Below are 58,375 nucleotides of genomic sequence, written 5' to 3'. Positions count from 1 at the left end.
TCTCCCTCTGAAGTGCTGGAGGACTTTGTTCCCTCCCCTTGCCTCAGCCTACTCTATTTCCTGTCCTTTCTCCTGCCTCCAGGCAAGTTCTGCTCCTCAGGGCTGAAGAAACCTTTGCAGCTCCCATTCCACAGGCTCCTGCCCTCAGCCTCGCCTTTCCTGGATCCCTTCTCTGCTGGAAAAGTTCCAGGGCTGTGCCTGCTGCTTTCTGGCAGGGTTTGGGCTTCCCATGTTCCCTCCAAAGGAAGGACTCTGGATTTCCCAAAATGTTGTGGCTCATGGCATCTCTGCCTGATCCTTGCCTGTTCCCTGACTTTTCTTTTCCCAGATCCCTGCCTGTTCCTTTTCTGATCCCTGCCTGATCCCTGCCTGATCCTTGCCTGTTCCCTGCCTGTTCCTTTTCTGATCCCTGCTTGTTCCCTGCCTGATCCCTGCCTGATCCCTCCCTGATCCCTGCTTGTTCCCTGCCTGATCCTTGCCCATTTCCTGCCTGCTCCTTTCCTGTTCCCTGCCTGCTCCTTTCCTGATCCCTCCCTGATCCCTGCCTGATCCCTGTTTGTTCCCTGCCTGGTCCCTGCCCATTTCCTGCCTGCTCCTTGCCCTGGCACTGCCACCACCAAAAGCCACTCCCGAGGTCCTGCCTGGGACATTCCTTCTCACTGGGATGCTCCCAGCTCATCCAGGCCATGGCTGCAGGATGCTGGAGAGGGAAAGGGGCTCCCAAGAGGATCCTGTTCCTGTGGGGACAGGACCCACACCCCCCATGGGGCTCGCTGGCACCACATCCCATTTCCAGGGGCTCAGGAAGGGCAGAAAAGGATTTGGAAAATGAGGTCACTGCTGACCACACCAGCTGTGGGGACATGGAGCTTTTCCTGCCTGCTGGGAATTCAATCCCTAAGGACACACTGTGCCTCCTGAGGAGAGCACAAGGAGCTAGAGCAGGGGGACACCTTTCTTACCCTTAACCAGTCCTGGAGGATGCCCCAGGGAGATCCAGGAAGGTGCCCCCATCCCATTCCCTGGTGGAGAGGGGCTGACACCGGACGGGGCTGGAACACACAGCCTTAATTTATCAGGAGAAGGCAAGAGATCCCCAGGGCCCCCGACCTTTCAACAGCCACATGCAGCCCCCTCCCGCTCCTGTTCCGCAGGTACTCCCTCGTTTCCACTTGATTGAAACCCAAATAATGTCCTCAGCCTGATGGATCGCTGCTGCCCCGCCGGCATCCACCTTCCAGGGGGAGTGGGAAGGACAGGAAATGGTTCCTGTGTGCTTCCCACCCAGCCCAGTGCATGGAGAGAGCACAAAGCACATGGAAAACATCATTGCTCCATGGATAGGAGTCGATTCACCCTCTGGAGCTGCTGGTGCAGTCTGAGGAAAGTCATGGATTCCATCCCTTCCTCAGCTCTTCTCTCCATCATTTGTCTTTTCTATTTACATTTTGGACATTTGTGCTGCTTTTAACTATTTTCCTGCTGGTTGGAGCATCTTAAATTGCCCCTGTGCCGAGGGAGACACTGCAGGAAATCCCTGTTGGGAAGCAGAACCACCAGGATACAAATCCAGAACTCTTTCCCTCCCTGCTTTCCCACATACTCCTGCCCCAAAGCTGCCCCACAATCTGTGCCAGGTCAGCATCCAGTGACCCTGGGGGGGAAGGTGACAGTCCTGGAGTGCTCTGGGGTGATGAGTGGGACCCTGGCAGGGGAGGGCACAGCTCAGCCCTTCCCAGGGTCACGACAGCCAGGCAGGATTCCCAGATAACCCCCAGCAGAGCCAGGCGGAGTTCCCAGATAACCTCTGGCAGAAATACGGCTGCTGCCAGGACCTGCCCTCCCTGCTCGGGTGAATTAAGGCAGCCCAAGCCCTGGGACATAAATTAGTGATGGCAATCAGTGATGGGAGCCAGCCCTTGGCCAGGAGGGGCGGGAGCAGAGGGATCTGGGGCTGCAGTGCCCATCCTGGGATGCTCTGACTCCACAAAGGCCCGGAATTCCTGGGCTGGCTGGGGGCTCCTTTCCCCCCAGGAATGGGGGGGTTGTTAGTACCTGCTGACCTTGAGGTCACAGGTCAGGGACAGCCATCCCAGAGAGCCACGGGAAGTGGCCTTTGCGGTGACACGTGCCTGCCCCAGGCATCGTCACCACTCCCGGGATGGGGGCCTGGGTGCCAGCAGGATCCAGCCAAGGGATGTGGGAACAGGGAACAGCAAACCCATGGCTGGCTTTGCACAGAGAGCAGGAAGGAGGCAAAGATTTCCTCCACACTTTCTTTTCCTCATGCTCTCCTTGCTCACACAAGGAAAACCTTTAATGTTCTGCCCAAAATTTCCTACCGAAAGAAACTGTGGAACAAAACAACAACAACAAAAAAAAAAAAATTAAAAAGTATTTATGTGCTCTGCCCAGACACAAGCACAGCTACCTACCTAGGGATGTCACCTGCAGCTGTCACCCTAAAAATGGTGCTTGCCTGAAGGGATTGGGACATTTCTGCCCCCAAATCCAGACAGAGACACATCTGGCAAAGGGATCCTCATGGACTGGGACAAGGCAAGGGCACAGCTCCTGGATAGGGTCTATGAAGCCCCCTCCCAGCACGGGGACCCCCCACCCTCCGTGTCACCCCAGCTGGCAGCACCTTAATCACCCCTGGCGCCAAGAGCTGGGCCTGGGCACGTGGGGCACTAATTAGCCCTGTGCTCATTAACCCAGGAGTGGGAGCTGGGCTGGATTTGGGGGGATTAGAGCCCCACAGGGCTGGGACCCCCCCGTGCCACCCCCACCCCTTGAGGTGACGAGTCAGTGCTGCAGGATCCCACAGTTACCCACAGCATCTCCAGCTCTCCCAGAGCTGGCAGGGACCGGAATTCCTTACCTGGCCAGAGAGATGGATGTCCCTGGAATGAACCCAAAATGGAAGAGGCCAAAGATTAAAACCACCACCCCCCAGCGTTAACTTTTGGTTAAGTGCAGCAGATAAGAACAAGTTAAATTTATCTTCAAAGAACCCCCAAAAGTGACTCTCCCTTAACCCCCCCCTCGCCAGAATAAATCTTCCCCTTATCTGAATTTCCAAGGAGCAGGGCTGGCAGGGGCCAGAGTGGGAATGCTGCAGACTGGGTTAAGCCAAACCCCTCTCTGGTTCGGATTAAAGAGGAGGATAAAAGAGCGCGGGGTCCCGGCGGGAGCATAAATAACACGGGATGGGCCCTGAGCAGGGATTTACACCCGGGAATGCCCCCAGCCCAGCACAACAACACGGGGGGAACGGGGGCTGGGCCTTGCCAAGGGGTGAGGGTGGCTGTGGGGAGGGTGGAAAGGGCAGGAGGCACCGAGTGGGAAGCAGGGAAAAGATGGGATGCAGGAGGGATGGGACAGGCGTGGTGTGAGGGGGATCCTGTGGGAGGAGAGAGGGGAAAAGGGGAAGGAAATGGGGAAAGAGAAAAGGAAAAGAGGGAGGAAAAGGGGAAGGGAATAGGGGGAGGGAAATGTAAAAATGGGAGGGGAAGAGGAAGGAGAAGAGCAAGAGGAAGGAGCAGGGAAAGGGGGAAAAGCTAAAGGGAAAGGGGAAAAGAGTAAGGGGAGACAAATGGGGAAGGGAAAAGGAAAAGGAAAAGGGCAAAAGAAAAACAGAAAGGGGAAAAGGGAAAGAGGAAAGGGAAAAAGGAAAAGGGGAAAGGGGAAAAGGGAAAAAGGAAAAGGGAACGGGGAAAGGGGAAAGGAAAAGAGGAAAGGGAAAAAGGAAAAGGGAAAGCAGAAAAGGGAAAGAGGGAAAAGGGAAAGGGGAAAAGGGAAAAGGGAAAAGGGAAAGAGGAAAGGGAAAGGGGAAAGGTGAAAAGGGGAAAAGGGAAAGGGGAAAGAGGGAAGCAGATCCCTGCCCTGAGGCATCCATCTGCAGTGTCCCACATCTCACATGCCAGCACATCCGCATCCCCGTGGATCGGACAGAGGAAATCGGGCAGACACAGCCAAATTCCAGAAAATTATTTTTTCATTTTCTCCTTTATTAGTTTTTTATTAGAGGGAAAAACATGTGAGAGCTGCCTCTGCCCCAGCACAACCTTCCCCAGCCGCAGTGGCTCCGTCTGGGCTCCAAGCACTGCCCTGGAAGCTGGGAAGAGCCTGGATTTGGGAGCTGTTGGAACCCCCCTGCTCTGGAGCGTGGGCAGGGGGTTTGGGAGGCTTCACCCCCACCCACACACTGTGGCTGTTCCAGCTAGAGGAGTCCTGGAGGGCAGATCCAGAGGAAAAACCCTCTGGGATCCACGTGCTGTGGGACCAGCAGAGGGGTGAATAAATCCATGTGGGATGGGAAGAGCCCGGCCAAGGGATGAGCTCACCGTGGGGTCGGATGTGGGGGATAAGGAGGACTCTCCTGCCTTGATGCAATCCGGGAAGGCACAGCCCGGTGAGAGCCATCGGAAAAAGTCTTTGACCTTCCTGAACCCTCGGAAAGATTGAAGCTGCACCTCCGGCCTGGGCTGCAGGGGGGAGGGAAGAGCGGGAGCAGATGTCCCTGCGGTGGGGACACGTGCAGCAGCCGGGGAGGATGAGCTGGATCAGGAGGTGGGATGCATGGAATGGCCACCCACGGCCATTCCAGCTTGGATCTGAGCCCTGCAGCATCCCAGGAAGATGGTGCCCTCCCACCACCCCTCCCTCAGCAGGGGCTGTGCCCCCATCCCAGTGCAGCTGCAGGTTCCCCGTGCTGGAGGTGGGAAGGGCTGCCAAGATCCATCGCCCTCCTGCAAAACTGCTCCGGGATCTGGAATCAATTATTGTGTGGGCCCAGGAATTAGCACATTGCAAAGGCACAGTGACTTCAGGAACCTGGAATGGGATCAGTTTTTGCTCAAATTGTCACCTGCTGCCCTGCCCGTGCCCTGGGTGTGGGAAGGGCCAGGACAGGGATCCCTGGGAGGGCAGGAACACCCTCTCCAGCCATCCACAGCTCCAGCCCCCGGCCACGGAGAGGTGTCAGGGCTCACTCCCCACGTCACAGGGAATTTTCTCATTCCTGGGTGAAGCTCTCCAGAGCTCTGCCCAAGGTGAGACGTGACCCTGGGGCTGCCACGTGTGTTCTCCAGCAGGGATGGAGGATCCCGACACCTCCCACCAGAAGCATCTCCCAGTTATCAGCAATGCCTCTCCCACTGGGATTAGCCCAGTAACCCGAGGAGACAGCGGCAGGGATGCTCCAGGGCTGAGGAATTCATCTGTTGGAAAGCAGATCCTGCCTCCAGCGGCTGCAGGAGCTGCCCATGCCAACCCCCAACACTTCCCTTCAGGAATCACCAACCATCCCGTGTTCCTACTTAAACCTGCAAGGAAGAAAGCTCTTCTGAGAGGGATGAGCAGAGCAGAGGAGCGCAGGCAGTGGGTGCCCCTGGGTGGGACACAAAGCCCCCAGAGCTCAGGCAGTGAGGGCTCTTTCCCAGGGATCAGGCTGGGTGTTCATCCCCCGGTGTCATGGATATAAACAACAACTGCCAAAAATTTTGGGAATATAATCCCAAAAGCCCAGAAAATATCCCAGGAGGATGTCCAGGGATCATGAAGAGACCCCAGTGGGCTCCTCTCTGAAGTGCCCAGGGCAGCTCATGGAGCTGGGCATCCCAGTGCCCTCTTCCTCCTCCTCCTCCTTCTCCTTCTCCTGCAGCTCCTCCTCTCTGCCCTGGCTGCTGGCTCCAGCTGGAGAAATCCTGCTTTTTTGCCTCTTGCCCGTGCTAAGTGAGCTGGAGCAAATCACCCCGGGATTTGCATTAACAGCAGTCGCTACAACAAGATCCCAGCCAAACACAATACTGGAAACTCGGCTTTCCCCCGTCCTTACTGCTTCCAGATGGAGCCCCTTGCTCCCACCAAAGGGTAGGGGCCAAGCCCCCTCTCTGCCCCCAGCACGGACCTTTCCTTCAGCCCCAGGCTCTGGAGGGGGTGAGGAGGGACAGATCTGCCCTTTGTCCCAGCTCCGTGCCCTGTGCTGGAGCAGGGAAGGGCCCGGCAGTTTTCCCTGTTTCCAAAGCAGAGGATTTATTTCCGCTTACATCAGAGAAAGTTGGGGGGAAAAAAAATCATCATAAAAGAGAAAGAGATCAGGATATTCTGCAAGTCCTTTGGGATCTGTATAGGGGAAGACATCCTTGGAATAACATCAGCAGCCCCAGCACCGCCTTTGGAGCCGGCCAGGAACGGCCTCTCCGGGCACTAAAAGCACTCTAGCAGAGTGCTAAAAATATTCATTATCCAGGCGGGAATCGTCAGCACGGCACAGGCCCCAGGTATTAAGTAGGTAGCAGGACCTGGCACGGGCTCCTTGGCTTACACCTCCTCACACACATTTGGCTTTGTCATTAAAGCCTCCAGGCAGAGATGTTCCCGAGGAACGGCCAGGAGCAGAGGGGCTGGCTCGTCCCTCGCCTCCCTCTGCCAGGAGACCCCCATCCCATGGAGCTGACAGCTCCTTCATTGGAGCTGGGGCAGCTGGGTCTCTGCCAGGTGCTTCTGATGAGGAAATCCATTGCTGGGTGGGGATGTGGGGTGGTGGGGAGCACCCGGACCCCCCGCCCCCACCAGTGCTGCCCTGTCCCCTTCCATGGGCTGGGATTCCTCTGCTCAGCTCCTCATCCTGTGGGAAGCTCATTAAACAATCAGGCTAATTTTTGGCCAGACTTTGCACGAGCCCAGCATTGCTTTGGGCAGAGGTTCCTGCTCTTCCCAGCCATTCCAATAGGAAATGGGTTCCACTGCTTCCTCCAGGTGGTTTTGTTCTTCCTCTCTTTTGTTGGGGCTAAACCTCCTGCAGAACTGCCATTGAATCCTCCTGGAATCACAGCAGCTCCCCTCAGGATCACCAGCTCCAAGACTGCACAAAGAACCTTCACACAGATAAAACCCCTCAAATTTAAATCACAGGTTCTTGGTTTTCACCCTCACTTTTGCAGCTGCTGCTTCCAAACCTTCCTTTGCAATTGTGAGGAAAGGGAGGCAAAGCACGCCAGCTGCACGGGGAGTGAGCATGGAGCCTCTGCCCAGGGAACCATGGAATCACAGACTGCTCTGGGTTGGAAAGGGCTGTACAGACCAGGGTGTCCTTCCACCCCTGCCATGGACAGGGGAGCTTCCACCAGCTCAGGCTGCTCCAAGCCCTGTCCAACCCGGCCTCGGACACATTCAGGGATCCAGGGGCAGCCACAGCTTCTCTGAGCAAACTGTGCCAGGTCCTACCCACCCTCACAGGGAAGAATTCCTTCCCAATATCCCATCTAACCCTGCCCTCCTTCTCCTCCTGTCCCTCCATCCCTTGTCCCCAGTCCCTCTCCAGCTCTCCTGGAGCCCCTTCAGGCCCTGGAAGGGCTCTGAGCTCTGTCTGGAGCCTTCTCTTCTCCAGATGAACACCCCCAGCTCTCCCAGCCTGTCTTGCTGCCACACTGTGCAGGGAGCACTGGGAATTGCAGGATCAGGATGTTCCTGATGCCATCCCAGCACTCCCAGCCCTCTCCCCTGGCCCCCCAGCGCGCCGTGTCCGTGCCCCAGCGCTGCTGGACAGATGCTCCTGCTCTCATCCTGTTTAGCCCAGGCTGTTTCCAGGCTTCCCGGGCCCCTGGACCCTCTGCAAACCGGAGGCAGCTGCAGCTGCAGGAGGGATGAGAGAGGGGGGTCTGAGCTGCTCCCCAGAGCTGGATGTGGGACAGCCCATGGAGCTCAGCCGTGTTTATCCTGCTGTGGTTTCCCTACAGGGAACATACGTGTGTTCCTGCAGGGACACACGGAGCATTCCAGCTTCTCCCTGCCACAGCCTCTGTGCATGTGAGGTCTCCAGGCCCTTCCATGGGAGAAGACCAGATGGGAGGGCTGCTAAATCATAGAATCATGGAATGGTTTGGGTTGGAAGAGACCTTAAAGCACACCCAGTGCCACTCTCTGCCATGGGCAGCGACACCTTCCCCTATCCCAGGTTCTCCAAGCCCTGTCCAGTCTGGCCTGGGACACTTCCAGGGATCCAGGGACAGTTTCTCTGGGCACTCTGTGCCAGGGCCTCCCCACCCTCACAGGGAAGAATTTCCTCCTAATAGCAATGTAAATCTCCCATTTTTAAATTTAATTATTTCCCCTTTTCCTGTCACTGACTGTCCACGTAAAAAAACACTCTCCATCTTTTCCATAAGCTCCATTTAGAGGAGAGGAAAGGCAGGAACTTTGCTCAAACCCTTCATCCAGCAAACCCAGGAATGTTTTCTCTGGCAGCTCTTTCCAGTGTCACGTTTGAGGCTGGCAGCATCACGGAGGGGACCCCAGAGCTGGGCTGGCCCTGCAGCATCCACTGGCCCTGCAGCATTCCAGGCTCTGCTTTTACACTCCTCAGATTTGCTCTGTGCTTTAAAGCAAAGCCCCTTGTAAAACCTGGCAGCCTGAGAAGAGATAAGGGGGGTCTCAGGGAGCTTTGGCTCAGAATGGGAAATGGAAGGATGGAGAGCCAAGCGTGGGGGAGGCTCTGGGGCCACTGCAGAGCATTTGCCAGCCCCAATCCCATCCCTGGAGCTTGGAAATCAGCGTGGTGGGACCCAGGTCAGCACAGGGAGCACACAGCTCCTGCCTCCCCATCACACAGCTCAGGGTGGGGCTGTGGCCGTGGAGGATCCCGGAGTTCCAGAGCATCAGAGACTGCTTGGAGTGGTACAGCAGCTGCTTCACTGCTGGATCCATGAGTGGGAGCCGTGGGTCTGCTTGGGTGGGAATTGGGATGAGGGGGATCCGTTCCAGGGAGATGTTGGGGTGCTGCAGGTGATGGCTTGGGGAAACAGCCAGAACACTCTGTTGTAGCAAATATCCATGAGCAGGATTCATTATCAGCACCAATTTTGTCATGGAAAGGGTCAGGAATTGGAAGGGGCTGCCCAGGGAGGTTTGGAGTCCCCACAGCTGGAGGTGTCCAAGGAAAAACTGGGCATGGCACTCAGTGCTCTGGGCTGCAATCAGTCACAGGTTGGACTCAGTCTTGGAGAGCTTTTCCAGCCTCAGTAATTCTGGGATTATGTGTTTTTAGGGATGCTCTGCATCTTTTGGACTTGTTGAGCAGGGCAGGGGGAGCTGAACTGGGTACCCAGTGTGGCATAGCCCAGGAATGGGGGAGAGGAGAAGGTGAGAGCACAGGGCAGTGAGGAGAGGAGGCAGTGATTGCCTCATGGACAAGGGGGATATAATCCCTCACTTCACACACATGGAGATACCAAAAGCCAAACCGTGGAGGATAATTGCTCCAAAAAACAAAGGGGTGCTTCATATTCCTTGGCTCCCTGACAGAATTAGCACAGCAAGCGTTCCCTGCCTTTCCTTTCATTCTCCTCCAAAAACATCACTTTCCTGGGGGTGGATTTGGGGATGGGAGTGGGAAAGCCCTGAGCATTGCTGGGTCCTGGCAGGGCGGGATAGGCAGCTGCCCACAGGGGCAGGGGTTTGCCCAAACCCAAACCCTTTCCTGCTGCTTCCCCATTCCCCCAGCTCCTTGGACTCCCCCAAACCCACATCGTGGGGGCAGCCGTGGCCCCCATCCCATCCCATCCCCTCCCATCCCATCCCCTCCCATCCCATCCCACCCCTGGGGCTGTGTTCCTGGCAGAGGTGGCAGGATCGTGGCGGGGGAGCGGCGTGTGCCAGCAGCACAGCCTCATCCACGGGGCTCAGCAGGCAAAAACAGCTGGGAAAGAAGAGCCTGGGAGGCTTTTTCCCAAGCTGGGAGAGCTCTCTGAAGCTGCTCGCCCCCGGAGCCAGGTGGCCTTTGAACGGGAGCAGCTCCCGGCAAGCCCGGCATGGGCGGCGCCGGAGTGGCACGGCCAGGAAGGGCCATTCCTGACGGGGTTGGGGATGGAAGTCACCTGCTGGCCTCAAACCAGGTGTTTATGGACCTGCAGGAGGGTGGGTTGAGAGCTTTGCTGGAAGAACAAAGGGCACAGAAGGAGGGTGGCTGCTGAGGAGGGAGAGGAACGGGAAGGGGTGAGGCGGTGCTGCTGGGCCGGCCATGGGGTGACAGCTCTGGTGCCACCACCGTGGGCAGAGCCACCAGGGTGGCAGGGAATCCTTGAGCTCTCTTTAAATAAAAATACACAGTGAGAAACCCTTTCCCTGCTTTTAAGGTCTCATTTGAGGCCACCCTCCCCACGTCCCTGCCACCCACAAGCCCCATGGGCACCTGTCCCACTGCACCTCCAGCTCCCTTCTCCCCAGGTCCCTGTGGGTACCAGGGACACTGTGGGGGCTCCTCCGGTGTCCCCACCCCCAGCTGAGCCCCCCAGCCCTGCCCCAGTCAGGAGAGGGCTGCAGCTCTCCAGGCCTCCCCATCCAGACGGTTCTTCAGGGCTGGAACAACGAAAAAGCTGAAGTGTAAAAGAACACTGAAGGGAGCAGTGGAAGAACCGGATTTTCTTTTATTTGATTTTTTTTTTTCTTTTCTGAAGGATGCTGTATTGAGCTGAACATGACAAATATGCCAGGAATGTTTGCCCTCAGGGCCTGGGAGAGCAGGGAAAGGCACTGCTGGCACCTTATCAATGCAGCAGCCCCGGTGTTTGTGCAAAAACAAGTGCCAGGGGCAGCTCCTGGGGCAGCAGCTGCCCGTGCCTGGAGCAGGATGCCAGCAGGAACCTGCTGTGACAAGGGGGAATGCCACCTTGGCAGATGGGGGACCTGCCCTCAGCCTGCATACGGGGCAGAAAAAGCAGGTCTGGCTCTGCTCCCTAGGAACAAGGACAGGACAAGAGGAAACAGCCCCATGATGCCCCAGGAGAGTTTTATCTTGGATATTAGGGAGCTTTCCTTCATGGGAAGGGCTGCCCAGTGGAATCTGACATCCCTGCAGGGGTTTAAAAGCTGTGTGGGTGTGGTACGTGGGGACATGGCCTTGGCAGTGCTGGGGGCCAGTGGCGCTCACTGATCTCAGAGGCTTTTCCAGCCTCAGCAATTCCGTGATTCTCTGCAAGAGCCGGCGGCAGCTCCGGAGAGCCCCGGCCCCGCTCCAAGGAAGCCATGTGCAGCGGGCTGGGGCCAGGGCTAATTAACAGGCCTCATTAAAAATATATTGTGTTTGCTTTAAACAAGCTTCCCCCAAGCCAGAGGAAGCTGGTGAGGGACTGAGGAGAGATAGCAAGGGAGAGAGAGGCGGCAGGGAGGGGGAGGCAATGCCTGGGTGCATTTATTCCTTCCCTTCCTTCCATTTCTAACCCAAACCAAAGTGTCTCTGTGGCTGGAGGCGCCCTCTCGTCTCATAAAGTCCCACATAGGAAATTGTAAAGTACAGGAAAACAACGCAAACCCCCTGACCCCTTAACAAACTCCAGCCACAGCCGAGGTTGCAGGGTAAACAAAGCCAAGCTGCAGTCGCCAAACTCTCCTGGGTGCTGGGGCTGTGTTTCTGGTCCCAGCGGAGGCTGGATGGCCCTGTTGGATGCTGGATGGCTCTATTGGAGGCTGGATGTCCCCACCCAAGGCTGGATGTCCCCACAGCCCTCACCCCAGCCACAGAGCTGCCCTTCAGCCTGAGCGTGCTGATTCCTTCAAAGGCAGATTCTTCCTCTCCCCCCAACCAGAGATGATGATGGTCTGAGCCAGCAGCTCTTCCCTTTCCCATTCAGAGCAGGACTGATGTCCCTTGGAGCCTCGGGGTTTGTCCCCTGAGTGTGTCTGACGCCCTCAGACAGGCACCAGCCCTGCTGCAGCACCATTAGCATCGGTGCCACCGGGGGAACGTTCCGTTTCCCTGGACACCGGTAATTCAGCCAGAACCTGCACAATTTTCTGTGCATAATAGTCCCAAATGTGCTCTCTGGCAGGCTCAGGAATCAGCAGCCCAGCGGAGGCAGCCTGGATTAATCAGGCTGGCCACGACTCGGAACAAACCTGCTGATGAGGCCTTGGCAGCAGCGCCGTGTGCGAGGGCTGTCCCTCCCCTCCTGCCCCCACACAGCGCCAGGGACTGGCAATGTCCATGGGGTGACTGACCACATTCCTCCAGAGCCCTCTGGAGCAGCACGGTGCCTCCTGCTCCATGTCCCTGTGTCACCCGTGTCCCCAGGAGGCGCAGGAGTGGCAGGGGCTGGGCAGGCAGGGGATGGGGGGCTGTGGCTGCGGAGGGGATGAAGGGGTCAGGGAGTCCCTGCCCGTTGGGATTCCAGACACAGCACCCTGGACACTGCCTGGGACACTGCTGGTTCATCCAGCCACACACCCCAGCAGGAGATGCCAGGGCTCCTGCCTGGAGCAGGGGACAGGAAAGCCCTGTGGGATGCTCAGAGCAACCCTCAGGTTCCTTGTGGTCCCAAACCCTGGTGTTTCTCCTGCCTCTTCCTTTCATCCTCCCTCCCTCTTTGCCTCCCGTGCACTCCCTGGCTGAGATTCCACTGTCCCTGGATGCAGGCTGGGAGCTTTCCTGGGGTATCCCAACACAGTGACCCCAGGACATGCCCTTCTCTCCTCCCCCCAGCAGGCACCCCCTCGTCTCTCTCTGAAGGGGCAACACGAGCCATTTTTGGCAGATATTTTTCTGTTGGATGCTGTACTCGGGGCTGGCACTGGCAGTCGGGATGTCTCCTGCATTCCTGGGGATTCCTGGGGATCCTTGGGGTGACCAGCCAGGTCACAGGAACCTTGCTGAGCTGGAGGGATGTTGGCACTCTCCTGTGCCCCCCGTGATGGCTGCGGGATGGACAAGAGGGACAGCCCTGCAGAGTGGGAGGCCGGACACCTCCCCCCTCCTAAAGACACAGCAGGATGTTTACATGATGGATTCTGGCTGGTGAAGAACACACAGAGCCTCGAAAAAATAAAATGAATAACAAAAAAAAAAAAAAAAAAAGAAAAAAAAATCCCCCCTGTTGTTCCCTGCAGCAGATGGAAAATAAACACAGCTGCTCCTCTGCCCCGAGCAGCAGCCACACACCCCGGCCCCGCTGGTTCCCGCGCCCAGGACACACTGCCCAGGCAGCCAAACGCCCACGGGACTGATCCCACAGCAATCCTGGCCATCCAGGGGGTGACAGCTTGGCTCTGGTGCTGCATGAGGGGTGCGGGAGCTGAGGTGGCACTGCCAGCCCTGAGCAGACCATGAGAAAAGGGATTGCCCACCCCAAGGAGCTGTCCCAAGCCGTTCTGGTGTGGCAGAGGGGGTGGATGAGCTGATCCTCTGGAAGAAGAACCCCCTGAGGGGGTGGGAGTGAGGCAAGGGACCACCCTCCAGCCAGCTGGAGCAGCAGAGGAGCAGGGACACCACGGGGACACGGGACAGGCTGTGAGGCCACGGCTGCCCCGTCCACGTGGAGCACGGGGTGAAGTGGAGGTTAAACATCAGGAAACACTTTCTGTCTCTAGATGGGATCTGGGAGGCAGAGCCAGCTCTGTGGGGACAGGAGAGGGCTGGAGGGGACCCCCAGTGAGGGCTGAGTGTCTGTCACATGGCTGGGATGTCCTGTATCCCTTCATTCCTCCTGGATTTTGATGCCAGCAGCAGGGCCTGCTGCAGCCCCCTCTGTGTGCAGAGCCCCCACCCCATCTGACCTGAACCTGGGGAAAAATGGAACATTTCCCACATTTACTGTGAACCACAACAGCTCCTGCACAGGCACTGCTGCCTGTTCTGGATTTAAATAAAGTACAAGAATCTATAAACCCCATGGACAAGCAGAAGCACCAAATACCCCCCAGTTTCACCTTTGGCAGCCCAAAACCTCTCAGTCTCCAGGTCCAGGAGGCCTGAGAGTGCTGAGTGAGGCTGGGCTGTGCTCCAGGCTGGGGGATGGTCCAGGCAGTTTCCAGGAATGCTCTCAGGGATGCCCGGGGCTGCAGGGATGTTTCCAAGGATGCAGGGATGCTGCCAGAGGTGTTGGGGACTGCGGGGATGCTGCCAGGGACTCCCAGGGCTGCCAGAGGCTCTCTGGGCTGCAGGTGTGCTCGGGGCTGGAAGAGTGCTCGAGGCTGGCAGGGATATTCGGGATTGCCAGGGGACTCGGGGCCGGCAGGGATGCTCCAGGCTGCGGGGATGCTCCGGGCTGGGGATGCTCCGGGCTATGCTCCAGGCTGTGGGGATGCTCCGGGATGCGGATGCTCGGGGCTGGGGGTGACCGTGGGCAGGCTGGAGGTGGCGGCGGGCAGGGCAGGGGCTGCGGGGGCTCCTCCCGGGCCGCTGGCGTGGAGCTCGGCTGTCCTCTAGTGCACGCCCGGCTCCATGACACGGAGCCGTGGGGCTGGGAAGGGCAGGGAAGGGCTGGGAAAGGCAGGGAAAAGCAGGCGGGGCAGGCAGGGAGCAGCACCAAGCCCCACCTCCTACTCCTTCCCATCCTCCGCATTTTTAGAGGCTCCGCTATTTATTCAGCATCCCTTTGTCTCTCATTTTTTCCCCACGTCTCAATCTCTCTTGGCCTTCCAACCCTTTTTGGCCACAGTTTTATATCAAGTCTCCACTTAATTTAATGGAGTCCAGTTATTCCTTAGGCTCCTGCTCCTTCTCAATCTCCCGTTTTTCAGCGGTTCCACTCAACGTCTCCGTCTGTTTCCCACTACATTTTTATGGTCCTCCCACCTCTCTGTGGCCTCCCCCTCTTTTTTTGTCCACAGTTTCTCCCGGTCTCTACTTGCCCTCAATCCTCCCACACCTCTTTGGACTCCCACCCCATTTCGACACAGGGGAGCCCCCACAGGCACGGGGAAAGGAGGGGAAGGGTGAGGGAGGAGGGATGGAGTGCAGGTCCCTGAGCACTCACAGCCTGGGCAGCCTCACCTGGGGCTCCCCACTCGCCTGCCCGTGGCTCTGGATAGGCTCAGCCTCAGCTCCTTCCCCAGTCGCTGTCACTGTACCCAGCTCTGGCCCTGCCTGCAGCCCCACAGCCCATCGAGGGCACCCTGCCCTGTCCCCGCCGGGGCTGCGGGCACAGGGACAGAGGCTCCCTGGCTTCTGCCAGCGCTGCACAGAGGGACACCTGTCCTTCAGCCACGGGGGTGGGTGGTACCCCTGTTCCCTCCATGGGCTGGGTGTTTTGGGGCTCTTTTGAGGTCCTTTGGGGACGCCGGGTCGCGCTGTCCCCGCTGTCCCGGCGTTGTCCCCACGCTGTCCCCGCGCTATTCCTGCGCTGTCCCCGCCCTGTCCCCGCTGTACCCACGCTGTCCCCACGCTGTCCCCACGCTGTCCCCGCGCTATTCCTGCGCTGTCCCCGCTGTCCCTGCGTTGTCCCCACGCTGTCCCCGCGCTGCGGTGCCGGCGGTGGCCGCGCGAGGGCAGCAGAGCGCCAGGCACGGGCGGCGGGAGCAGCGCCGGGCGGGATCGGGATCGGGATCGGGATCGGGATCGGGATCGGGATCGGGATCGGGAGCGGGATCGGGATCGGGATCGGGACCCTCGGAGGCAGAGCCCGGAGCGACCGGGGACAGGGACACCACCCTGGGCAGCGACACCTGCTGCCAGAGCAGCTTGTTCCCAGCCTGGCCTTGGACACTTGCAGGATGCAGGGCAGGCACAACTCCTCTGGGCACCCTGTGCCAGGCTGCCCAGGATGCTCTGATGGAGCCAGGTGTGGCTCCTCTCTCCCACTCAGGCAGCTCCGGGACCTGGCATCGCACACATGGGCTTCTTCGTCCTCAACCAGCAAATAACAGGGAACCGAGGAGCCACCTGTGCCTGTGGGTGCTACCTTCCCCTCTTCTCTGTCATTGCTCTGTCCTGGCCCAGCCCTGGCTGAGGAGCAGGTCTGACGATCATCACTGCAGGGCTCCTTTGCTGCAGCAGGATGAGCTTCCCTGCAGTTGCTGGTGCAGACCGGGGTCTATCAGCCTGGCCTCGGGCTCTGTGCCCAATCCAATATCCACTCGTGACCCCCCTCACCAGCCCCCCTCTCCCACCCCCACCGTCTTCAAAGCCAGGGACCTGGCAGTGGTTCTGAAAGCCGGGCAGAGCCTCCATGCCATGGCTTGGCATGGAACTCAAAGGCTCAATTAGCAACATCTGCTCTTGTGGGCTGTAAAACCCTCTCGCTGCTCCCCTCCCTTGCTCGGAGCGCTCACAGCTGGGAGCAGCATGGGGCTGCAGCCAGCCCGGCCAGGGGAGCTGTGCCCCTGGCTCACAGCTGTCATAGCTTGCTGTGCCACCTCTGCCACTGTGCCACCTCTGCCACCACTCTCCAGACCCTGCAGATCCATGGTCTGATGGCAGCTGAGTGTGAGGGACAAGGAGTGAGCTTCTCTCCGGTAACCAGGGAATGGCTGGAGCTGTGCCAGGGAGGGTTAGGTTGGATATTGCGAAAAGGGTGGTCAGGCACCAAACAGGGAAGGGTCTGGAGAACCTGGAGTGGCTGGGAGTGCTCAGCCTGGAGAAAAGGAGGCTCAGAGGGGACCTTGCCCAAACTCCCTGACAGGAGGGAGCAGCTGGGGGGTGTCAGGCTCTGCTCCCAGGGAACAGGGACAGGATGAGAGGAAACAGACTCAAGCTGTGCCAGGGAAGGTTCAGGTCGGACATCACGAGGAATTTCTCCACGGAAAGGGTGCTCAGGCATTGGAAGGAGCTGCCCAGGGAGGTGGTGGGTTCCTCATCCCTGGAAGAGTCAAAGGAAGGACTGGATGTGGCACTGAGTCCTCTGGGCTCGTTCACCAGATGGAGATCGGTCAAAGGCTGGACTTGATGACCTTGGAAGTCCTTTCCAACCTCAATGATCCCATGATTGTATGAAAACCAGCCCATGCCCTGCAGGCTGGCTGAGAGCCCCCGCCAGCACCCATTGTTCGGAGGCTGAAGCAATCGGAGCCCTTTCCCGAGGAGCCTGGCGGGCCGGGCGGGCTGTCCCGGGCGGGCTGTCCCGGGAGGGCTGTCCCGGGAGGGCCGTATAGCAGCAGGGCTGGACGCTGCTGTCATCATTCCGCGGCTGCCTCCGAACGCGGCCAAGCGGCGCCACACGAGGCCACCGGGGTCGGGAGGGCACGGAGCCAGCGGGAATGGGATTTGTGGATTTGTGAATGGGAGCGGGACGGGCAGGGCTGACGGGACAAAACCATGGTACCCCTGGAGAAGGGGTCCCTGAGCCCCCACTTGGAGGCAGCTGTCCCCTCACTGCTGTGCCAGGAGGGGACAAGGGAGTCCCGTGGGCAGCACTGGCAGGGCACTGCTGATGTCTGACACGGCACCACGTGCCTCCCCACCTTTCCCAGCCTCATTCCAGGAATGTCCAGTGTGTCCACTCCTTCCCCACATTTTGGCCATTAGATCTGATAATCCTTGATTTACTCTCTCTCTGGGGAGCTCTCAGGGCCTCTCCCTCTGTACAAAGCAATCTCAGCTGCATTCTGGCTGCAGCAAAACATCCCACCCTGGGGACATCCCTTGGGAGAGTCCCCAAAATCCCAGTGCCCTCCTCAGCGTGGGGTGTCCCTCAACTCCTGCCTGGGAGCTGGGCAGCAGCAGGGCTTGCCAGGAATGTCACGCCATAGCAAACAAAAGGTGTGTGATCACAATCCCATAAAAACACATCATTGAAGCCCTTTGCCAAGGCCAGGCCAAGCCTTGGCTGGAGCAGTGGGAAGTGAGAAAACACCTTGTGCTGATGGTGACTTCCTCCCTGGTTATCCCCACCAAGGATCTGCCTCACAGGTAATCAGGGAAACTCCAAATTTCCCAGGGAATGTTCCTGAGCACCAAGGCAGAGCTGCCTCTCCCACCTGAGGAACCAGGACTTGAGTGCCAGCCTGGAGTATCTGCTTGGAGTAAGAAAAACATCCATAAATCACATTTCCCCTGGAATACTGGCAGTAAAACATCCGTACAACACTGCCCTTAGCACAGCAGCAGCAGCAATAGAGGGAGAGCAGCCAGAGGAGGGCTGAGCAAAGCTGTTCTCTCCTGAAGGGTCATGTGTGAGCTTTGGCAGCGAGTGGGAGGAGCGGACAGCGTTTTCCCAGGCAGAGGAAACTCCTGGTGGAAATAGCACTGTGCCCTGGAAACGGAGCCGTCAGCAAACAGGGCTGCTGCAGCCTCACTCAGCAGGTCGTGCTGAGCTGGGCACAGGCTCCGTGCTGGATGAACCTCTCCCGGTGGGAATGGGGGTGATGAGTTCCTGTCACAGCCCTGTGGGGGCACAGGGGAGCTGAGGTCAGGGACGGGCAGAGTGTTCCTGCACGGTGGCTCCCTGGGACACCCTCTCCATGGCCTCCCTCCTGCTTTCATCCAGCCCCAGGTACACAAAAGGACCAGGAGTGCTGGGGCAGGAAGAAAGCTGAGTCCTCAGGCTGGGGAGAAAGCTGGAAAAGGGTGGGAACAAGAGGGGCTTTGTGGGGACAGAGGGGAAATAAGAAAGAAAGGACAGCTGGGCTCAGTGTCCCATAACTAATGGGGTGCACAGGGCTTGGAGGGGCTCTGTTGCTGTCTCAGCTCTTCCTAGACCTGGACAGGACAGGGCAGTGTTGAACTGCTGCCTGCACCACTCCCCCTGAGACATGGAGTGATGGGAAAAGGGGGAATGGCTTTAAAATAAAGAGAAGTTTAGATGGCAAAGTGGGAAGAAATTATTCCCTGTGAGGGTGGGCAGGTGGGGGGGCCCTGACACAGGGTGCTCAGAGAAGCTGTGGCTGTCCCTCCCCGGATCCCTGGAAGTGTCCAAGGCCAGGTTGGACAGGGCTTGGAGCAACCTGGGCTAGTGGAAAGTGTCCCTGCCCGTGGCAGGGACATGGGCAAGGTGATGTTTAAAAGTCCCTTCAACCCAAACCATGCAGTGATCCCTATGTGCACAGAGCAGGCACAGACAGTCCTGGGAAAGAAACCCACCCCAGGAAGCCCAGACCTGCAGGAACAGCACTCTCAGCTACTCCAGAACCTCCTCCCAGCAGGGACATGGACGTGCTGGAGGGATGAAGGGACGGGGTGGAAGAGCCAGAGGGAAGCAGCTCCTGAGGGAGCCAGGTGTCTGTGCCACGGCTCAGAGGAGCTGAGCCTCCTGCCTGGGTTGCAGCTCCTTACATCACTCCCGGTGATGTTCAACATTTGTTCGTTCCGGCTGTAAAACCTCTCCTGGCTCTGCACCAGGTATTTCCCTCCCTCAGTGGCTCAGGCAGGGCCGAGCTGCTGGAGCGTGAGCAGCTCACACACCGTGGCCTTTGTGACTAATGGCACCAGCTGGGGTGGCAGCCCCTCCACGAGAGCCCCTTCCCGTGGGGCTTGCTCTCCTCACGGGTTAGGATGATAAACAGGAGAGGGATAAAGGCTCTGGTGTGTCCCTGTGCCTGCAGGATCCCACTCTCCTGAGGGAGCTTGGTGACCAGCTCCAGCACCCCGTGGCCTCCAAGGAACTGGTTCACTTTGGGACAGAGCTTGAGGAAAGCCCCAGGAATCAATTCCCACAGCTGGAGTAGTGCCCAAGGCTGAGGATGGCTTTGTGGGTGGAGAAGGAGCCTCCAAGCAGGCTCCTTCCCCAGTACACTGGGGTTTCATGTCCAGAAAATTATGGAATCATTTAAGCTGGAGTGGCTCTCAGAGACTGTTGAGTCCAACCATCACCCCCAGCACCACCAAGGCCGTCACTAATCCACATTCTCAAGTGCCACATCTCCATGATTTTGACCACTTCCAGCGACTTCACTGCTTCCCTTGGTGTCTGTTTCAACACCTGACCATGTTTTCAGTGAAGAAATTTTCCCTGATATCCCACCTAAATCTCCACTGGTGCAATATGTGGCTATTTCCTATTCTCTTGTCTTTTGTTCCCTGAGCAGAGCCCAACACCCCGGCTGTCCCCTCCTGTCAGGGAGATGTGCAGAGCCACAAGGTCTCCCCTGAGCCTCTTTTTCTGCAGGCTGAGCCCCTCCAGTTCCCTCAGCTGCTCTTTATTTTCCACTCCCAGGGAGCTGATGGTCTCTCAGGGTTTAGCCATGCCAAAACCCCCCTGACAGGGATTTAGGGACATGAATAAGGGATGTCCCTGGAATCTACTTTAGCTGCCTGGTGATACCTCTCTCCCAGTCCCCCAGAAATGGGATCACTGGGGGCTCTTTGTGGTGCTGGGGGTGTGTGGGCAGCGAGGGGACACGGGCTGTGCTCTCAGGGGACAGCGCCGTGTGTGTGGCTGCTGCTGGAGCCCCTCTCCACCGGGACCTGTTGACAGCGGGGATGGGACCAGCCCGTGAGGGTGAGGTGAGGATGAGGATCCACGTGAGGGTTAGGATGAGGATGAGTGTGAAGATGATGGCAAAGGTGAGGTGAGGATGACCGCGGTGGCGAAGTGCCGGCGAGGCTGAGGGGAGGGATGAGGAAGAGGCTGAGGCTGAGGGTGCGGATGAGGTGACGGCCAGCGTGGGGGTGAGGACGGGGCTGAGCGCGGAGCTGCCGCCGGGCTGCGGCGGGTGTTCGGGCGCGGGGGTGTCCCGTGCCGGGCCGTGCCGTGCCGTGCCGCGCCCCCGGCATGATCCGCGGCGCCTGGATGTCCCCCCGCGGGGGCGCCGCCGGCGGGGCCGTGTGCTGCGCGCCGCGCCGCAGCGACAAGCCGGTGGCCGACCCCGAGCGGGCGCAGAAATGGCGCCTGTCGCTCGCCTCGCTCCTCTTTTTCACCGTGCTCCTCTCCGACCATCTGTGGCTCTGCGCCGGGGCCAAGCTGCGGGCGCGGGAGCGGCCGCGGGGCCGCGGGCCCCCGGCGCGCCCCTGCGCTCGCCCCCCGCCGCCGCCGCCGCCGCGCCCTTCTTCGCCTCGCCCTCCTCCAAAAGGACCTTCCTGCAGGCTTACTTCAGGAACTTCAACCTCTCCTTTTGTGATACTTACACGATCTGGGACCTGCTGCGGGAGATGGCCGGCCCCGACGGCCTGGACTGCAGCCTGGACAACCTGATGGTGGACCTGGTGGTGGCGGCGGCCGGGGCGCTGGATGGGGAGGCCTGTAGCAGCTGCGTCCAGGCGTACCAGCGGCTGGACCAACACGCTCAGGAAAAATACGAGGAGTTCGACCTCTTGCTGGAGAAGTACTTGCAGTCGGAAGAGTACTCGGTCAGATCCTGCCTGACGGACTGCAAGGTACGAGGGGGCGTCCCGGGTGAGCTGGGTCACGGCGGGCTTGGTGGTGTGGGGGTAACATGGTCCAATTGCCTCACACCTACCTGCAGGCTGGGATCTGCCTCTGCTCCCTAAACCTCTCCTGGCAGTGGTGGTGGGACGGGTCTGGAGCCCTTGGGAAGGTTGGGACAGGGTGGTGGGACAGAGAAGGCGAAGCAGGACTTGGCCTGAATGAGCACTCGCACATCCCTTCACACTGTGCACACACAGGCAGCTCCTGTCATCCCACTGCCAGCACTCCATTCCCAACACAGTCCAAGCACCCAGCTCATGACACCCTACTACCAGTACCCCAACCCTGACAGCTCACACCCATCACGCCTCTCCTGACACCCCAATCCAAGTACCTCACTCCTGACACCCCAGTCCCTGCCAGCCTCACCCACACCCCTTTCCGTGTGCACCCCTGTGCACACAGGGGCTGAGCTGGGGCACGTCTGAGGCCCTTCACCTCTGCCTCAGACCTGTTGCAGCTCCTGGGACAGCCCAGGGTTCTGCTTGGCTGTCGTTAGACCAGCAGTGACCTGAGATGAACCATGGTGCCAGGGCCCTTCCTTGTAAGCAGCAGCTGGTTTCCAGCTCTTACACCCTTTCTGCCCAGGGGTGCTGGAATGTGCCTCCCACCTTGGTGTTCCCCCCAGTGTCACTGACTGTCCCCAGCCCTGGGGCTGATGGGTTGGTTGAGTCTCCCAGCATCAGTGGGATCAAGGCTCACTGTGGAGCCATCTCGTCTCCCAGATGAGAGTTGTGGTTGGATCTCCATCAGCCCCCCAGTGTGGTTCTGCTGGGTGTTTGTTCTTACAAGCCCGTGGTGCCTCCAGCTTCCACCAGCTCCAAGCTGCCTGGCTCACCTGTGCATGCTCCTTCCAGACATCACCTCTGGGAAGTGCAATGTTCTCCATAATTAAATCTGCTTCCCTTTCTCAGAGCTGTGTCTTGGGTTGTGACAGCATTGTCCCCACAGGGATGGTTGCAGAGCTTCCTCTCTGGCAGTACAACAGGGTTGGCTGCTCCTCTTCTGGGACAGGAGCTTTGAGGGACACTTGGATTTGCAGAGCAGCTCTTGAGGTGGTGTTCATGGCCTGGGAAAGTGCAGGAGCAGCACCAAGAGCAGCACTGGGACACCAAGGGGGTGTCTTTCAGCAAGGGCACATTGGAGATCCTGGCCACTACTCCGAGGGTCGCTTTTGTGGGGAGCTGGGTTTGAGCAGGAGCTTGTGCTTGTGTTCTGGGCCCAGGCCAAGGCAGGTAATTACAGTCTGCTTCCCACATTCCCCCTGTGGTTTCCAAGGGATGTAGTATTCAGCCTGCTCTGAGTAGTTTGGTCCTGCTGCTCCTGAACTTGCACAGGGTGCTGTCCATTGTGCTGCTCCTGCTTCCAGGGGCCCAGCAAATCAGGATCTCCCTGTGCCATGTCTGGTGGAGCATAAACACTCCAACTTCAGGCTTAGCTTCCATCTCTGCTGGGAGACCCAGAGAGAGAAGCAAAAGAGGTGAGAAAATAATTATGTTGGGACTCCAAAGTGTGTAGGAACAGAGCTGTGCTTCATTGAGTCTCCATTAATTGTCCCTGGGTTTAACGTCCTTGATGGGAGAGCAGGAAATGTGCAGGGGAGATGCAGAGCTGGAGGCAGTGGCAGGACTCGTTGCTCTGAACTGGTTCTGTGCCATGTCAGTGCATCCTTAGAGTGTCTGTGAGCTCCAACCTTGCATTCCACAGGCAGCACTTGGGAAGCAACAGGAGGCAGGAGCAGCAGGGACAACCTGTGCATACTCCCCTGGGCCACCCCTGGGAAATTCCCCTGGGACTGCCTGAGTCTGCACACTCCCACTGGAGCCCTCACAGCTCCCATCCTTTTGGTTGCTCCTGAAAAATCAGGCTGCTTTGTTTAAGGCCATTCACTCCATATTTATGTGTCTTACTCCAGCCTTTCACATCCATGAGACTCAGCTTTTCCCTCTCAGTGGCTGTTCCTCATCTGTGAATTGAGGCTCATACCAGACCCTTCCAGCACTGTGGTGATGAGCGAGTTTTGGCCTGATTTCGAGTCCTCTGGACTTGAGCAGGGACTACAGCTACTCATTGCCTTGGAAAAATGTGGCTGGTGGGACTGTTGAAGCAGTTTGAATTTGTGATTCCCATCCAGGTGCTGGATAATACCTGTTTGTGAGGGATGGCAGAGCTATTGCTTGATAGGGAGAGAGCAAATAACAGAAAAACAGCAGAGGAGTGGAGGAAAACAGTGGAATGTGCAGCTTGGCCAGTGTGAGAGCTCCTGCAGAGCCCTCACAGCAGGATTCTGGCTTCATGAGTCTGGAGCTGGAGAAACAAGATTTAAATGATATTTCTGGGACATGGGACCGTGGGAGCAGGGCTGAGCGTGGAGGGTTAGTGCTGCATCCCATTCACATCCCTGCCATTCTGTAACAGCAGATGGAAAATTGGAGATTTTCAGGAAGCACAGCACCTCCAGCTGACCTGCACACAGCCTCCCTCTGCTGAGGCACGGATCCCTCTGGAATTTGGTGCCTAAGAACACAGGAGACAGCTCATGGGGAGCTCTATGGCAGCCAAACCACTCCGGTGATTTTGGCTCTTTATTCCACCTGATTTCAAAGAACAGCAACTCCAAATCCCAACTGGAGCTGCCAGTTCCTGCCTATGGCAGCAGGTTTCACACTGAACTAAAAATTTGGAAGCGTGTAAATGTGGTGGATTGGTTTCAGGAGACACATAATGCCCTGTTAAAAAATCATCATGAGAGCTGCCCTCAGGTTTGGGGAGAAAAAGCAGCTCCTGCCAGGAGGGGAAGCAGCATCCTAGGAATCCCAACCCCAGATCCATCTATTGGAATAAATCACTTGAGTTCCATTTTCTTCATGCAGGAAAAGCCAAATCTTTATTCACTCTAGGAATCCCAACCCCAGATCCATCTATTGGAATAAATCACTTGAGTTCCATTTTCTTCATGCAGAAAAAGCCAAATCTTTATTCACATAACTTATTTTATACAGTTTTCACAGACCTCCTGTGCAACATCTATTACCTGGTAGTTTTCTTACTACTTCCTTTGTTGGTCAGAAGGTGATTTGCGTGTATGTGCTAAGGTTCAAGTTGTTTACATTTTTCTTTTGTGGGTTCTCCTGGAACAGATCTAATAAGTGCAGGTGCACTTATTTATCACCCAAAAAAAGTTTTTATGTTAACAAACTGTTCATACCCAGATTGTTTTCACATGGGAACTTGCAAAGTACTAGCTGCACTTAGAAGAAATGACAGGCTAGCTATTGATTTAACAGAGCAGGCCTGATTTTATGAGGCCCTTCTTTTATAATTTCTCTACCTGTCTGCAACATCCATCTGTGCCTGGAGATTGGGGAAGACTGGACCAAAGTCCCCCTGGGAGACAGGAATCCCATGAAATGGTGGGGTCTGTGTGTAATTCAGCTGCTGAGATTACTCAGTGCTGTCATACTGTCCCTTTTTATTTTCTGCTTGGGGATCATTCCTGGGCAGATCCCACTTTCTGCATATGTTGTTAGTCCTGTGCAGCCCAGTCAACTTCCAAATCACTCCCTGGAAATGTTTTATCTGTTACTCTTCCAGCTGATACCAGAAATCCCTGTGGCTGAGAGACAGCGAAACATGAAGATGCATTCTGGAGTTTATTATTTGTATTTTGCATTTGATGGGATTTTGAGGGTCTGGCTCCCACAGGGACACTCCTGGACAGGAGGAAGAGAGGGAAGTGGGTTCACAAGGTCCATCCATCTCAAATCCATTTCACCTCGTGCTGCCAGGATCTGCCTGCCAGCTGCTGGGTCATGCTGCTAGGTAGGGATGATGTGGATAAAAGGTGGCAAACGCCTGTGTTTTTCTGAACATAAGAGGGAAAAGTCATTAATTGAGTCAGGAGCAGCTGCTGGCCGCCTCCATCTCGCCTGTTGCTGTGTAACTTTTACCCTTTGTCACTGCAAGACACAGTGAACTTGGTGCACTGAGCAGTTGTAGGGACACTTTGGAGCATCCTCCAAAGGGGCCTGAGGAGGTCACGGCCTGGGGACGTGGATATTGGACTCAAATATCCATCAGGAAATGTGGGGCAGCAGCAGCAGCCCTCAAACTGTCAGCCCAGGCTTTGCAGGGCTTAGTGCAGGAGGAAATCGCTGTCCCTCCAAAGCATTCCCCTGAGGGATGCTTTGGGCTCCTTTGTGCCTTTCCCCATCTTTCCAAACAGGAAAAGAGCAGTGTTGCTCCAGCTCAGACAGCAGATGAGAGCTTTGCTCATGCCAAGGCTGAGCTCTGCATGCTGGCTCCCACCCCAGCTGCTCCCAAAAGTGCCCCCTCCCACCAGTCCTGGGGCAAATCAAGATCTATGGGACAAAGCCTGCGGAATTAAGGAGTCATTAGGCTGCAAGAAACAAAGCTGTGGCGAGAGAAGGGCTGACAGGCAGGAGGGGGCTGGCAGCAGAGCTGGGCAGGCTGGGCTGGACAGGACCTGTAGCATCTCAGATGTGATTAGATTATCAGGTTTCTCTGCACACGTGGCTGTGGGATCTGGTTCTGCACCTCTGGTTTCCCCGGCACCCCTGGCAGGGCAGGATCTCACTCCTGAGGCTGGTGTTTCTGTGCCGTGGGTGTGCAGTGATGTGGTGAGAAATGGAGGCTGTTCCTGCTCTGGCATCATCCCTGGCACATCCCACACAGAGCAGGGAGCAAATCCCCAGTGCCCAGGTCCAGCACTCTCTGGGGTCCTGTTTGCTGGCTCTTGGTTAACCAGGAATAGCATCAGCAATCATCATCCCTCCCTCTGGAACATCCTCTGGAAACCTAAGCCTGCTGGTGCCAACAACTTGGGGAACACCATGTCTTGGGGTTATCCCAGTGCCAGGGACACCTCTTGGGGGAACCAAAGTAGCGTTTTACCTTCACAAAAGTAGCTCAAGTTGAGGATTTTTTGGGCTGGTCTTATCCAAAATGCTGCTAAACCTGGTGCACTCCTGCTCTGAGCCTGGATGGCTCCTTGCACGGAGGGAAGGTCCTTTGAGAACCACGGCAAAAGTGGTTTCACCAAAACCTTGTGCTTTGTTAAAGTTACTAAGTTACTTGAGTTTTTTTAAGGTTGCTAAGTTACTTCAGAAGTGACGCTTCCAGAGAATCTATGGATGGGTGACTGCAAAGTTGCACCCTGGACCTGGTCTCCTGTGGAGCACTCGGTGCACCAGGAGCAGCAGGAGGGGAGAGGCTGCTCCCACACACCTGTGTCAGCTCCAGATCTTCTCCAAAACCAGCCTGGCCAGTGAGGTGTTTCATGAGGTGAAAAAAGGTTCCAGAGTGAATTCAAAAGTGATTCCAGCAGATCAGTGCAGTCATTTGGCAGCTTGAGCAGGAGCACATGCACGAGCTTAGCCAAGTGTGCAGTTCCATGTTCCCCACCCATTCCATGGGAACAAAGGGAATTTTTTGCAGCCCTGCACAAAGATGTGGTTCAGTTGTATAAAGAATTGGAGCCAAAGGACCATGGTGGGTTTGGTCTGCAGGTGCTGTGGCTGCAGCCTCTTCACAGCCCAATGTCTGGTACCTCCTCGGTGCTTGAAAACAGAGATCAAGGCTTGAAAAAGAGGAGAAACAAAAGCTGAACTGATGGAAGGAGTTTGCCTCCTCGAATAAAAGATGTAGAGGTGTCAGGAATGCGCCAGTGGTACCTGGAACTTGGGAGGGCTGCAAGCCAGGTGGGAGTGGGGATGCTCAGATGCTGCTTGGATGGTCCAGTTTTGCTTGGGGTGGAGACATCTCAAACTGCCTGGGAGTGTGTGGTGGGCTGGAGGCCGAACCTACACAGGTGCTGTGGGGTGAAGTGGCCTCTGGTGGGGTCAGGGTGTGAATGGGAGGGATTTATGGGGGGATTGGGTGGTTTTTGGCTGCCTCTTTTGCTCTGGTTGTCTGTCAGTCCTTGTTGTCTGCCTGTCCTCACCTGTGTCTGCCAGTGGTGCTGCAGGGACAACCCACAAGTTTCCCAAGGCAGCAGCAGGTCTCCATGGAGCAACAGGCAGGTCAGCAAATGGTGCAGGGACAGTGAGGGAGGGTGACATCTCTCTCCATCAAACTGTCACCAGTAGTTCCAAGTGCCACAGGCTCCAGCACCGGTTCCTGCTCCGTGTGCTCCCAGCTGTTCCTGCTGCCATCAGGGCTGGATGCAAGCCCAGCTTCTCTATGTGTGCCCATCCCTGGGAGCACGGTGGGCACGGGGGCTTCACCAGCAGGGTGGGATGAGCTCCTCAGAGATGCCACCTCAGCAGCTGGAGATGGAGAGTGTCCAGCTGCTCCGTGTGGTGCGGGAAGGCTCTGGGAGTCAGGAGCTCAGCAGCAGGTGCGGTGATATCAACCAAGTGTGAGATCTGGGAAAACAACACCACCCCCAGCCCCCTTGCTGTGCACATCCATTGTCACAGGCTGCCTGTGGCTGTCCAGATCAGGGCTGTCTTGCCATGCTGCTTTTCCTACCAGGCAGTGATCTGTGCTCCCCATGGACAAAGGGATCTGCTGGTGCCACCCTGATTTCCAGCCCTGCATGCATCCCAGGGAGAGGAGGCAGCACCTCCTGCACCAGCACCAGGAGGTGGGAGAGGATGCCCTGGGTGTCTGCTTGAGCCCAGCTGGACCTGCCCTCACAGCAGGCTTCACCTGGTCCCTGCCTGAGGGCAGGATCCTTTTCCATCAGGGAAGGAGCTGTTCTGCCCAGCGGGGATCACACATGGCCTGGCCTGACCCCGGTGCTGGGCAGTGCCGAGGATCCCACACAGAGAGGGTTTGTCACAACATCCCACAGCCCCAGGCCTGTCCCTGGGGATGCCCCACAGGCTCTTCCTCTGCTGCAGGGTGCAGAGCTGCCCTGCAGGGTGGGAGGCAGGCAGGGGCAGAGGCAGGGTGTACTTGGCTGCCGGGGGCTATTCCCGCTGTCACCGGGATGCCATTAGGATTCGACTCATGCCTGGCTCCACGCAGGAGCTCAGCTCTGCTGTCCTTTGAAGGGCAATGACTCAGGGACAGCAAATCTGTGAATGAGACACAGAGGCAAGAAGTAGCCATCTGTCCACGCTGCTCCAGCCCCGTTCCCTGCTGGAATGGGCAGAGCCAGCAGCTGCCTGCCTGGAATGGCTCACCTGCTTCAGCCTCGCTCCTCTTCCCAGTGCCTGGCTTTTCCCTGGGGCCTCTCTCCCAGCCTGGGGTGTCACAGGAAGAGCAGTGCTGGCAGCACTGGCTCCCCCAGATGCTGCCAACGTGGCCACTCTGTTCAAAAAGCAGCATGAAATGGCCTCACCTGGCAAGGATTTGGTTTTCCAGAGCCGTGCCTGCGCCAGCATCCTGATGTTCCTGGTCCTGGCTGGAGAAGGAAATGCCACCTGCCCTGCTCATGCTCTTGGGAGTAACAGATACACGTGTTTGGCATCTTGGCTGGAATCTTATCCCTGCACGGCAGCTCTGCAGCACTGCTGGTGGGTGGAGGCTGCAGATGGACAGGAGAGCGAAGGTGGAGCTGGAGAGGGGGCCTGGAGGTGGCTGGGTTGGGGGTTTTCCTGGTGAGGGGTGTGCCAGCTCCTGGGTTTGCACAGATCAGGGAGCCTGGAACACTGGAGCCTGCAGGCACCGGTCCCAAGCATTCCCCACTGCTGGTGTTTACAGAGGGCAAGGAGGCAAGTGGAATTTTCTTGGAATTTTCTGAACAGCTGCAGTTTGGGAAGGACTGACCAGTGCCAGCAGAACAAGAGCTGTGTTTGTGTAATTGTGTTTTAATGTAATGAGTTCAACCCCCTTCAGACCTGGGCATCTCCCTGATCTGCTCTTGGTCTTCGGTGTCATATTCCTTGGAGCTGGTTGTCTTCCGTGTCATTCTCCATGGAGCTGGATGTGGAGAGGAGGAATCCACAGGGGATTCTGCCTGTGTGTGCAGGGAGCAGAGTTTTCCTGCCTTTCTGTGTGAGCAGAGTTTTCCTGCCTTGCTGTGTTGCTTGTTTGTCATCATTCCTTGCTCTCCTGTTCAAATGAGACTGTCAAGAAGCTCCAGGAGCTCTGGCGGGGGGGGGGGGGGGGGGGTGCAGCCTGGGGCAGAGTGTGGTCCTGGGATCACTCTCCAGACACCCCTCGCTCTTGGGAATGCAGGGGAAGCACTTCCACTCTGTGGAGCATGAGGGACAGGGAGAGCCCAGCCTGCCCTGGGCTGGCTCCAGGGGAGAGCAGCAGGAATGGTTTCCCTGCAGTAGCACATCCCTTGGGATGCTCTGTCTGAGGAGCAATGCCAGCCGGGAGCGCCTGCTGCTCACCACAGAGACTGAGAGTCATCCTGGGGCTTTCCTCCCCTGCAGGGGAGCAGGAGATTTCTGCAAGTGCTGTTCAGCCAGGGAGAAAACCAGAGGCTGCAGCTCTGGGGTGTGACATGAGCCACGGCCTGGTGTGTGTCTCCAGCAGCTGGAGCTGCCAGGAGTGCTGATAAGCATCTCAAAATCATCTTTGCTAGCATTTAAGGGACCTGTGGGCACAAGTTGAGGTGGCTGCAAGACCCAGCATGAGCATGGAAAACCATGCACATGAGCATGGAAAACTGCACTTCTCTGTGGCCATGGAAGGTGCCCAGGAGCCGGGATGCTCCTGTCTCCCTGTTTGCTCCATGAGGGAGCAGGGATGGGTCAGATCCTGCTGCTTGCCCATCTCTGTGGGGTGCACAAGGATGACAGGAGGGACCAGGTTCCTCCTGCTGCCTCATACCCTGTCCCATTCCCACTCAAGCCAAGTGGCACCTCACAGGATGCTGTGCAAGGGGCTCTTGGCAGAGTACAGGATTGGGCTGTTCCATAGGCACTGGATACAAGTCAGCCCTGCTGAGACAAGCCCTGGCTGGGCTGGACACTCACACCATCCTGAGAACAATTTTCCAGCCTCACCACTTCCTTGCAAGGGGGATGAGCAGAGAAACTTCTCCCTTTCCCCCATCACTGGTGGGTAATTTATGGCTCGTGGCCCTGAAGTGTCTCGCCCTTATTTTTTTATATCCTATCTAATGTAACAGGATGTTCTCATTAGCTGTATAAATGTTTAATCCACTTTTGAATCCTGCTAAGCCCCTGGCTGCAGCAGGATCTAATGGGAGTGAATTCCTCAAGCCATCCTAATGGATTGCAGGGACCTCACTTTCCCTCTGTCCCCAACTCCATCGTGTTCAGCTCCAGTTTTGCAGAGGTCTTTAATTACTTTTTAAGTCATTGGGCTGATAGGATGGGCTGGTATCTGACCCACTGGGGCTGGCAGTGAGGGATTGTACAGGAGGGAGCTGCTGGAGCAAGTCCCAAGGAGGCAGCAGAGCTGCTCCAAGGGCTGGAGCCCCTCTGGAGCCAGGCTGGGAGAGCTGGGGGTGCTCACCTGGAGAAGAGAAGACTCCAGAGAAACCTCAGAGCCCCTTCCAGTGCCTAAAGGGGCTCCAGGAGAGCTGGAGAGGGATTTGGGACAAGGGATGGAGGGACAGGACACAGGGAATGGCTTCCACTGCCAGAGGGCAGGGATGGATGGGATATTGGGAAGAACTTCCCTCAGAGTGTGGTGAGGCCCTGGAACTGGAGGCCTGGCCTCTCCTCTTCCACCTTGGGGCATGGCCATGTGGTGTCACAAGGACAGAGCCCTCCAGATGCCAGTGAGAGCTGCTGTTTGTCCCTGTCTCCTGGTGTCCCCCCGCTTCCCACACAAACTTCCACACTCCAGCTGGCTTTGCCTTCCTGACAAGCTGCTCTTCTCATCTCTAAAGCCCAGCCAAGACCCTTTTTGAAAGGAGAGCACAGAGCAGCAGCCTGGATTGATTGCAGCCTGGGAATGTTGGTCCCTGTGGCCTCACTGTGCTCCCAGGCTGGGATTTTGGGACAGGGACTGGCTGTGCCTGGGGTCTGGCAGCAGTGCCCACCATGGCTGGACCACCGTGTCCCAGACACTGCCAGGGAATTCCCAGGGTGAGGAGAGGGGACTGAACAGGAGATGACATCAGGAATGCTGGGATAAGAGCTCCCATCCGTGAGCAGAGCACTGTCACCCCGTGCTCACCCCCTTAGAGAGAGGATGCATCCACCCCGAGGTGGAGTTGGATAATGAAATGGAAATATTCCATGGGAATTGGGATGTTTTGTAGCAGTGATGGGATCAAGAGCCTCCTGCAATGGGCTGGGGGCTGTAGGAGTGGTCAGGCAGGACAGGGATAACCTCCAGCCAGGTCCCAGCCTGCACTGGGAAAAGTGGGAGCTGTGGTGGGAGGGAAAGGGCATGGAGTAACCTGTGACATGCATGGAGACAGGCACTGGCTGTGGGAAGCAGGAGGGCCTGGCAGTGGTCACTGCCTTCCTGTTCATCCAGCTGTGCCATTAATTACTATGATTAATCAACAGGCACAGGCACATGGCTGTGTTGGGATGCTGTGTGCTCTGTCCCCTCAGCACAGGCGCTGTCAGAGGTGTCCAAAGCAAGTCCACAAGCTCTGCTCTTCCAGGGAATGCAAGCTCTGCCTCCTGGGCTTGTTCCAAGGGCAGTGTGGCATCTGCTGGGATGAGAGCAGGCTTTTCCCTGGGCTCTGCACACAGCAGCCCTCGGTGCCATGAGCAGACGAGCAAAGCCAGGAGGCTGTGACTGTGGTGTCTGTCCCCTGAGAGCATTCCCAGAGCTGGGAGCTGGCACTGCCACCTCCTACTGGGGCTGGGAGCTGGCACTGCCACCCCCCAGCCCATCACCTGTGGCTGCTGGGGGTGTGTGTGTGGTTGCAGAGATAGGTTGGGGTGCTGGTTCTCCCAGCCTTTCCCACTCCAGTCCTTGCCAAGGCATGTGTTGAGCTGCCTGATATCACGACACTGTGTGGCAGCTGTTACCTGGGCCTTGAGTGTGTCTGGTGTGTGGAGATCACACTTTAAAGCTATTTTCTCTTAATTTTGATCAATGAGCATCTGGGGTGTTGTTTGTCTCATACTAGGTTTGAGTGGCTTGGAGGGGGAAATCTGGGGGTTTTCCCTCTAAAAGAAGGAGCATTCACACAGTCTCTTTAATCCAGGAACTGGGAATTAAAGCTAAAATGCTTTATTTTTTAAATGAAAACCAAAAGTTCTAACCCTTAAAAATATCAGCTGCTTCATGAGGTGATTGAGTGGTGAATGAGTAGCTCTGACAAGTTGCTTCCAGGTAATTTGGAAGTGATTTCATCACTTGGACAAGGGATGTGGTCTGGTCCTGTGGGATGTAGGTGGGAAGTTTGGGAGCACAGGGGATGTTCCACCACCCAGGACCTTCCTGGAGGAGGAGCCTGCTCAGTGCCAGACCCAGGCCGCCTGTGCCCAGAACGGCACACAGCATCAGGATGCAAACTGTCATGGGTGGGATGGCTGGGGAAGAACTTCTGGGCAAACCAAGGCTGGAGAGAAGTGGGCTGAGGGTAATGGAGAGCCTGGAATGGGCACGTGCCAGCCAGCCCAGCAGCTCTGTGTGGAGCTTCCAGTGGTGTTTGAGTTACACCCACTCCAGCTGGGATTCCCACCAGTGCCATTCCCTGCAGCCTGCGTGCATCCATCCCCATTCCCCCATCCCCATCCGTGTCCCAGGCATTCCTGCTGGCAGCCCCATCCCAGTGCCCACCAGAGCCACCACTCTGTGCCCTCTGGAGCTGGGTACAATGGGCAGAGGTTCCCCTGGTTGGGAAACGGAGGAGCTGCGGCTCCAGTGCTGTCATCGCCAGGCAAGAGGCAACTTTATATTAAAAATGAAGGAAAAACAATACAAATCCCATAATCCTGCCCAGTTGTTGGGGTTTAGGGTTGGGTTGGTGTTTTTGTCCCCTCTCTCCTAACCCAGAGCATGTGAATGTGTCAAGGCAGGGATAACAACTCCAGAACTATCAAAGAAACCAAAAATCAGCTGTTCCAGCGATGATGTTGGAACAGCCCATAGCAAGGAGAATTTTTTAAAAAGCCTAAAATAAGCTGGTTTAAAGCTCCACATTGTTACTGTCTGAGTTAATTGAATACAGTGGTAATTGGACATTGCAGATGTGTTTGTGACTCCTCCTGGCTGGCCCTGCACCTCAGTATTCCCTTAATCCTCTGCCATCCAGGGGGGCTCTCCTCTCCCCCCAGCCTGTCCTGCTTCCCGCGCTGCATCCTCGTGTGCCAGAGCTTGGAGAGCTGCCCGAGCGGCTCATTAGCAGTGCTCATTTCCCTGTGTCCAAGATTAATGAGGCACAGCCACTCCAGATGCTCCTCTCAGACCAGGATGGAAATGTGAGTCCCAGGGAGGGGAGGGGGCTGCTCCAGGCTGGGGGTTTGGCAGGGGCAGGCAGGGATTTTTCTTCCCATCCCTGCTGGGAGCTGGGTGCACCCAGTGAGAAGAGGGAAAGGAGGAGAGTCATGATGGCAGAGCCCAACTTCCAGAGTGATCCTCACCTCTGGTCCAAGCACACTCCCAGGTCTCCTTCTGAGGTTATTTTGTAGGGAAAACCTCCCTATTTCAGTCTCTGTCTTCCAGTCTTCATCTCCCCCTTCCAGAGAAGTGGATTTTGGTCTGGGGATGCTGCCTCAATCTCGGCCTCTAATTGAGGAGAAGGGTTTGTTATGTTTGTGCCATTAGCAGGATTTTCCTTGGGGAAACTTCCCAAGCATTGATTCCTGTTCAGTTTGTTGTGTTAATTACAGCTGGCATTCCCAGTGAGCATCCAGACTATCCCAAGCACTGCATCCTCTGCAGTGATGGTGTATCCTGAGAATGCTGCTCCATTCCTGCTCTGTTCTCCCAAAATGTGGCTGGGATGGTTCCACAGGCAGTGCCAGTGTCTCCAACATACTGGCAGCAACTGGACTGGCCTTGAAGTGGCCAAATTTGTACAGAAATCCTAAGGACACAAAAAGAGTTTGGAAAAGCTGTTTGCTGGGGAATGCTGTCCTGATACTGCCAGGAGACAGAGGGAATAGTGCAGGCAGGGAAGAACTCCTGTTTGGCACAGAATTCCAGGTGCTGTGAAAGCACCATCCCTCTGACTGCTGCTTCCAGACCCCACTGGGAGCGTGAGCAGACAGTGTAATTCACTATTAGAAATCCAATTCATTTGGGGCTTTTTTAATGTCTTTTATGATGAGGTTTTTCGTCCCACCTCCAAAATTCCAATGTGGACAGATAGTCTGTCCTCTTCCTTCCATATAAATCGGGTGTCTGAAGTTGGCTCCTTTCCTAGGCAGCCAAATTCCCTGTGCTTTCTCAGAGTCATGCAGCCAGTCCTCCAGAGCTAAAAATGCAGAAAGAGGGCACCAAACTGGAGCTATTTTGGAGTTGAGGTCACTTTAATTTACTTGGCCAGGCTGGAGATCTGCCAAAAGCCAAACCAGAATGGCAGGAACACTGATTGCAACTCAACCCGCTTCCTGAAGAATCCAGAGAGGGCAGGAATGGAAACCAGGGAGCTTTCCTAGTTGATCTATGCAGGGAATACATTTCTTCCTGTCCTAAATTCTCACATGTCCTTTTTAACAGCAGAACTAAGGAGGTTGTGTGGGGTAAGCTTGAAGATACCAAAACCTTGAGCATCCCAGGGAATTTGCTCCTTGTCTGTGACATGGATCTCTGTGGGTGAGTGATGGGAGGACACTGGGATCTCCTGGAGATCCACCTGTGTCTCAGCATGATCCCAATGGAGTGGGAGAGCCCTGTTGGACCAGCAGGTCTTGGATGTCTCTGGTTTTGAGTACACACAGGCAGTTTCCATCCTGCAGAGCTGCAGGAATTCCTGCTGCAGCACCTGGAAGATCTGCCACAAGGGAATGGCATGGGCTGGCTGGGTCAGTGCTTCCCTCAAGGGGAAGGGGAAGGAAGAATGGAAGGCAGCCAGGGAATCCTGGTTCAGGTTCTGGATGAGTGCTCCAGCTCTGCCCTCCCCAGTGGTATCACCAGCTCCTTGCAGTGTCTCCTTCCATATTTTCATGAAATTCATGGAATGTCCTGTGTGTGACCCCAAACCTCTGCCAGACTTCCCTGATGGGAATCATCACAAACATTTTAGGGGGGATATTTGTGGATCCATGCAGAGCCTGCATGTGCCAGCTGCTTCCACATGAGAGCAGGATGAACCCAATCAGCTTTCTACAAAGCTCTGGGAAATCTCCCGTTCCAGCTGCCTTTTCCCCCCAAATCTGGAGCTGGGACAGCTGAGGTGACACCCACAATCCTCTGCTGGAGCACTCAGTGTACCCTCCATGCCAGGCTGCATGTGAGCCCAGGTGGGAGCTGGGATGTGACTGGGATCTGGGAAGCAGCGTGGGAGAGTCGGAGCTGGGAAGAAGACTGGCAGGAAATGGGAGTGAGTAAATCAGCCGAGCTCGCCTGAGTTGTGACTAAAGGGGGAGCGTGAGACATCTGCAAATATTAGAGATGTGTAAACACAGAGCAGGGAGAGGGAATGGTGGAGGGAATGATTGAAGGCAGTGAACTTTTGGATGGAAAAATGTAGGTCAAGTATGAAGGAAAACTTGTAGGCAGCAAGATAAGTGCTGTAAAACAACCTCCTTGGGAAACACAAGGAAGTCCCACTGATGGAGATGTTTATCCTAAGGCAGATGAGGGCTGGAAAAGAGGCTGAGCTGGAGGGATGGATTCAGGGTGTCCATCCCAGAATGGACTGGGCACACCAGTGATGTCAATCCAGCTTCCTTTGTGTTCGTAATTCCCCTTAAAACTGCAGGCTGGTTGTGGTTCAATTAATCCATCCAGATTTTAATCGTGAAAACTTCTTGGCTTTGGGGGGAATTCACCCACCTGACATCAGCCAGTTCAAATTCAAGCAGGTCATCCACACCAGCTGCCCAAAATCCTGGAAGGTCACCAGGGGAAGGAGAAGCTCATCCAGCCACTCACTGATGGACTCTCCAAGGGTCGGGGTGTTTTCAGGACAGCCTCTCCTTTTTGCTCTAAAGGCACCCCAAATAATTAAGGTAATTAATAAAGCCTCTCTCTGTTTTGCTCCACATTACACTGGAGTGTGTCTGGAGCATGTGGGAACAACAACATTGTGTCCAGTCAGGGACTTGTTGAGTCCTCAGACTGGAATAAGGATATGACCTGTCTGAATACATCGTGGGCAGTCAGTGGCTGCTTTGGAGCCCATTTTACACCCCCTGGTGCTGTGTCCCATCAGTGTAAGGTGTCGCTGTCCCCTGAGCTCTCTAACCCTCCTTTACATCCTGTTGAGGTTCCATAGCAGCAGGGACAGGTCCTGCCTTCCCAACAGGGAGAAACTCATGGTGCCTGCAGAGGGCTGTGTGCCACCCACTGAGGGGTCCTGTTGTGTCCTCCTTGTCCCCGTGTCTGCTTGCTCCACACACTGTCCCCAAGGGACAAGGGGCTGTCAGGGAGGGCAGTGTTGCAGTGGGGGTTGTGGCCCCTCCAGAGCACAGCTCTTCCTCCTGAGTTCTATCAGATCATGCAGTCACAGCATGGTTTGGGTTGGAAGGGACCTTGAACCCATCCTGTGCCACCTCCTGCCACAGGCAGGGACACCTTCCACTCTCCCAGGGTGCTCCAAACCCCACCCAGCCTAGTCCTGGACACTTCCATGTTCAGGGATGCAGATCCAGACCTCAAAACTCTCCTGCTTGTGTCCTCACACTCTGCAGAGCTGCTCCACTGTGTCCCAGTAATTAACACCCGACAGGACAAGGAGAGCAAGCACCTGCATTCCCACATCCCAGGGGCCAGCCCTGGCCATGGTACTGGGGGCTGCTCCAAAATGTTCACTCCATAAATTGTGTCCTGGCGCCCATAAAACTTTTTGGGATGAAAGTTTCACCAAAGCTAACACAATTCTGTGAAAATTCTGGCTTTCAAGGGACAGCATTTTACAGGAAAAAAAAAAAAAACCAAACTAAAATAACTTGCCAAGAATTTCCCAACCAGCTTTAATCCTGAGACACCACTGTGGGCCAAAGAAACAACGATAAGGATCTATGAAAAACATGGGGAAACAAAGAAGTGATGGGTTTAAAGCCTCCAGAAAATGAAAATGCAGCTGGAAGGCGGAGCACTGGGTTTCTCTAAGCATGCCGAGGAGGGAAACTCACTCCCTTTGAATCACAGGGAGCCCTTTCTAGCTGGTTTCAAAGGAAGTTGGATGTGATCGTGGAATGACCATGGTGCTGTCACTCGTGCCCTCATGAGTTCAGGGATGAGCTGGAAGTGCCATGGGTTTCTTGCAGCCTGAGGAATGATGCACACCAGGAGAAACGGGAGCTCTCCCTCCCTGTCTGCTACAGCCAGTGGAGACAAACAACTTCCCCCGTGCCTGATGCTGGGCAGATAAGGGAAATTTGGGAATATGGATGTAACTGAGCCAGCTGGGCTGTGCCTGGCTCTCTGCTGTGGGCACAAGCACACGGAGGCTGGAAGGGAAGAGGGAAATTCAGGACTGGACAGGCTGGAGAGGCAGGGAATGTGGCACAGCCTTGCAGTCACTGCTGAACCCCCAGGGTGCTCTTCCTTCTGGAAATGTTGCCATGCACAGCTTGAAGTATCAGGAGGGTGAACAGAGTACATGAAGACACCTGTACCACTGGTACATCCCAGTGCCAGAACATCCATGGAAAATGAACAACTTTCCCCCTTGAGCCAAAAGAAATGGCACAGCAGAAGTTCCAGATGTCAGAGAATTGGGAATCTCTCCCAGGACCTGGTGGGGAAGGTGAGGAAGGTGTTATTTGGTGGCAGAGAGGCACAAGCCTGAGGTGCAGTGGCTGCATGGGCTGCATCCCAGCTGCTTCTGTCCAGCAGCTTTTCCAGCAGGAAATTTCCAGTAAAGACCAGCCCATGATGTGTTTTGCTGTCCCATGGCCCGAGCTGATGGGGGCCAAAGCACTTTAGGGGAGCTGAGAATCCTCCCCTTCCCAGAAGAGCCACGGGATGTCTTGGGGATGAGGAGGACACTCTGGGATGGGTGATAAGCAGCGTTTGAATTTTGGTGTGATGGACTGAGCCCTTGGGTCACTGATGTTGGCAGAACCTGCCACAATGCCTGTCTGTAGGAGACATTATTCCATGTGGCAATTAGCTTTATTTTTGTGGTGGATTTAGCTGGATAGAGGAGTTCCACCATTGTTACACTCCACTGGGTTGTTTGAACCCATCACTGTTCAACAAATGACCCCAACACGCATTTCCCACAAGAGCTGGGAGCTCTCCCGTCCCCTTCCACACTGCCATGCTCCAGCTGTCCCAGCGCTTGGGAAGTGACATGTCCTTCTCCATGATTTCCCCCAGGCTGTCTACAAGGCGTGGCTGTGCTCCGAGTACTTCAACGTGACCCAGCAGCAGTGCCGGCAGCGGATCCCATGCAAGCAATACTGCCTGGAGGTGCAGACCAGGTGCCCCTTCGTGTTACCGGACAATGACGAGCTGATCTATGGAGGTTTGCCTGGCTTCATCTGTACGGGTAAGGAGGGCAGGGCTCGCGCCGGGCACAGGGGGGTGATGGTGAGCCCTGGCGAGTTTCCAAGCCACTCCCCGTGTTTGGAAGGCTTGTGGGGTGGAGTGGTAGGAGGCACAGTGTGGAAACATTGCCTGATGCCAAAATGTGGCCACCCCAAGGGTATGGGGGTAAGGGGTTAATAGGGGCACAGCAACATCTTAGCCCAAGAGGTGAAAGTCCTGCTTCTGACTGAGAACTAAAGCATGGAGGGAGCTACAGGTGGTGGGTTAAAGTAGGGTGGGGATGTTGAACCACTGTGAGCAGGATTTGGGGAGCCCTGATCTCGCCTTGCTGTGCAGGCTCACAGACATGCTGGGGCCAGTCCCAGGGGTGTCTGGATCTCCTGGTTTTCAGGTGTGCCCATCCCACAACTGGTGGGCACCAGAGCTTGCTTCCTCTGCAGCCGCATCCTCACTGTCCTGCTGACCCCTCCTCCTGCTTCCTCCTCCCTGCAGGCCTGCTGGAGAACCAGCTGCCCGACGAGGAGGCCAAGTGCTGCGAGGTGCAATGGGACTCCTGCGAGCACCCCCCGGACAGCAACGAGGACACATCCCCCAAATCCACGGCGTCAGAGTCGCTCCATTTCCACCGCCACGACCCCCACCTCCATCACCAGAGGCAGAACCACTACCACCTCTACCACCACCACCACCACCAGTACCACCAGTACCACCAGCCTCGCTCCCCGTCCTTGCTGCCGGTCTCTGCGGGGTCTCGCCTCGGCAGCAGCAGGATCAGACTGTGCGTGCTGGTCCTGATGCTCCTCCACACCATGGTGTCCTTCTCGAGCGTGCACGGCGGCGCCGGGGGGCTCGGCCTGGAGACCCCGCCCGCCCTGGAGGAGAGCGTGGCACGGGACGAGTGACACAGAGGGCAGAGCCGACCTCCAAGGAGAACGCCAGATCTTTTCCCAGAAGGGGGGCACATGCTATTCCTCCAATGGGAGGCACGGGATTGGGGGTGGCACACACGCACCCCCGCACATCCCCCAAGAGCTGCTCGCGCGGGGCATCCCCGTGGTGAAGAGTCTCTAACGCGCACAGGGCTGCGGGACCCGGCGCCAGAAGGGTTCGGGCAGGGCCAGCACTGCCGGCCCCGCAGGCGCCGGGAGGGCAGGAACGGCACGGGGCCGGGGGCACCGAGGGGAGGGGTCCCTGGGAATCGAAGGGTGTCCCCATGGGACTGCCGGGTGTCCCCGGCCGCTGCCGCGAGTGCCTTGAGTGCCCGCGCCCCCCCCGCCGCGCCGTGCCGAGGTTTGACGGTCAGCCCAGCCCTCGTTCCTTTTCTCCTGGGTCTGGATCCCGAGGGAGCAGGCGGAGGGGCAGCACCTCCCGGCACAGCCTGGCCCACTCCTGTTCCCGGGAAAAGCCTCTGGGACTCGGGGCAGAGCCGCCCTGGTGGGGCGCAGTGTCCTCAGCACGGCGCTGCCTCGCGATGGCGTTTGGGGACAGGAGTGGGACGCTGTGACACTGCACTGTGGTACCACTCGGGGTTGGTCTCACTGCATCCCAGCCTGCTCCTCCAGCCTGGCCTTTCCTGCTCCTCTGTGCGAGGAGGAGGAGAGGGAGGAGGCTTGGAGCAGGAGGGATGTCCCCAGCATTCCCACATCCCACTTTGCAAAGTGTCCTGATGATTTGGTGTAACCTTTTTTGTTGTCCTCCCTGGCTGGTGGGGCTGGTCTCAGTGAGGAGTTGGGGAGATGTGACTCCAGCAGCACACAGGCTGTGAGGGACAGGGATCCCACGTGGCAACAGTTGGATGCAGGGAATCCCAAAGGCATCCTTCCATGCTTCCCAGCTACAAATCATTGACTGGATGGCAGGAGGACTGGGCAAACGGGCTGGAGAAATCTGGCTTGGAGGGAGAGTCTCCCACACAAAGAGGCACTAATAAAGCCCAGCTAGGGAGGAGCATTTTTGTGAATAGTTTCAATCCATGGATGCCCCCAGATCCGGAAATTTCTGGGAGCCCAGCTGGACTTGGCTGGGCAAGGTGCTGGCTGGTGTGGCCTCATTTGGCTCACTTGGGGTGGTTTTTTAACCTGAGCTCAGCATATCCAGGGATTCAGCCCCAAACAAACATCAGATCCTTAGGATCTGATCCCCAGGTCATTTCCAAGACACTCCCAATTCTCCACCCACCCACCAGAACTGCTCCCAGCATGGACAGTGCGAGGTGGTGCCTCCAGGCCAGGCACCAGGGGCTGTAATTTGTCCTGGGTGTGGGCAGGGAAGGAAGAGAGGGTGTTTTAGCACAAGGTCACGAGTTGGGTGTGAGCCCACTCCCTGCTCCCAGAGGGGCTGGGATGGTCCCTCTGTTTCCAGGCTGGCTCTTGACAGGAACCTACAGCAGAGCCCAGCGTGGGTCACTGCAGGAGACAGGGATGGAGCAGGAGAAACGTCCTGCATCCCAAATTGATCTCAGATCCCTGTGAGGGTTCAAGAAGTCCCAGAGTTGATGATCTGTAGGAGTTTTGTGGTTTCTGGTCTGTTGAGGTGAAGCAAGGCCAAGCAGAGCCCCGTGAGCAGAGCCCCATGAGCAAAGCTACTTCCTGCCCGGCTGGAAGAAGGAAGTACCAGGCATCTCGTGGGAAGCACAGGTTTCCTGACATTTCCAGCCCATTTCCAGACCAAAGAGGCTCTGAGAAGCAGCTGAATGTTTGATTCCTGCTTTGACTTGAATCTCAGAGCTTTGGGGTGATGTTTACACACCACCAGTTGCCTGTTCCCAAAGTCCTGCAGAGACGAGGCTTGTGATCCCATTGTCCCATGATTTTTGGGGTGGGAGAGGTGGTGCTCATGGAAGATGGAGAGTGTTTCCAGAGCAGATTCCCTTGCTACTGCCACCCCAAAAGTAGGATGTCTCTCATTTGACTGTTCCTCATCCATCTAATTTCTAGTTTACACCAGTCAGAACAGTTGGACATGGAGCAGTTCTGCAAACCGGGATCCAATCCCTTGGATTTCTGTGAGCAGTGGGTTGTGGAGCTGCTCTGACAAGGAGCAAAGGCTCCCAGGGAGGCCAGGGGAGGAGCACAGCCCCATCCCTGCCTCCAGACAGCCGGATCCCAAAGGAAATTAGATTTCTCCTGTACTGCCAAGAGTTAAGCTAATTCCAGGCGCCTCTCTCGGAGATAGACTGTGTCCAATCTCGGAGCGACTCATCGGGAGAGAGAAGAATGGCCCAGTGTGGTGCGTCAGCAAGTGGCCCTGAGTCACTGGCCCTGTTCATTGTGTCATGTGTGACACTGAGCACGGCTCAGTCCCTGCACCACTCTGGATCCAGCACCACCCTGAGGGACGCGCGTCCTTCTCCCTGCCCTGAAGCCCTTGTGTCCTGCTGGTGATGGAGAGCCAGGCCAGGCTTGGGGGTGGTCATGTGGGGCTCCCAGAGAAGTTGTGGAAGTGTCCAAGGCAAGGTTACACAGGGCTTGGAGCAACCTGGTCCCGTAGGAGGTGTCCCTGCCCATGGCAGAGGGTGGAAGAGAATGGGCTTTAAGATCCCTCCAACCTAAACCATTCCATGATTCCATTATTTCCACAGAGCTGCAGGAGTGAGATCCAACAACCCAAGTCATCTTCAGGGGGTGCTGGCAGGGATTTGTTGGGATAACCTGGGAGCTGTGAGAAACAGTTTCACCTTCAATAACACCTGCTGGAGGTTTCCCTCGGGAGGTGTTGCATCCCAGTGAATCAGGAAGTGGAGCCAATTCAGAGCTGGGCTGGTTTGGGTGGCTGCTGGGGAGGTTTGAGCCCCATCCACCAGGAGTGAGGAGGCCACCAGGACAGGAGATCCATGTGTTTTCCAGGCCACGGATCCTGAGGGGTGTTCCCAAGAGGACGAGATGCCAGAGAGAGCACATGGGATGTGGATCCACTCTGGGAGCATGGGATGGGCTTTACCTGCTGCAAGGAAAGTGCTGGGTCTTCCCAGAGCGAGGCTGCAGAAGATCTTTTCTTTAGTGAGTCTGGGCTGCTGTCAATAAGTTCTGTGGTTTTAGGGCACCATATGCTGCATTCAACACTTTGCCAATCTGCTTAAACGGATCCAGACAAGGCTGTTCCCAGAGCAGGAGCAGCTGGAAGTGGTGTATGGAGCAGTCCATCATCAGGAGCCCATCAGATAAAATTCCTGCCTTTGGTCTGACATTACAACCTCCTAATCCTCCATCCCCGAGTACTCTGGCTTTGCTCTCTGAAAGAACAGCCCGGGAAGCAGACAGTGACATTGTCTCACTTAACACCACTGGCATTATTTTTATTACAAAGTGGAGGGAATGTGCCTGGAAAAGGAGCGGGTGTGCTTGGATAAAGAAGGAATGTGCCTGGATAAGCTGGGGAAGGGCTTCCTTACCCTGTGTGTCCAGGGATGCTTCACCCCAAGCCCTGTGTCCACTCAGGCAGGGGCCTTTTGCAATCCCAAATGCTCTCCACATTCCCAAAGCCACCTTGGAATAAGTGAGCTCTAAATGATTTATCCTACCAAGAACTTAAACCCAAGGGGCTTTGTCCTCTTCATCCAGTGTTCTTATCTCTTGTTCCTAAAGAAGATGCCCCATGTTGGGATTAATATGTAAAACTCAACTTTTCCTTCAGTGGACAAACTTCTCTTTGCTCAGAGAAAATTCCCAGTGGGAAGCAGTGATTCCTCCCTGGTGAGGGGGTTTCTCATCCCCAGGGAAGTGAGGGATGGTGATGTCTCCACAAGCTCCAGGTGTGGGCAGAGAGAAGGAGCAAAAGGAGTCGGGTCCAGCGTTATTCCCGGGTTTTGCACTTTCATGTAGCTGCCAGTTGTACAAATTAATTAAAAATAACTGAAGAAAAATCCCAAAGAAAGGCCCCGCTTCCTCTGGGGAACATTAATCATTAGCTGAGTCTTTTTCTTATGAAAATACAGATCCATGGTAGCCCCAGGCAGAAGATTCCCAGGGAGAGCCCTCACCATTCGTGCTCGGAGTTAGGGAAATCGCTTTGAAAGCATCTGACAACTAAAGCAGAACATGTTGAGTAACTTGGCAACACTGGGAAAACATCTGGAACTGGTTTATCTTCAACACATTTTGCTTTGCTTCAAGAGGAGATGTCAGGGCAGTTCATTCACTGCCACTCAGGGCCGCGGGCGGGGCCGGGAGACGCTCGGCTGCCGCCTGGAGGAAGGGAATAAAGGGAAAATCCCAGATATCTGCTGCTCCTGGGCAGGATCCTGTGAGGCCAGGCCATGGAGTGTCCCTGTGCTGAGCTCTGCATGTGCCTCCTGGTCTCTGGTGGCACTGAGTGTGATGGTTTGGGATGGGTTGTTGAGGTTGCCTGGAAACGCTGTGGCTGCCCTGTCCCTGGGGGTATCCAAGGCCAGGTTGGATGGAGCTTGGAGCAACCTGGGATAGTGGAGTGTCCCTCCATGGCAGGGGGTGGAACTGCATGATCTTGAAGATCCCTTCCAACCCAAACCACTCTGGGATTCCATGATTTCCACAGAGCCAAAGGGAGTGAGGTCCCATAGCCCAGGTTACCCTCAGCTTGTGATTCATCCTGTTCCCATTCCTGCTGCTGTCTGGGAAAGGAATGCCTGTAGGGCTTGGTGGAGACAATGTCAGGACAGAAACATTCCTGGATTCTGCCAGAAAGTGATGGGGCAGTGTACTAGTTTGAAAGCAAACCAGCAGGAGATTCCAAGTCAGAACTACAATTTAATAGGAAAATCAAAGTAAAGGCAGTAGTGCAGAAGCACTGGCTTAGACTGAGAGAGTCAGAGCACAACCTGCCAGCCTGTTGGTCAGGGTGGGGAGCAGTGCAGTTAAATGGGAGCTGTTGGAGTGATGGATGTGGTTCTGTCCAAGCAGTGATCCTGTAGAAAGGTCTGGTCCTTCTCTGGAGGTGCCGTGGTGGTTGTGGAGCTCTTGTCCTCTGGGAATCCAGTGGCAGTGCTCCTGTGGTGTTCCAGGCCTCAGACTGTATCCAGGTAGGAATGTTTGGTTCCTCCCCTCAGTGTGCAGGAGCTCACAATGAGATGATTTTGAGTCATTCTTTGAGACCCTTCCTCAACACGTGTCACTTGCTCCTCCTCCCCTTCTTCTGGGCATCTCCCACAGTGGTGCTGGATGTTGTGGTGGTTGTGGAACCAGCGCTTCTTGTTGTACCCTTTTTAGTGCCAGTCACAAATTCAACCTTTGTACGTTCTTTCTTGGCCTTCTTCACTTTGTCCATCTCAGTCTTCTGGGCTTTAGCTAGTGCCTCATAATGTGAATCCTCTGACCAGCTATGAGGATCAAACATGTTCTTTGGGTAATTTGTACCAATTTCATCAATGGAACAAAACTGGATCAGCTTTTCATGGATGCTGGGGTTGCGAAATTCCTTTTTGTTCTGGATGCTGTAGTTCATATCCATGCCCTCTTTTATTTTGCTCTCATACAGCTTTTTAGTTTTATCCTGCAGTTGGTTAGAACATCTGCCAGGAGGCTCAGGAGGGATTTTGATCTCATCTGGAGATGTGTTCCACACTCTCTCTGAAAAAGAAGCAACTGGTTCCTGAGGATCTCTTTCCTCCACTTCTTGGAATTCCTTTAGGTCACCAGCCTTGGGTTTTTCAGTCTGTAAATCATCATTTTCTGAGTGCCTGCTGTTGCCGTCATCCTCCTCTCTGTACCCTTCCTCATCCTGCTCCAGGTGGGTAGAGTCACCTTCTCCATGCCCGGCTGACACCAGGCTCCTCTCTCCCCTGTGCCACCCCGTGCCATCTCCCCCGTGCCATCCTCGCTGTCCCTCTCCAGGTCCAGGTCCTCACCACAAACCTCCAGCAAGGAGAGAGCACTCCAATTCACCACCACATCTTCCAGGGCTGCCCACTCTGGGCACCAGAAATGTTCCAGCTTGAAAGCAAACCAGCGGGAGATTCCAAGTCAGAACTACAATTTAATAGGAAGATTCAAGGCAGTAGTACAGAAGCACTGGCTTAGACTGACAGAGTCAGAGCACGACCTGCCAGCCTGTTGGTCAGGGTGGGGAGCAGTGCAGTTAAATGGGAGCTGTTGGAGTGATGGATGTGGTTCTGTCCAAGCAGTGATCCTGTAGAAAGGTCTGGTCCTTCTCTGGAGGTGCCGTGGTGGTTGTGGAGCTCTTGTCCTCTGGGAATCCAGTGGCAGTGCTCCTGTGGTGTTCCAGGCCTCAGACTATATCCAGGTAGGAATGTTTGGTTCCTCCCCCTGGGTGGAGCCTCTCACAAAGGGATGATGAGATTGTATGAGCCGTTCTGTGGGACCCTGCTGGCCCATCAGTGGGGATGGCTCCTCACAGAGTGGCTGGTGCTTCCCTGGGGGAGTTATCAGGGCTGAGCCATGGAGAAGAGAAAGAACACTGCCCCACCTGTCTTTGGTTACATCTTACATCATAACCCAAGACAGGCTGGGAATTCTGTGAATCAGCTTTTCCTGCTTCCCTGGGGCTTCCCGTCTCTGGGGGTTAAATTTCTCTTAAACTAGGCTGGACAAGTTGGGAAGGGCCATGTCAGGTGTTCAGGTTGGATGTTAAGGATCTCCTTCAGCCCAGAAGTTTAGCTCATGGGCATCCCAGCTGGAGGTGCCACCATCCCACAAGCCCAAAAGCATCCCTTCTCCCACAGAAGGAGCCTGCTTGGAGCTCCCGCATCACGACAGCCCTGGGGCTGCACAGCTCCCACCATGAGCCCATTTTATTCCAGGAATGGAAGGATTTTTGCAGCTTTTTTGGGTGTTCTTGGTCCAGGTGGCTCTTTGGGTGACCTCCCAGCCCTGCATGTCTCTATGAGGAAGGAGGAAGGGAGCAAAGGCAAGACTCTGGTGGGGAATGGACCATTTTTAATTGAAGATCATAAAAAAATAAGGAATAATAAATTTTAAAAGTTGTTGGGGTTTTATCAGAGCTCTCAGCCCCTCTCAAAGGCCTGTGCAGGAGATGGCTGAGTTCTGAGCCCAGTCCCTCCACCCTTTCCTGTTCCACATCTCCAGGACCTGTGTTCCAGGCAGGCCAGGAGCAATTTCCAGCCTTTTTAGCACTTCAGGATGATCCTTTTTGAGCCCAGAAGGTCGACAACTCCGCTTGTTGTAAACTGAAACTCAACAAAAAAACCCCAAGAATTAGGTTTGGCTTATGAAATTTGGGGTTGGTTTTACCATTTTTAAATGTATTTGGGAACTGGACATGCCTAAGTTGCAAAACAAAAAGACAAAAAGAGCCAGACAGTGATTTTTTTTAATTTTGAAACTTGTCACAACAAGCCAGATTGTTCATTATGACCAATTTTTTTTTTTTTTTTTGCAAATTGAGAAATGCATCCAGAACAGTCCTTTCCCACAAAACCTTTCATTTTCCAAATAGAAAACGAGGCAAAAAAAAAAAAAAATCAATCACACTTTTTCTGCTCACAGAGTTGGAACTGGCGGCAGCGGATTGGGAGAGAATAGCAATTTGTAAGGAATTCCAACCAGCTCTCCTTAAAATAGCATCCAGCCAGTTTCTCCAGGGCAGGAGGCTGGGTGGCTCCGTGGTGGGAACAGGCTGGAGCGAATCCTGGCTGAGCAGGCCGGGATAACACCTTGGGAATGCAGGGACACCTTCCCCGTGGGAATCAGAGCTGGTTTTGCCTGGGAGGAATTCCTGGGGATCCCCAGCCATGCCTCTCATGGAGGTTTGGTTTGGTTTTCTGTTCCAACCCAAACCGAATCCAGCTCCTTCGAGCCTCAGGATGCCTTCAAAAGGGAGATGGGAGGCACTGGGGTGGAAATTGGGATCAAATTCCGTGTGCTGGTCCTTGAGGGAGCCGTGTTCAGGAGGGATGTGGGGAGGGAGAGCAGGAGGAGACCCCAGCCCCTCGTGCCCTTCTCCCTCTGGAGCGTGTCCGAGCTGGGGCTCCCTGCCTTGTGCTGCTGTCCCAGGGCCTTGGGGGCACCTTGGGGACCTCGGGGGCCCCAGCCCCGCCGTGCCCAGGCTGCCAGCCCCGACCCCTTCTGGAGTGCTCGTGCCATGCGGGTGGTGACAGAGCTCGGCCCGACCCCAGCGAGGTCCCTTAACAGTGCGTGGTGGTGAGACACAAACCAACATTGCTGAGGTCAAAGTATCCTTTCCAATCCCCCGGCCCGGTTTCTCTTTCTTTCCAGCTTTTCCTCCTCCGCCTCCTGGACCCTCCCTCTGTTCCCACCCCCCTTCTGTTTCTCTTTCTCCCTTCTGTCATAAGAAAGTGACTGTGTCCTCGAGGGGACAGTTTTCTTATGCCATTTTATACACTGTGCTTCATGTTTAGAACTTTTTTGCACTAGTTCCTATTACATTTATTTTCCAAACTGGTTTGACAAAAAACAAACAAAAAAAACCCAACAAAAACACAATCCCATGCTATAATTCAGTTGTATTAAAATATTATCCTACTACTCTCTGTGTTCAATAGTCTCTGTACCTGTAATGCTTTCAGTTCTGTTGTATTTTGGGGCCGAGGTTTTCTCTGCTCCTTGTTTAACCCAGTAAAGAAATAAAATGTTAAGAATTGATGATAACTCCTCCTCCCAGTCTCTGCTGTGTCACTGGGGCCACCAGGGTCCCACGGGGACAGGCTCCCCCCAGAACCTGCTCTAAACCCCAGCCACTGTCCCATGGGGGTTGTTTTCCTGCCAAATCCAATCCCAACTGGAGGCCAGAGAGGCGGGATGGAGGGACAATAACCCTGCCTTAACTGAATTTGATTTCGTAACCTTTCTTTATATTCTTTTGTTTCTTGCTTTCACATTTCTTGCCACGGGGCTCACCTCAGAACAATAGGGGCGAAGGCTGTCACCAAGAGATTCATCAGACAATAATGACTCAACCAGGGTATCCAAATTTTGCCCAGCTGAAGTCCACACCCACACATAATCTGGAATTAATTCCTCTGGACAACAGAGCTCGGCATGGAACAGAGCGAGGACACCGCGCTCCAAATTGAGCGCTGCGTGCCAGGCTGGGAAAGGCCACGGGACAAAGCTCTGGAGTCACACTGTGGCCATCCCCATCCCGAGCTGGAAACCCTCTGCTGGGAAAGAAAACCAGGAAAAGGGGAAGAAATTAGATGGGGATGGAAATAAATGTTTTTAAAAAAACAGATTGGTGCTGGAGGCAAATGGGGGAGGCACCAGCTGTGCTGGAGAACCAAGGCAGAGCATTGGGGGCAGGAGGGGGAACTCAGGGGGCTCACAGGTGGGTCACAGTGAGAGGGGCTGGGGGTGATCATGAGGGGCCTGCACTTCCCCAGTGCGGGCAGCAGGAAGGGGGTTCTCTCTCCCTGCCCTGCTCAGGTGAGACCACACTCTGGAACCCCAAACTCAGAGCCTCAAACTCTGGAACCCCAAAATTAGAAGGACCTGGAGCTGCTGGAGCAAGTCCAGAGGAGCTCACAGAGCTGCTCCAAAGGCTGGAGTCCTTCTGGAGCCAGGCTGGGAAAGCTGGAGGCACTCACCTGGACAGGAGAAGGCTCCAGGGAGAGCTCAGGGCCCCTTCCAGTGCCTAAAGGGGCTCCAGGAGAGCTGGAGAGTGACTTGGAACAAGGGATGGAGGGACAGGACACAGGGAATGGCTTCCTCTGCCAGAGAGCAGGGTTAGATGGGATATTGGGAAGGAATTCCTGGCTGTGAGGTTGGTGAGGCCCTGGCACAGGTTGCCCAGGGAGGATGGAAGAGGTGTTTGTCCTCCCAGGCAGGAAAGCACCCACTGGAGCCTGTCCCCAGGAAGCTCAGGTGCCTCAGGTTGTCCTGCAGCAGGCAACAGCAGCCCAGGTGATTCCCAATTCCAGAGTGGCTCCTCCTGGGTGTGCCCTAAACTGCCCCAGTTTCAGAGCTCTGGGCCCCAGCTGGACTTCAGGAACTGCATAAAAGGGTCCTGCAAGGGCCTGGGCTGGTGGACAGAGTTGGGGTGTGGAATCAGCCTTTTCAGGAGGGTGTTTGGGGTCTTTTCCTTTGGGAATGCTGCTTGCAAGACGTGTCCTGGTAATCCCGCTGCTATCTCTCATTCTCCTGGGTGCTTGGGGAGCAGTGATGCCCCTCCTGAGCTCCCAGGGAAGGGTTTTGGTGGCCACGTGGTGCCCAAACTGCTGCAGCAGCTGCAAATCCACCCAGGAACGTGCTGATTCCCAAGGATTTGATTAGGGGGGATTTGAGTTAAGTGGATGTGAATTTTCATGGCTATAGGGGCTGTGCACATCAAAGCTGGGAGGCAGCGTGGGGCCAGGGAGAAGTTTCTCAGCTGTAAATTTGCCTCGTGACTCCATAAAAATTATGATGGGCAGCATGGAAAGAATTCTGCTGGAAAGAGCCTGGAAAATGCTGCACCCCCGAGAAAACAACACAGAGGGCTGCAGACCCAAATCAAAGTCCAGGCCTGGGCATGTTTTGAGGTGTGAGATGGGACACTCCAGATGCTGAAGTCCTGGGTGGGGTCTGGGTTTTGAACCTCAGCCCTTCTTGGATGTGGATTAGGAATTCTTCTTTTATGTCTTTATTTATAGTTTAATAGATGGCACACCAGCTCCTGCCTTCTGGGTTATCAAAAAAGGAAAAGAACCATTTTCAAATGAGAATTTCTGAGCAATTTCAGGCCTCCTGCAGCTTCTCCATCCTCCCTGAGCAGAGGAGAGCTCAGGCTTCATGGAAATCCAGAAACAGGGTTCTAAAAATGTGCTTGAGATCCTTGTTTTTCACACCAACACTTGACCATGGGAGATTAAGAATTCTGAAGAGGGGATTCCTCCTCTCAGGAATGCAGTTTCATGGTGTTTTCCACCTACCAGGAGACTCCAGGATGATTTCAGGCCTTTCCAAGCCTGAACATTCTGGATACATTCCAACTGGAGCTCCTGATGTTGGTGAGTTCTGCATTTATTTTTCTGGCATCAATCAGGTTTTTTGGGTGTGTTTATGGCTTTTGTGACTTGACAATGTGATGCCACCTCAGCCAACTGATGAAAATCCTGGAGTGAGGAGTTGACGTTATTAATGATTGTCATTTTCCACATTTTTTGCCTGAAGGACTCCTTTGTTCTCTTCTTTTTGTCTCTGTGTTAAGTAACAGCTTACAATTAATTTTTCATTCCAGCCCCCTTTGCCCTGGCAGAGCCTGGAGGGGCTGTGGAAGGTGGGTTTGTGTGGATTTCCATGGATGCTGTGAGCCAGATGGGTTTTACTGGGTGATTTTTCTCCTTCGTTCTGCTTTTCCTGGTTTCTCCTTTGGATCATGGCCTTGGATCTGTTTTGGTACCTGAGGAAGATCAAGGTTCCACTGTTGTGTTTTCCCCACTGAAAAAATCTGTTGTTTTTGTTAATTCAACTTTAATTGCAGTGAATTGATGGGCAAGAGCTGGGGAGGGTTGGGTTTATTGGGTTTGCTGCCTCCACTTCCCCCTGGTTTCTTGTTCACCCTTCACACTCACAGTGTCACCTTTCCAAGGGCTCACAGCCAGCTCTGATCTCTGCTCCCTGCAACCTGGAACAGCACCCAAAGAACAGCTGGAGCTGTGTCAGGGCAGGTTGAGGTTGGATTTTAGGGAAAGGTTCTTCTCCCAGAGGGTGTTGGACACTGGAAGGGCTCCCAGGGAATGGGCACTCCCCAGATCTGAGTTTGGACTCTCCCAGGCACAGGGTGGGATTGTTGGGGTGTCTGTGCAGGGCCAGGGCTTGCACTGGATGATCCTGTGGGTCCCTTCCAGCTCAGGAAATCCTGGGATTCTGTGACTCTTCTTCCTCCAGTCTCAGCATCTTTTGACCACTCTCTTCTCTCCCTCAGCTGTGTTGCTTGATCTTTTCTCCAAAACTCGTTGGGCTTGGGGTTTTTTTTAATAGAATTATTTGGGTTGGGATCTTTGGGTCATTTCTAGCCCACTCTAGTTCCTTGCAGAATGGTTTCTGTCCCCCCAGATCCCTTCCCTGGGCTCAGAGCCCAGCCCAGGTGAACAACCAGCCCCAGGTAAGCCCAGCACAGGCTTGGAGCAAAGCCCCACTGCCAGGAGATCCCCTGACATGTTTGTACTCATAAACTTGTCAACATTTGGCTTCTTTTGTCCCTCTTGAGGAAAATTGCTGCTGTTCCTCACCCCATGTCAGCTCCCAGGCCGCGTTGGGAACGGTGCTAAAACCCCTGCTGTGGGCCAGGCTCCGGTGGGAGCTGTCACTACCTCGGGGTCAGGAAGCCAACGGGAACCTCTGTTCCATAAACTGTGAGTTTTTCATAAAAGCCTTTCTAATTTGTACCAAAGAGACTCCAGCACACCCTTGGGACTGGTAAAAATAATAATAGTTTGAGTGGTGGAAGACTGTGAATTTGAAACAGAAGGTTGTGAGATCCACGAGAATTACCCGAAACGTCAACGTTGGACATCAATTAATGTAATTTAGATATACAATGAGATAGCAAAGATTCCCACAAAGGACTGTCAGCTCTTACCTCTTCAGATCTTGGTGAGATAAAGCAGATGTTTCCATCCCATTGATCCAGAGGAATCGGCCCTTCCATCCCAGAGCGCGCTGCTCCAATCGCCCGGGAATTATTCCTCACCAAAATTACAGGGTTTGCTATTTTTCAATCATTTTTTTATTCATTCTGAGATGAAATGCACATGTTCCTATCAGCAGGTTTAGCTTAGGAATGCTGCGTTCCCAAAGCCAGGAGTCTCCTCATGGAGGAGAGGTGAAGGCAAATGGCACTCGGAGCTGGAGCTGTTCCCTCTGGAAAGGTCCCCCTGTAACACCCAATTTAATCTTTACTATTCCATCCCCAACAAATGGCTCCTGCCCCTTCCCAAATCCCCTCAGCCAGGCTCACATGGAGTGCTTTATCCTGCCTTGATCTCACACGGGCTCCGCAGAGGAAATTGCTGCTTTAGGGCTGTGTTCTGGAGGATATTCTGTCTGAGCCTTGTGATCTTTCTCCTCACTTAAATCCACAAGTGCTGGCATGCTGGGGAGAACAAACATGTGGGGTTTTCCTTCCCTGGTTATTGCTGTCATCTCACATTAACAATCCCAAGGCTGGAAATCGCTGAAATCCTGGGTCACCTGGAAACTAAGCCCCGGATGTGGGGTCCTGTAGCTGGATCAGGGCCTGGGCATGCAGTTTCCAATCACTGTGAGCAGAAAAAGACACTTCCATATGTTCTCCTTATGACTGTTCCTGCTTTGATATGAATTCCTTGGATTTACCCTTTTTAAAGCCAGGGCTTCAGTTCTTAATGCTGGACTCGCCCTGCCTTACCCAAAATGCTTGAAAGTTTGAGTTGAGGCCAGAACTGAGCTTTGGAAAAGGGTCTGGAGTGCCAGGAAAAGGGAGAATGGCTTCAACCCAACAGACGGAAGAGTTAGGTATAATTTTGGGAAGAAATTCTCCCCTGGCCAGAGAAGATGTGGCTGCCTCTGGATTCCTGGAAGTGTCCAAGGCCAGGCTGGACAGGGCTTGGAGCAGCCTGGGCTGGTGGAAGCTGTCCCTGTCCATGGCAGGGGCTGGGATGGGATCAGTTTTAAGGTCCCTTCCCACCCAAACCATCCTGGGATTCTATACTGGGGCTGGAACTGTGGCCCTGCTCCATCTGCAAGGGATTTTAGGCACTTTACAGTTGTCTGTCTTTAGTACAGAAATTGCATCTTTAGGCTCAAATCATTATCCATGGAATTTACATCTCTAAAGACAGAGAAGCAAAAGCCAAAGAGGCTGAAATGGGGACATGGGCCACAAACCTGTGGCAGGGGATTTCCAGGAGCTCTCCTGTCAGAATTGCCCCTGCCTGGAGAAGACACCAGCGGTAGAGTTTCCTTTGCCCACAACACGGTGCTAATCCCACATGCTTCTGGCAGTGGGAAGCCATTCCCTGTGTCCTGTCACTCCATCCCTTGTCCAAAGTCCCTTTCCAGCCCTCCTGGAGCCCCTTTAGGCACTGGAAGGGGCTCTCAGGCTGTGGCAAAGCTGCTGCAGACCCTTGTGCTGTGAGAGCAGCCATGCTTTGGGTGGGGAGGGCTCTGTTTGAGGGGTTTCCCACCTGGACAGGGTGTGGCTCTGTGGGGTGGAACCCTTTCCCCAAGGAGCCCCAAATCCAGAGCTGTGCTCCTGGGCAAACAGGAAAAACAATGAATCCATGAAGTTGGAAAAGACCATGAATCCATGAAGTTGGAAAAAAAATCCATGAAGCTGGGAAAGACCTGAGAGATCACTGACTCCAACCCAGGGCCCAGCAAGGCCACGGCACCAGGCAGGCTGGAGAAATCCTTGCCAAGGGGCAGGGAGAGCAGCCCCTGGCTGTAATCCCTGGCCAGGCTCGGCACTAAGGGTGCAGCTCCCTCCTTTCCCTTCTCCTCCTTTTCCCTGCCTTTTGGTGAGCGACGCGAGGGGCAGAGCGGGCTCTGGGCTCTCTGGCAGAGCATCTTTCATGTGGCACGTCTGCTCCTCGAGGCGCAGATCGTATCCTCTTTCCCTGGCACCAGCACAGCCCCAAAGTGGCACCCCCAGCACAATGCCTTGGCCGGCTGCGGCGCTGACCCGGGATGTGGGAGCCGAGGGGTCGGCGTGAGGGGGCCAGGAGGCACCGGGGAGGTTGAATAACGTGGTGTGGAATATCATTGTTCCAGCCAGGATGAGTAAGAGCACAGCTGAGCCTGGTCACCGACGGCACTGCCACGATTCCGGGGGAGGCAGGGGCTCGGAGACGGCTGCACAGTTGAAAATCAAGACAATGAGTCTATAAAAGTTTAAGAACTGAATAGATCCCGAACATTTGGTTCTCATTATCACCAAATAACATATAAATAAACATACAACAGAACCAAGAGCAGCATCTTCCTCACCCCCTCTGCAAGAAGTTGTGTTTAGGCTGAGCTCGGCCTCCTCGGCCAAACCTCCTCCTGTGTGCTCCGGGATGGAGTCGTGGGGCTGCCAGGCCTCATCTTCCTTCAAAACACAGCAAAGCCTGGTCCAGGCAGGAAAGTGAGGTGTCAGTGTGCTGCTGCTCCTTAAAAGTCAGCAGTGCAGCGGGAAATGTGAAAATAAACCCAGCAAGAGTCAATACAGCTGTTTTTGTTGCTGTTTTTTGTTGTAAAAAGCCCATCCCACCCTGTGCCACCTTCCTCTATCCCAGGCTGCTCCAAGCTCCATCCATCCTGGCCTTGGGCACCCCCAGGGATGGGGCAGCCACAGCTTCTGTGAGCAACTTAGTGTTCATTGTGAGAATTCATGGGGGAAGATGAGAGGGAGAGATGAATGATCAGAGACACTGTGCTGTCCTGAGAGGGAAAATCTTGGAAGAATCCCTGGCAGAGCTAGGAAAAAAAAGTCATGAATGTGATTCCTTAATACATCTTGCTCTTCTAAGATGAGTGCATTGCTCAATCCCTGCCCCTGTGGAAGCAGTTGGACACAATTACCTTTCCTGCATGGACAGAGCTCACAGTTACTGAAAAAACAGTCTTAAGAAAAGCAGATTTTATGGAACATCTTAGATCTCACTGAGGAAGAGGAATTGAAACTGCAGTGCTGGATGGAGGCTCCATAAAATCAGGATTCTCCTTCCTAGGGGCTTGTAAACGCCCGTGGATGTGCTGTTGGAGTGCCAGGATTTCAGGTTTTAGGAGACTTTATTGTACTCATGTTGTTGAGAACATCACTGAGAGAGCAAGGGATGGCTTTCCTCAAAAGAAAGTCAGGAATTCCAAAGCTTTTAGGTCACACATGTTAAACTGACTCTGCAGCCGCTGCAGGAATTGCAGCTGCTGCCAAAATGTAAATGGGAAATGGGCTCAAAGCTGCTTTACATCACTCGAAGATTCCCTGATCCGTGGAATTCACATGCAGAGGGGCACCCAGACCTGCCACCTGTGCTGTGCAGGGCTGTACCCATTCCAAAGGGAAGGGAGATCTCCTAAGCTGCAGCAGCTTCCTCCCACCTGCGGTTAAATCCTGCTGGGATGGGAAGGCAGTGCTGGAAAAAACCCAGCAAGTTTGGGAATCAAGAGAAAAAGTCATTCCAGAAACGTCCCCTGTGTGCTCTCCTCCTCTGCAGCCTCTGCACACCCTCCCCAGGACCCTCAACCTCTTTATTTTCCCACAGAGAGCATCAGGGATCCTGTCCCTTCTGCATCTTCCCCAGCCTCTGGCTCCTGCTTCTCCTGGACCAGGACCCTTGGAGCACAGGCAGGAGACAAAAAACAGCTCAAACCTTTGAGGGTTTTCATCCATGTAATGAAGTTTTTCAGGGATGGCAGAGGAAGAGGAGGGAATGCTCAGAACAAGAGGAATTAAAGCAGAATCTCAGAGAAACTGGAACCACAGACTGTGGGGCTCGACTGGTCTGGGTGTGAGGATCCCACTTATTAATTATGTTTTATTTCCATCATCACAGGGGATTCCTTTTTGATTAGTGGGATGCTGGTCAGCTCTAGGAGGCAGAAATCCCTCACTGTGAGGATTTGGCCCAAATCCCTGATGAGATCAAGGCAGGAATGGAAAGCTCACATCTTCCCCCTGACCCAGCCCCAGGCCCACCTGACCTCGAAAATTCACCTTCAGAGTAACCTGAATGACTCTGGAATACGGGATGAGGCTGCTGCAAGTGTGGGTAGGTCCATGGAGGATTGGGGTTGGGATTTTCATCTTGAAAAACAGGATTTTGGTGGTGCAGGAGTTGGCCTTGGTGATCCTTGCGGGTCCCTTCCAACTCAGGATATTCTGTGATTCTGTGAAAACCAGCAACAACACCAAGCACTCAGATAATTATAAATGTTCCTGAAATAATTACAGGGTTTTGAACAGAGGGTTCATTTGTGTTTATTTGCTTTTTGCTCCTCAGTTGTTGGCGTTGGCAGCGCTTGATGCTTCCAGTTTTGCTCTTCCCAAATATTAGGGAAACATTTCTTTCTTGAATGAAAACAGAGACTCTCATGGAAGTTCATGTCTATGACACAGGACTTAGAGGAAAAAAACCCAAACCCTTACTGCAGGAAAACAAGGCCAGGAAGGGCTGGAAAAGGTCGTCCTCCTCCCCAAAGGTAGGACAAGGCCACCGTGGGACCTTTCTGGCTGTGATCTGTGGCATGAAGACCCCACAAATCCTCAGACGATGTGTCCCAGGACTCGGAAGGGTTTTTCATGGAAGGGACAGCCTGGTGGGAAACTCACCCTGGCCCAGGCCTGGCAGCACAGACCTGCCACGGGACCACCCAGCTCTGGGCACCCACGCGGGGGGCTCACCAGGACCCCTCCCAGGGCTGTGCTGGTGACAGCCCCTGGTGCTGGCCCTTGCTGGACATCAGGGGATGGCTCTGACCTCTCCCAGCACTGCTGGCCTGCTCTGCTTCCTGTGATCCTCCCAAACCAGCCGGAATCCTCCTCTGCAGTGCCACCTCCTCTGCGGCCATTAACTCCTCGGATTTAATCCCTCTTTTCCTTTTGCTTTTCCAAATCACATCCTATTCTCTCCAGGCCACCTCTCGAGTTTGTTCAGAACATCTCTAATTTCTCAGTTCAAATTTCCTGGCAGCCTGTGAGCATCACACAGCACCTTAATCATCTAATTATCCCTCTTGTTATCAATTAAACCCCCTGATTGGAAGTAGAGCCAGCACAGGTTTTGCCAGCTCCTTTCCATGAGCTTTAAGGTCCTTCCAAACAAAACCAGGTGTGATTCGACACCATGCTTCCCTCTCCAAATCCACTCCCCTCCCTGGTTCACTCTTTCCCAGGCTGTTTCCCAGCTCCCATTAGTTCCCAGCAGTGACACTCAGCCTTTAGCAAGCTGCAGAGCACTCACACAGCCCTGGGCACCCTGTGTCACCCAGGTGACAGCGCTGCCCCAGCCCGGGATCGGCGGTGTTGGGTGCCCGCTCCCAGGAATGCTCCACCGGCTGCAGGAATGCGGTCACGGGGGCCGGGATCGGCTCCGGCCGTACCGGGACTGGGGTCGGGACTGGGATGGGGATGTGGCAGGGACTGGGATTTGGATCAGGACCAGGACTGGGATCGGAAGCGGGACTGAGCCCTCCTGAACCGCACTGGGCACGGGCCCAGCCACCTGCGTGCCAGTCCCGGGACAGGGACCGGGATTGGGATCAGGGATAATGGATAAGGGGTGGGGATGGGGATCGGGACTAGGGATAAGGGATAAGGGGTGGGGATGGGGATCGGGACTAGGGATAAGGGATAAGGGATGGGGATGGGGATCGGGACTAGGGATAAGGGGTGGGGATGGGGATCGGGACTAGGGATAAGGGGTGGGGATCGGGATAAGAGATAAGGGATGGGGATGGGGATCGGGATAAGGGATGGCGATCGGGACGGGGCTCGCAGATGGGCGCGGCTCCGGCCCTGTCTGACCCCGCCCTCTAATTTGCATACCCCGCCCCGCAGTGCCGCCGCCGCCGCTCAGGCTCCGCCCCTTCCCTGCCCAGGCCCCGCCCCCCGGCCGGACGCTGAGGCGGCGCTGCGGCTGCCGAGCCCCGCCCCTCCCCGCCGGGCCCCGCGGCGCCAGCAGGTGGGTCCGGCCGGGGCGGGGGGACCGCGGGGGCTCCGCGCTGCCCGGGGCCATCCCCCGGCTCCATCCCCGCGCTCGGCCGCCGCGCCCCGGGGCGCTTCGGAGCGGCCCCTCGGAGGAGTTTGGTGCAGAAAGGGGGCAAAGCCCCAACTCGCGGTGCGGGGGTGAAGTGCGGGGGGGGCTCGTCTGGGCTGGGGGTGACGGGCTGCGGGGCCGCCCGTGTTCCACCTGCTGCTCGCGGTTTCCCTGTCGCGACAGACCCGCCGTGTGTCCCGATAGCCCAGCCTTGGCCGGGGGC

General features: G+C 55.3%; 2 protein-coding genes across 2 annotated transcripts; one reads left to right on the top strand and one right to left on the bottom strand.

The window, feature by feature from the left end:
• Nucleotides 1-20,417: 20,417 nt before the first annotated feature.
• FAM155B (family with sequence similarity 155 member B) lies at nt 20,418-39,468 on the top strand. Its single transcript, XM_039722613.1, is given in 4 exon segments — nt 20,418-20,646; nt 20,649-21,025; nt 38,373-38,544; nt 39,036-39,468. Coding segments are annotated over 4 exon segments (1,182 nt in total). The 5' UTR covers nt 20,418-20,423; the 3' UTR covers nt 39,446-39,468.
• A 5,125-nt stretch (nt 39,469-44,593) lies between these two features.
• Nucleotides 44,594-58,131, bottom strand: LOC120508699 (SAP30-binding protein-like). Its single transcript, XM_039722563.1, is given in 3 exon segments — nt 44,594-45,286; nt 45,289-45,426; nt 57,942-58,131. Coding segments are annotated over 3 exon segments (987 nt in total). The 3' UTR covers nt 44,594-44,627.
• Nucleotides 58,132-58,375: the final 244 nt, after the last annotated feature.

The sequence above is a fragment of the Passer montanus genome, unplaced genomic scaffold, assembly GCF_014805655.1.
Source record: "Passer montanus isolate IOZ18808 unplaced genomic scaffold, ASM1480565v1 scaffold49, whole genome shotgun sequence".
In the NCBI taxonomy this organism is placed as follows: Eukaryota; Metazoa; Chordata; class Aves; order Passeriformes; family Passeridae; genus Passer; species Passer montanus.
Note: the sequence above shows the minus strand (reverse complement) of the source record. Positions and strands in the feature narration are given on the sequence as shown.